General features: G+C 57.9%; 1 protein-coding gene across 5 annotated transcripts; it reads right to left on the reverse strand.

Moving 5' to 3' along the window:
• Positions 1–23,641: 23,641 nt before the first annotated feature.
• On the reverse strand, positions 23,642–49,433 carry LOC106004326. 5 transcript variants are annotated; one of them, XR_006607573.1, is made up of 5 exons: positions 49,146–49,433; positions 48,446–48,625; positions 47,990–48,076; positions 35,961–36,132; positions 33,480–35,847 (listed from the first exon to the last, which is right to left on the reverse strand). XR_006607573.1 is itself a non-coding variant. In XM_045083016.1 (4 exons), the coding sequence occupies exon 1, from the start codon at positions 41,169–41,171 to the stop codon at positions 40,125–40,127; it is 1,047 nt and encodes a 348-aa protein (XP_044938951.1). In that variant the 5' UTR covers positions 41,172–42,242; the 3' UTR covers positions 23,642–26,868; positions 33,993–35,847; positions 35,961–36,132; positions 37,766–40,124. The 5 variants fall into 5 exon arrangements, 2 of the variants coding, with proteins under 2 accessions (XP_044938951.1, XP_044938950.1); XR_006607571.1 differs by having other exon boundaries at positions 47,990–48,188; XR_006607572.1 differs by having other exon boundaries at positions 47,990–48,188; positions 49,113–49,433.
• Positions 49,434–70,080: the final 20,647 nt, after the last annotated feature.

Here is a 70,080-nt window from a genome sequence, read left to right on the forward strand (position 1 = left end):
AAGAAAGAAAGAAAGGAAGAAAGGAAGAAAGGAAGAAAGGAAATGCCTTAGCGCGACGGTGATATTTCTGTAGACATTGGTGGTTCTGTTCATGCCAAATCTCAAGTATTTAACTCTGAGCGTTGGTGGTGGTGTTTTGAAAAACTGATGTTATCTTGTTATCCCCAACAATAGATAGTCACTCTAAGGAGACATAAATTGGTTGGGCTGAAAGGAATACTTGGAAACTTTAGTAAAAACTTTTTTCAAGATAAAGAACCATGGGCCCCAAAGAAAGGTAAGTGTAGTAAGACGAGGCTGTTTCATTTCTCTAGGCTTCACTTTGTGTCTCCCTTTTCTTATCTTACGAAGTAAAAGTTTTTAAAAACGTGGTTCATGGGGAAGGTCATTCTGATGGATGAATTTCACGATGTGTCTTAGCAAACGGGGAGGGGACACCAGAAACAATGTCCCCACATCCTGCGGCTGCTCTGCAAACAGCTTCCTGCTGGGGCAGTGTCACTGCCAAGGCCACCAGCCTGGGAACAGCTGCCTGCACAAGAGAGTGGCTTAGGGGATCAGAGGAGCTGAGATGGGCTTGCATTCTGCAGTGATGGGGAAGGAGCAAGAGGAGGGCTCTGTCTGCGCAAACACGCCACCAGGGACATGGACAAAGCATTCAGGATCCAAAGACACAGGAAAGACAAGGCATCCTGCCTTCCTTTCTTCTCTCTCTCTCTCCCTCTCTCTCTCCCTCTCTCTCTCACCTAAGCCACCGGCAAGCCCCACTGGTTTAGCCCCAAAGAATATCTCAAATTCATCTGCTTTTCCCCATTTCTGCTGCTGCTTCCCCACCTCTTGCCCCCTTCAGCTCATGCCTGGACTAGTGCAGTAGCCACCTAAAAGTCCTGCATCCCTTCCTGTTCCCCTCCCAGCGACTCTGCTCTCAGTGACCGTGTCAGTTTTTAACCCAGGTGCGGCCACGGTCACCGGGCTCGTCTGTCCCTCCCCATTCTCTCCTCGTGCTACTGTCCCTCCGGTGCCGCATCCCTGCCCCGCCAGGCTCCTTCCTGCACCACCAAGCTCTTGCCACTCCCGGGGACGATCTCTAGAGGGAAGCCCCCTTTTGCCCCAACACACTATCTGTCTGTCTGGCTCCAGATCCCAGAAGTCTCAGCTTAACTGTCTGCCCGAGTCGTTCAACCACAGGCTCCATGTGAGCAGACTCATGTCCGCTTCACCTTCTGTGTAACACGTCACCGCTGGGTTGCCTGGCAAACACTTGGCACTCGATAAAGGGCTTTGCAGATAGAAGAAAGAAATGCATGAATGCATACATGTTTTCCATTTCCAGTGCTGAGTGAATGGAACCCAGAGGGTAGAATTTCTTCCAGAAACTCCGTTTAAAAATCCTCAAAAAAGAGGCAAAAGGTAGAAGCCACCCACATGTCCATCATTGGCTAAGCCAGAAAACAGACTGTGGCATGTGCCCACGATGGAATATGATTCAGCCTTGAAAAGGAAGGGGATGCTACCAGACACATGGACCTTGAAGAAATTACACTAAACGAAACAAGCCAGTTGAAAGAAAGACAAATACTAGAGATTCCATTTCTGGGAGGTGCTGAGTGCAAACTCAGACACAGAAAGTAGAAAGAGAGGTGCCCCGGGCTGGGGGAGGAATGAATGGGGTACTAGGGCTATCAGGTACGTATTTTCAATTTTTCAAGATTAAAGAGTTCTGGAGAAGGATGGCGTGCGACACTGGGAATGTACTTACTACCGGCTCTATGCTTAAAATGGTTGAGGTGGTGCTTTTCAGGTTATATGTATTTTGCCAAAATTATAAATTAAAAAATCGGGCACCTGGGTGGCTCAGTTGGTTAAGCAACTGCCTTCAGCTCAGGTCATGATCCCGGAGTCCCGGGATCGAGTCCCACATCGGGCTCTCTGCTCAGCAGGGAGGCTGCTTCTCCCTCTGCCTCTCTTATGTTCTCTCTCTCTTATTCTCTCTCTCTCTCTCAAATAAAAAAAAATTTTAAATTAAAAGATGGTTATGTACTGAGTGACATACAATGATACATCTTATATATGATGTATTTATGCAGACAAACTCTCGTTTCCTGAAGGAATTAGGATTGCAGAATGGGGGGGCCACCATCTCTTCACCACCCTCAATATTGTTGGAAGGATTAAGTTGTTTACGTAACTTTTGCAATATGGGAAATTGTCAGAGTTTTAAAGGGACGCAGCAGGTTGACATGAATCCTACGTGAAGCCTTCTGTGCATGACTAGAGCAGACAAATCTCCAGGGAAATCTGGACAGGGCTCACGTACTTCTCTTACTGGCAGCTTTATAGATCAGACAGGTGGGGTTTGTTTTGTAAGATTAAGAGTCACTTATGGTTTGTCTCCCTCCCAATCCCATCTTGTTTCATTGATTCTTCTCCTACCCACTTAACCCCCCACGTAGCCTCTCCACTTCCTCATATCAGGGAGATCATATGATAGTTGTCTTTCTCCGATTGACTTATTTCGCTAAGCATGATACGCTCTAGTTCCATCCACATTGTCGCAAATGGCAAGAGTTCATTTCTTTTGATGGCTGCATAGTATTCCATTGTGTATATATACCACCTCTTCTTGATCCATTCATCTGTGGACGGACATCTAGGTTCTTTCCAGAGTTTGGCTATTGTGGCCATTGCTGCTATAAACATTCGGGTGCATGTACCCTTTTGGATCACGACGTTTGTATCTTTAGGATAAATACCCAGTAGTGCAATTGCTGGGTCATAGGGCAGTTCTATTTTCAACATTTTGAGGAACCTCCATGCTGTTTTCCAGAGTGGCTGCACCAGCTTGCATTCCCACCAACAGTGTAGGAGGGTTCCCCTTTCTCCGCATCCTCGCCAGCATCTGTGTTCCCACCAACAGGGCACAGGGCTAATTTCTCACATCCTCGCCAACACTGGTCATCTTCAATCTTCTTAAATTTATTGAGACGTGTTTGTTTGCCTAAGTGTGGTCTCCCCTGGAGAATGTCATCGTGCACTTGAGAAGAAAGCATGTTCTGCCGCTGTCGGGTGGGACATTCTGTATGGCCCTATTAAGTCCATCTGGTCTACTGGATAACTTCAGTCCACTGGTCCTTGCTGATTTTCTGTCCAGACAATTTATCTGGTCACGAACATGGATACTGAAGTCCCCTCGTGTCATCATGTGTCTATTTCTCTCTTTAGGTCTGTTAATATTTGCTTTAAACATTTAGATGCTTCTATGTTGGCTACATTGATATCTATTGGTATTATACCCTCATTGGTTGAAAGTCTATTTTGTTTGATAAGTACAGCTACCCATGCTTCTTTTGGTTTCCAGACACATGGACTATCTTTTCCCACACCTTCCCTTTCAGTCCGCTTGTGTCCTTAAAACTGAAGTGAGTCTCTTCTTGTGGAGTCTTGTGTTTTTACCCTTTCGGCCACTTTAGGTGTTTGGATGATAAACTTCAGCTCTTTATGTTTAAAGGAGTTCTAAGTAGGGAATCGCTATTACCAACATGCTGATTGTTTTCTGACTACTTGGTAATTGCCTTTTTCCTTTCTTCTTTTTGTCTCCTCCTTTGTGATTTGATGATTTTCTGCAGCACAAGGCGTAGACTCCTCCTCTCTATCTTTCGTGCATCTATTAAAGGGTTTTGTGCTGTGGTTACCACGAATCATCTATAAAACATCTTATAACATTTATTTTAAACTGACGACAACTTACGTTGAGAGTTACTAAAGCTCTATATTTTGACTCTTCCCTCCCATGTTTTATGTTCTTGAAGTTGCAATTTAAATCTTTTTACCTTGTGTAGCCATTAACTAATTTTTTTGCAGATACAGATATAGATGGTTTCCACTGCCGTCTAATAACCGTCACACTACAAGTGACTGACCCACCGTCATAACAACATTGAAGTATTGTGATTTTATATAATTACCTTTGCCAGCACTGTCCTGTTTCATGTACTGGTTAGCATCCTTTCATTGGAGCTTGAAGAAGTCCCTTTAACATTTCTTGTAAGGCTGGTCTAGAGGGCAGGTCAAGTCCTCCATCTTTTGCTAACCTGGGAAACGCTTTCTCTCCCCTTCAATTCTGAAGGGTAACTTTGCCAGGTAGAGTATTCTCAGTTGGCAGGGTTTTTTTTCTTTCAGCGTTTTGAATATATCACACCGCTCCCCTTTTTTGCAAAAAAAAAATCTGCCGTAAATCTTATGGGGTTCCTGTACATACCAGGTTGTTTTCTCATGCTGCTTTTAAAACTCTATCCTTGTCTGTAACTTTCAATAATTTAATTGCATGTCTCAGTCTAGGTCTCTTTGGAATCTTGTTTGGAACTCCCCAGGCTTCCTGGATCTGGATATCTGGTGTTTCCTCCAGGTCTGGGCAGTTTTCTGCCATCATTTCTTTGAATAAGCTTTGTGACTTTCGCTCACTCCCCTCCTTTTGGGACCCCTAGAATGTATAAATTGGCGTGCTTTGTTGCTGTCTTACAACTCCCTTAAGTAACCATCACTCTTTTTCTTTTCTTTTTTCTCTTGGCTCCTCTGATCGGATAAATCCTGTTGCCCTCTGCTTTAGATTTTTTTTTTCTGTTTATATATCGTATCCTTCAGCTCTGTGATTTGTCTGGTTCTTTCCTACATGTTTTATCTTCCCTGAAATTCTCACTCTGTTCATGCATTTTGTCACTTATCTTTGTTTCATGAAGGTCTGTCTCTGAAGCTTTATCTTGTTCTGTTATTCAAAATGCACTGTCCCGTTTCTTCACTGCCTGTGTCTGTCTGTGCTGATTTCTGGGCATGAGCTTACAAGAGCCACCTCTCACGGTCTTGACAGAGGGCCCTTGTGTAGAAGATCAACCGTATCATTTGGCCTGACCTTGCTCTGTGTTGTCTCTCAAGCCTTTGTGATTTTTCAAGCCGCTTCTTTTCTCACAGTAGTTTCTAATTGTTGAGTGGGCCAAAATCTGTTCCAGCTGTTAGGGTTTTTTTTTCTCTTTCACCGAATATGTAGGAGTTGCTCAATAAGTTTCTGGGTTTCTTTTAGAGTGAATTACTCCATGTGTGGCTGTAGATTTTGAGTGTCTGTGGGAGGAGGTGAGGTTCAGAGTGTCCTACATCATCATCTTGGATCAGAAACCTTGACATATTTTATAGACCTCCATCTGCAGTTGTCTTTGTGTTTTGTTTCTGCTATCATTTATTCATGGCTCTCCCCTTTTCAGACTTCAGCTTGCAAGGGTTTGGTCCACTGACACTTTCAGCTAAAATCCTCAATATTTTCTTGCTTCTACACATCCTAGGTTTGCTCCATTGTTTATTTTCTGACTTTCTGAGTTGAATCTGTGCCTGTTAATTTTCCACCTTCTTTTTTTTTTCCTTCCTATACATTTCCTGCAAATACAACTTTACCTGCGCTCTGTATGCTCTGATATGGTAGTGTTTTCAGTGTCCTTCAGTTTTACATACACTGCTCTCTTCAGCTATTCCATTTTTAGTTTTATCACAATATGATACATATTGGAGAGTGTGGACTGTATAATGTCACATCTTGATATCTGTGGAGACTTTCACATGTGTGCTTCTTCCCTGTGTGCTTAAAGGAAAACATATTCTCTGAGAGTTCAGACTGTCAGGCTCACCCATCCCCAGCCCTCTCCTTGGGCATCACAATGTTCAGATAGACCCAAGTCTTGTGGTGGTATCCCTGTCCCAGTGGGTTTTCAGTTCCATCTCTGAGATGACCACCATCCACAGCCCCCTGTTTGGGGATGCTTCTCCCCTTCCTGGACAAGGTGACCCTGCCTGGACCTATGCCCAGCTCTGGGCCCTGGACTTCATGGCACCAGCTGCAGATTTCTCTGTGGCACTCAGTTCCCTCTGTACTCTTGGCACAAGAATCTCAAACGCATGTTCTAGTGCATTGCATCTCGTCCATATCTTGATGAGTTTATAATGGGAGGAAGGAGTCCCATGTAATCTCCACATGCCCTATAGTCCTGCAAACCAAAGCCAGAAGAGGCCACTGCCTTTCTCTGTCCACTTGGGATTTCAGCAAGACCAGCACTGTGTCCCCGCCCTGAGGGCAGGACTTTCAGCTGACACATAATCTTGAAAGATGGAGAGAAAAGAAAAGATCATAATGGGTGTGAGAGAGAGAGATAAACACATGGACAGGCAGACAGATTAAACCCCAATATGTATCTACGGATAAGATCAAGGCTGGGAACGCAGAGTAATGAGGCTTAATTCAGTCTCTGTCTCTCTCTGTTTCTAGAATGATTTTATTGATGTAGAATTGACATGTCATAAAGGCCACCCATTTAAAGTATGCAGTTCAATGGGTCTTTAGTATATTTACAAATCTGTACAAAACCATCACCACAATCTAATTTTAGAACATTTTCAGTATTCCAAAAAGAAACTTTGCACCCATTACAACCCCTCCCTCAAATGTCCCACCTGCACCCCATTCCGGCCCTGGCAACCACCGATCTGCTTTGTGTCTCTGTGTGTGCACCCGTTCTGGGTATTCGTGTAAATGGAATCATACACTACGTGGCCTTGGGGACTGGCTTTTTCACTTAAGAGAAATTGAAGTTTATGCCCACACAAAGTCTGTGAATAAACACAAAAACTGGAGTATGGATATTAACAAAAGCATTATAATATACATAATAACGGTTTTATTAATACTATAATTGGTAGTAAATAATAATAAAATTAATAATATAATAGATTATAATTAATAATATAATATATAATGCTTTTATCAAACACTTGTACACAAATGTTCCTCATAACAACCCATAAGCAGAAACAACTCCACAGCTGGTTAAGGGATAAATACGGTGTCATACATGCACACCATCACTTAGCAGAAAGGCAATGTGGCACTGAGACCACAGAGATGACCTTGGAGACGGTCTGCTGTGTAGAAGTCAGATGACAGAGGACCACATGCCTTGCGATTGTCCTCATATGAAGTCTAGAGACAGAAAGCAGATCAGTGATTGCCCAGGATGCGGGGGGCTGTCACTGACAGACGAGGGCAAAGGCGCACAGAGCCCCCTGTTGAGGTCACACAAATGTCCTACAGCTAATTGCAGTGATGGACATGCAGCTCCAAATATGCCAGAAACCACTGGATTCCCCACTGTAAGTGGATGGATTGTACTATACATGAATAATAGCTCATCAAAGGAATTAAAAGGTCGCTGGTCACCCTCGGCTCTGAGCGCTGTTACCCCGGTGTGAGCACATGGGCCTGAGGGACAACCTTCTTTCTGCAAACAGGATTCTTCCTCTGTCCCCGGATTTTTGCCAGCATTTGCTTGCCTTGTCGGCCAACCCTAAGATAAATCCAATTTCTCCTGCGTGTAACAAAATTGATTCCAGCCAAGGCCAAGGAGAGAAAACAAAACTATTTGTGAGCAAACCGCCCTCAGCAGCCTGACCATCTCACTCCGTCGGGAGGCCTGCCTTCGGTGCCCTGCACACATGGCCTCTGCGGGTGCCTGCGGATCCTCGCAGCCCCTGAGGGAGCTGGTGTGAAGGGGTGCTCTGCAAGGGCCCAGTGCCTGTTGGAGGAGCCTCACGCTGCAGGGTCCCAAGGGTCACTCACTGCAGAACTCGCAGAAATCCGGGCTGGGAGTCGCACAGGGAGGAGCCGATGGCTGAGGTCTCCCCGGGTCCACTCATTCCTGCAGCACAGATCATGGGACCACAGACACCCTCACCCCCGCCACTCACTTTGCTGGTGAAGCCCCCGGGTCCAGAGACTTGACCCCATGCCCTGGACACAGTCCCCTCTTAGCTCTGTATCCCAAACAACTGGCGGCAGAGGTCGGCTCTGAAACGCCAACGCGGTCTCCAGGCCTCCCTTCCAGATGCCAAGCCCGGCTATGACGCGATGCCGTTTGCTGGGCATTGCCGTGGGATGATGGTGTGTGCTGCGTGTCTCTGCAAGACCCTGCCACACCGTGTTCCACGCAAGACTCGTGCACAGATGTTTGTAGCCATGGCCGGCAATGCACGTACAGTCCGTCCACCGTGGAACACGGTGCAGCAGGGTCTCGGGAAGAACGCGATGCAGCCATTCCGCTCCTCGACATTTACCCGACAGGACCGAGAGCTCGCAGCCACGCGAGGATTTGTGCACAAATGTTTACAGCAGTTTTGTTGGAAATAGCTAAAAGCTGGAAGCAACCCAGAAGCCCGGCCGCATGGGCACGGATAAGTGGAGACGGAATGCCGCTCGGCAGGCAGGAAAGGCCTGAGAAGGAATAAGCCACTGACACAAAGAATAGAAGGGGACAGTCCTCACCCTTGGGCTCAGCACAGGAAGCCAGATGAGGGATGTGTACTGTGATCTCATGTACGCAGGAGTCTAGAACAGGTCGCCCGTCTACGACGACTGGAAGTAGACCAGCGACCGCCGGGGGTGGGGGGCAGCAGGATAAGTGAGCCCAGGAAAGCCCCGGGGTGATGGCTGTGTCCATTATCTTGAGCGTGGTAACGGTGTTGCAGACGCGTACACATATCTGTACGCTTTAAACGTGTGTGATTATTTGTCAGTCCGTTGTATGTCTGTAAAGCTGTAAAAACCAAAGGCCAGGAGGAGAAACGTGTGGGTGTCTGGAGGCAGGGGGAAGGGGCGTGCTGGTTCCACACAGCCCTGGTCCTCCATTCCAGCTGATGGCAGCCGTGTAAGCGGGCACGGCATTGCTCGAGCGTCCTAGTTTTGAAGAAAACCGGAAATAATATATATAATATATTAATATTATTCATTATTATCGTTAATTATTAATATAGTATACATTATGTAATTGTATATCAAACTATACATTAACATTATTGATTGTTATTAATATATCAATTTATATGTAATACATGCATTAATATGAGATCATATAATACATTGTGTGTTGGAGCGCCTGGATGGCTCAGTGGGTTAAGCCTCTGCCTTCAGTTCGGGTCATGATCTCAGGGTCCTGGGATCGAGTCCCGCATCGGGCGCTCTGCTCAGCAGGGAGCCTGCTTCCCCCTCTGCCTGCCTCTCTGCCTACTTGTGATCTCTCTCTCTCTCTCTCTGTCAAATAAATTTTAAAAAAACTACATTGTGTGTTAATATTAACCACTCTAAGTTGTATGAATATATCAATTAATATATATTAATACCTAATATATAAACATAAATATATAAATATATATGAAATATATCAGCATCTATCCATATTTTTTCCTCAAGGCACTTTACACAAAAAAAAAAAAAAAAAAAAAAAAAAAACCATGAAAAAGCAAGACAGGCAGCAGGGCCCCTGCCTGTGACTTCTGCTAGAAGCGGGCAAACATGTGACACGCCGACATCTGGCCACAGCTTACCGGCCAGAGAGGGACAGATATGCACCCGCGAACCTTGCAGAGACGTGACTGTGGATGGGGAGCCGGAGTGGCGGACACGCATGCCCGCCCGGGAGCCCGCAAATGCCTGGCTCCACACCCCGTTGTGCCTCTGCTCGGTTGCGTGTGACCTCGAGCAGGTGGCCTGCCCTGCCTGTGTCCGTGTCCTCATCTGCAAGATGGCGTCCCTCCTCCATGGGGTCACCGTCGGCTCCAAATGCATCGATCCACATCTGGTATTTGGAAATGTGCTTCGCGGCGGCTGCTGCGTCCCGGCGGTCGCTGTCGGGGGTCGTGTCCTTCCTGCCGCCTAGCTCCTCCACGTCTCTCGGGACTCGGGCCTGCTCCTCCAGGAGCATGTGGGGACCGCGCCTGCCGAAATCCGCTGACACGTAGGTAAAGGTGCCCTCCCTGCCGTCAGATGTCTGTCTCCGGCTTATCTGAGTTTGAGGACCCCCCAACCTGTGACATGTGATATGTGACAAGCCGTGATGTGATAGAGACGGCTGTGCGCACCGCTCTCCACCACGGCGCCTGAGGGTCCCGGCAACGCTCCCACCTGACTCGGGTCGGCAGCAGCGCCGGCTCGTCCGTCTGCGTCCGGCTGGCTCAGGGCACTCCCGCGGGGCTCTGTGTGGCTGGGAATGTTTGCACCGGTGACACCAGAGGCGTGGCCACTGGCTATACGGGACTGTTGAGCCTCGAGAAGGTGACCGTTCACTTCAGAGACTTTAAATGTCAATGACAGTCGCTGCATGTGGTCAGGACGGCCGTGCCGGCCGAGCAGGTGCGGGCGCTCAGGGGTCCGTGGCTCAGACAGCAGGAGCGTCAGGGCCTGTGGCTCGGGTCCTCACGGTCAGGCTTGCCTGGTAAGGGACAGCGGCCGACGGCAGGCAGTTTGCGTGACTCACTGAATCCTCCCAACGACACCCTGTGATATACTCCACACTGTGTCGCTGAGCCATCGAGACCCTCCCTCCAGCATCACGCGGCTCATCATCGTGGACCGGGAACTCCCGTCCAGGCAGACCAGCGCCCACACTGGGACCCCCGCTCACCACTGCTCGTTTGGAGCGAAGCCAGCGGCCTCATGTCCCCTTTCCCCGCCTTCTGCCCCGTCCACAAAGCCGCCGCTTGCCATGGGATGGCTTCCCAGGCTTATCTGGGCATCATCTGGACGCTTCTTCTGACAGCCACGTTGTCCCCTTGGAAACCATGGCTTCCGCCCAGGGATTCCCAACAGAACTTTGGGAGGACATGCATTTGGCCCCCAACTTGGCCTCATGGGGGGTCCAAGGCCCTCAGAGAGAAACAGGGGGAGGCTCTGGTGGCCAGAAGTGTCTGGAAGCATCTTTTCTTCTGTTGTTGAGGAAAACAGGAGGGGAGGCCTGCCTGGGCTGTGGGCCCAACCCAGAGGACTTCATGAGAGAACAGATGCCCGATCTGGGACTTCCCAATCAGCCGTCTTTGGCTTGGCACCTGTCCCCTACACCGGCGGCCCAAGGCTGTGGCCGCCCCCCCGAGCAGATGGAGCCGACTCAGGCCGGCAGGGACCGCGGTCTGTGACACAGCGGATGGCTGCGGCCCGCTCCCAAGGGCGATGGTGAGCAGCTGCGGGTCTAGAGCAGGGCCGACCGTCGGCTGGGGACTCTGCTGGGGACAGATCCTGCCCAGGAGAGAGGATCTGAGGAGGCTTTGCTTCCCCATCTATTTAGGGACACGTCTGAGCAGCGGGTTCTGGGTTGGGGAGACCAGGCTGGTGCGGCCGAAGCTGCTTCCTCTTACCAGTGTCTGCGCGCACCTCTCTTCTCAGGACATAGCTGTGCAGTGCGACCCCCATGCTTCCCTGGGGGTCACAGATGATGACGACTGAGCTCAGGACAGTGGTTTGCCCCACCTCTCCGCCTCCCAGACCTGGCCCAAAATCTCCAGGTGGTTCCTCTGCATGCGTCACTTCCAGGTCCAAAAGCAAGAGCAAGGCTGAGTCACACGTGGTAGGAGCCTGGGTCCTGGATGACCACATGGAGCGGAGGAGCCGTCCGATCCACACAGTGCTGGGCCGTGAGTGACCAGTATTGTGCTGCTCTGAGCCCTGTCGTGGGGGAGGTGGTCTGGCCCTGCAGCCAACCAGGCCACTTAGGACAGCCATCAGGGACACACAACATCCTCGGCAGACCCATGGCCCACGCACACACCCAAGTGGGCCGTTTCACTTCTCTGTCTCTCTTCTTTTTAGGATTTTTTAAATTTTTTTTTATTATTTGAGAGAGAGCACGCATGAGCAGGGGAGGGGGAGAGAGAGAGAAGCAGACTCTCCGCCAAGCAGGGAGTCTGATCCGGGACTGGATCCCAGGACCCTGGGATCATGACCTGAGCCGAAGACAGATGCTGAACCCACTGAACCACCCAGGTGCCCCACAATTTCACTTTCTTTAAAAGCAATCTTCATTTACACACGACCTTAGCAGTGACCAGAATGTTAAGAAAAATTAAGCCTCTTTGCTTTGAATGACAAGAAGGCTCATTTGGATCCCAAGGAGAAGGAAGGTGTGTGCTCCCCACTTAGCATCTGGCCAAAGACCAAAGCCATTTCTGCTGAGTGGTTTGGGACAAACAGTAGGGAAAGACGCCAGGCAGATGGCTCTGGGTGGCCTTCCCTCCACCAGATGTCACAGCTGGGAACAGCAGAGGAAGGACGCTTCTGCCATGCAAACACAGGCAGGCTTCCCGGGGCCGGGGCAGGTCTGGGGTCAGGCAGGCCTCCCAGGAGGTCAGGGCCGGCCCGGGGTATAAAGCGGGAAACCTTGCACGTGTAGCCGCAGGAAAACAGCACTTGGGCTCCGAGAGACTGATTTCCTGCAAATGCCTGGCTTCCCGGAGCCTCATGGAACTAACATGCTGGGGGTTTGGTGGGGCAGCCACGGACCAACCTTGGGAAGTTCTATCTACATTTCCAGAGGTGTGAGGGAGGAATGACCCGGGTCAGGTCTCACAAAATGAGCTGATTGACCTTTGTTGGTGGGACTGGACTGATTTTCTCCACTGGAGGAATTTCTGAAACTGGACTCTTTTTATTTTAACAAAGGGTAGCTGAGCTGCCCGCCCTTCACACCCCTGCCTGTCCACACAGCCCACCCCATAGCCCCACCCCCAGCTCCTGCCAGGGAAGCGCTCAGAACTGCACTTTTGGGGCGCCTGGGTGGCTCAGTGGGTTAAGCCTCTGCCTTCAGCTCAGGTCATGATCTCAGGGTCCTGGGATCGAGTCCTGCATCGGGCTCTCTGCTCAGCAGGGAGCCTGCTTCCTCCTCTCTCTCTGCCTGCCTCTCTGCCTACTTGTGATCTCTCTCTGTCAAATAAATAAATGAAATCTTGAAAGAAAAAAAAAGGAACTGCACTGGTGCTGCTCTTTCCAAGAGCATCTTTCTGACAATCTTGATCTTGCCTCAGTTTACCTTTTTATGTAGCCGTCACAAGTGGGATCTGGAGGAGACGGCCCCCGGAGGACGATGACCCCTGGACTTGAGCAGGGCGCCCCTACTCAGCCCCTTGTGCACGTTGACCTTGGACTGGGTGACACTCCTTGGGGATTCTGAGGTCCCTCCCTTCGGCGGATCTCTCTGATTCTATTTGGGATTTGTCGAAAGACTCCATCCTCTCTGACTCATTTGTGTGCAGAACGTTGGCATCGTTCCTTTGGGATTCTTGAGAGCAAAAACAAACAAGCAAGTACAAATAATATCAGCGGCGGTCACCACCCCGTCGGGGAGGGGTCAGGGCCTGGAGCAAGACTCCCACGGGAGGTGAACGAGCCAGGCACAGGCCCGACGGACATCCGCCCCTGGTACTGCAAGAGAGTTTCCACGTGGCGAGGGACCCCTGGTCACAGGCGGGCCAGCTGAGGCAGAGGCCGTCCGCCAGGACCGGAGCATTATCCCCTGAAAGACACACTTAAGCAAAACCCAGCTCCCACCCCGAAGGCACACCCTCTGAGCTGGCTTTCACCATTTCCCTTTCTTTTGCTCTCGGGAGACTTCTGAGATGTGGGACCCCCTCCCCTTAACACCTTACAGGAGGCCCCCTCCAGGACCTCCGGTCGGGTCCATGTTCGGAAGTGACAGTGTGTCCTCGTGTACGTGTTCGACGACGCGGACTCGCTTACTACGGAGCCGGAGAACCGCGTGGGCCGTTGTGCGAGCCCAGGCTCTGACCGGGCCTGCTTCCCCTCCGGACGGGACCGGCCACCGAACCAAACCACCCGGATGCGAGCGCTGTGTCGACAGGCGCCGTCCAGATGCACCCCGGCTTCCGCAGCGTCCTTCACAAAATGCTCCGAGTTAACCGCAGCGAGCGGACAGCCGGAGGGAGACAAAGCACTGAGGGTCCGCCTTGTCCCGTCGCCTCCAGCCACGGCGCGCCGTCTCCGTGATGCTCACCTTTGCCCTTGGAGGCCCCGCCCCTTTACCTGAGCTCTCCTTCTTCTCCGGTGCTGAACCCGAGTGAAACATCCCCTTCTAAAAGTCGGGACTCCTGAGGACGCTGGTCAACCGTGAAGGACTCGTGGACCAACGTTGGACGTGGAGCTGCCGCAGAAGGTCTCCTCAAGGTAAGGGAGGGTCCTCGGAGATTTGCCGAAGAATTCGGTATTCTAATTCAGGCTTACCGACCTGGCTTCTCTGACCGCTGTAGGTCCACATGCTTGCTGGGGGTCAAGCCCGGCCTGGAGGGAAGCCCCGAAGCATCTTCAGAATTCCACGAAAGTCAACAGCGGGGTTTCTCACAGGACGAGGCTTGTGCCGTACGCAAGGAAAAGGCTGCCCGCTGCCATCCCGAGGACTTTTCCTACACCAGTGGACTGGAACAAAATTCCTGTTTACCCCAGATGCCTGCCAAGCACGTTTGTGAACACTACGGAGGACAGCAAATGGTTTGTAAAGAAAATTCTGGACTCCTTGTAGATGCTGACCCCGCCTGGGTGACCTTTAACTCAATGTTTATAAACAGTTCAAACAGAGCTCTGCCTTTGTGAGCCCAGAAAACCTGCACAGATGGGAAACAAGTTTCGCCCAACCTTCTCCTTCTAGTTTAGCGGTTAGCGGCACCTGCCAGATGATTCTGAAAGAAAAACCCCTGAAATCTTTAATCTCCAGCTCCAGCCGACGGGGTCTCCCTTCTGGACTCGGTCATTGTTGCAAAAAGCCTGGCCAGTGGAAGAGGGGCTGTGACAGATTAGAAAGGTCTAGATGATGACAGCTTTCCAAGGACCAAGGGTCCGGTGGCCCCCGCAGCAGGGCTCCCAGGAAACACAGAGCCCAATCCCTATTCCACCATTTAAGAGTCTGGGGGAGCTGCTGTCCAGATCGGGGACGGATGCCATTTGACCCTCACAGGTGCACAGGTGGAGAACGTGCTGTGAGAGCCTAAGAAAGTGTCCCTGGGGAGAGGCGCTGGGAGCCCACCGGTCGGGGAACACTGTTATTTGTAGGACTGGGAAATAATTGTAGCGGGTTAGATATGATCTCATGGAGACGAAAAATCTGAACTGATTGAGAAAGTAAGAGGAGCCAGAACCAGGACGCACACTGAGCAACCCTGCCCTCGTCAGAGAAGGAAAGGCAGTCGCCCCAGGAACGGAGAAAGAGGTATGTGGGGGAGAATCAGCCCTGGGGATGCTGGGAGGGGAAGATGGGGAGAGAGAAACTCACCCTCCCCGGCGGCGAGCACAGGGCAGCTGAGGACGGAGAAGGGACCGAGGGGAAGAAAGGTACAAGGTAATCCAATCCAGGCCCAGGCACACGGTCCCGGTCAGATAACCACAAGGCAGGGCTGAAATAGATGCCCCCCCCCAGCCCACCCCCCCTTGGCATGCCCAGCCTCTGCCGACCCCCGCGCCCCCGTGCCCCCCGCCCAGGGTGGGACCGACACTGACGTGTGTCCGCAGAGCTCTCCGCGGGACGCGCTGGGGTCCTCACCCACCTTCCAGGTCCGCTGCCTCCCTTTCCTCACCGATGACGTGGGAAGTTCCACGATCGGGGGGAAGGAGCGTGTGGCCCTCATACAGGGGTAGCACAGCACCGCCGCCTCGGCTTCCCCCGGTGCTACCGTTATCAGAACGGATGTACGCGTGGCCAGCAGGTGCACAAGAAAGTGCTCAAGGGTGGAAATGGTTTGCACGGTGCGTGAAACTGAGTCTCTCAAGGCGTTATTCCAGAGTCCTTGTAGGAAAAAGACACTCACTGTCAGTGGGTGATTTCACAAAACCCCTAAACACGGTGCTGGAGTCGGTGCCTTTGGGGGTTTGGGCGGGTTTTTGTGTGTTTGTGTGTGTGCGTCTGTGACTGTAATACAGTTCTGTGATTTTCAGGATTCATTATTATATTCTGTATTTCTTGGCAGACCCACTTTTCGACTTGCTTCGAGAGCGTTTCTGGTTGCTGGCTGCTCGAACGTCCTCGTCAGATGATTCCAGCACCGCGTCATCCTGGTGCGGGGCCGCCGGCTGTCGCTTCACATACAGGTTGTGGCGCCCCTTGTTCTGGGGGCAATGAGTGATTTTCCACTGTATCCCGGATACTGGGGGTCTTAAGAGACGCTGGATCTTCTCTAGTCTTCTCCCTTTAGAAGGCAGACCCTGTAGGAGGGCGGTGTTCGTGGCAGCCCCCTTGACCTCCGAGCACGCCGCTGTGGAAGGATTTGGCCCCCTCCCTTCCCCGCTGACACCCTTCCTGGGAAAGCAGGGAGTAAATCGGGTGCACAGGAGGGAACAAGATGCCGCCCAGACCCACCTCCCCCCCGCTGGTCCTGGCTCATCCGGGTGGGCAAAGTGGGTCACCCCTGCTGGGAGACCCCCTGCTTTGGAAGTCAGCCTGTGAGCTACACCAGTAAAGGGGGTGATCGTATCTAATCCCCAGTTCTGTTATGAGGACCCCGTGGGCTAGGTGTGGTCTACGGACACCGGGAGCTTGTTGGAGATGCAGGCCTTCAGGCCGGACCCCAGACCTGCACTTCGACAGGATATGCAGAGGTTTCCGGTGCGTATCACATTAGAACGCCCTGATCCGGACGACCGACAAGCACAGGCAGCAACGTAGGTTACGCACTCACGCTGCTGCTCCTCTTCTGCCGACGGCCCGGACCGGGAGGCGTCTGCGTTCAGCTGGCCCGCGCAGTGCAGGGGGCAGGCTGGCACCTGCCGCAGACATGGTCACGGTACTGCAAAGGCCAGTGGGTCTCTGCCCCTCGCACGTTATTCCAAACGACGACAGCTTTATTCACTGCGAAATTCCAGCAACAACTTCCCTTTGAGAACGAATTTCTAATTTTCTCTCACATCCAAGAACGAATGGAAAAGTCCTTGCACAAAGTGGGTCAGAGAGTGAGTGTCAGACCCTGGAACACGGAGGAGCAGAGGCACCGCCACGAGGTGCCCCGCAGCGGCCCGAGACGCACCGCGAGCTCGGGGCCCCGCCTGCCCCACCCGGACCGCGCCGTCATCCTCGGAGTCAAGGACTCGGTCAGGCACCGTCCTTCCCGTCTGTGACACGAAGAAATCTGCTTCGCATTAAACTCATTCTGCAAAGTGTTTTGAATTATCTTTAAAAACAGCCTTGTACGTGTGCAGAGATCTCAGCAGCTCTGCCCTCATGTATCCAGTGCCCGTCTGCCCTCCAGCCTGCGGACGCGACGCAGGTCTGGGGACAGGATGGGGGCGCAGGCCGGGGAGCTCACGCTCGGTTTCCCTGCAGAGCCGGGATCTTCCCCTGCTCTTGACTGTCCGGATGTTTGAAGCGGTGTCAGACACAATTCAGAGTTCAGGGAGCAGGAGAGAGAAGCCGTGCCTTGGTCTCCGAGCGGCGGAGCTTTTGAACCCGGCAGCGGGTCTGTTCTCACCCCTCGGTGACCCCCGCCCTGGGCCGCGGCAGGGGAGGGTCTGGAAAGAAACCCGGGACAGCAGAGCCCACGAGGAAGGTCAGGCCGCGTCTCAGCCAGGTTGCGGTGAGCGGGGCGTGGGTCCAGCTTTCGCCTGGAAGGAACGGGGAAGCCGCTCTGGGGAGCGACAGGAGGCCAGATGCCGTGGGTCCTGTCCAGTCCGTGTCGCCCGGCAGCCCCCGCCCTGCCCATCCGCAGCCTCTGCGAGCTCTGGAAAGAGCGTCCCGGAGTCCTCCCCAAGCACGCCGTCGCCAGGCTCGCGGACGCTCTTGAACGCGTCCAGGCAGGGCTTGTCCTGTTCTCCGCCTACCAAACCCTCACCGTCACACGCAGCTGCGGAGAATAATATCCTGTCACCCCGTCCTTGGCGGCCTCTCCCCCGAGACCGCCCTCCGTGCAGTCCACGTCCCGCGGACCAGCAGGCGCAGAGCGCGGTTTCCCTCGGCCTCAGTTTGTCTCACAAGGAACGGGGACAGGTTTGCTCTCGGGCACGTGGCCTGGCACCTGTGCTGCCAACCTGCTAGCTCTCTCGGGACACAAAGCGTCTGCTCGGCGTCTTGGGCTCAGCTCTCCACGTGGGCAGCGTCACGCACGGCTCGGCGTGCCCCCTAGGGCCGAGGGGCCTTTTCAGAACCAGTAGAAATAGGCGCCGAGACTAGGTTGGCGCGTCCAAGCGGAGAGACAAGGGTGGGAAACCCCTCGCGGAGGCGGCGGGGCCCTTTCTGTTCAGAAGAGGAAGCAGGAGACTGGCTCACAGCGGGCTGGATCTGGCTTCCCGCGACCCCGCCTCTGTGCCAGCGAAGGTTTTCCACTGAGCGCCCGTGAGCACAGGGAAGGCACGTGCGGCGTGACCCCCAGGGACCCCTCTAGATGAAGGCCTACTGTGCGCAGCGCATGGCGATGGACGCCCCGCACATCACTCTGTTCCCACGGGACTGTCACCGGACAGGTACCGCCAGCGGCCAGCAAAGGAGGGGGCGGCGGGAGCCGGCCGCAGGCAGCGGAGCGAGGCGGGGCTGGGGGCAGGGCCTCCGCTGAGGCTGTCCAGCCCAGCATTGGGTACCGACTTTCTCGTCTCTGCCGCCGGTCCGTCCAGCGAGCCCCCTCCGCTGCCCACCGCGAGTGCCCTCTGCCTGCCCGCTCTGGGATGGAAGCTGCAGAGCTCGGAGGTGGCAGAGGGGCTTCGGTGGAGGGCGTGGGCTTCTCTCCAGGAGACAGGAGAACCGACCAAATCCTGGCCGCTCCTGACCAGGGTCTGGAAAGCAGGGGCTCATGCCCTCCGTGGGCTCTGACTTGCTGGGTGATCTTACCCACGTTTCATGTCATTACTGAACGGACATGGTTCCTCAGGAAGGAAGGACTGAAATCAGAGGGAGAATCGTTTTGTTCAATATTGCTTTCGCAACATTTCTCTCTTTTGTTAGAAGAAAAGGTATTCCAAATAAAATACATGCCGGACGCCACCGGGTGGCCCAGTCGGTGAAGCGTCTGCCTTCGGCTCAGGTCATGGTCTCAGGGTCCGGGGATGGAGCCCCACATCAGGCTCCCTGCTCCGCGGAGAGTCTGCTTCCCCCTCTGCCCCTCACCCCTGCTTTTGCGCCCTCTCTCTCTAGCTCTCTCTTAAATAAATAAATAAAATCGTAGAACAATATGTAGTTTTTTTCTTAAAAAAAAAAAAAAAGAATATCAATTGGTGTGAGAAGCCAAATATTAAATACAGGTTAGGAGTTAAAAATCACACTTTCAAAAACCCTTTACTGAGCCTGCAAATGTCACATTCCCAAAGGGTCACAGGGAACACTCTGGAATCTTCTGTTCCTCCAAGTGGAAGCGGTGGGTCCAGAAGACACGGGGCGACCCGCCGCCCAGTGGGTGTGACGGGGTGGACTGACGGCGGGGGTGGCTGGTGTGCGGCCCCGAGGAGACCCCGCGAGGACGCCCGTCGGTGTCAGGCCCATATCCCCAGTGCACAGGGAAGGAAGGGAGCCCAAGTGCCTGGTCTCCACCAGCTAGGAGCCCAGTCTCGGGCACCAGACAAAGGAAACTGAGTCACCTCGGACAGTGAGGGGTGGGGGGGAGAAGCCCTGACCTCACGGCCTCCCCTGCAAACTGGTTGAGAAGGAAAGACAGATTTTGCTTCTTGGGAAGGAATGGCAGCCGCCGTGCTGGGCAGGCATGACTGCAGGAAGAGAAGTTACCCAGACGGGGGGACCCTTCATTCTCCCGCTTACACACCCCGTATCCGTGGGCCGCCAACCATGCGACAGGCCCCGAGGCCACCCTACAGATCAAAACCCGCCGGGTTCCTGCGCTCCCAGAGCTTAGGGTCCAACAGGGAAAACATCAAGTCAAGTCATTTATGCAAACAAATATCAAGTTACCAAAAGGACGGGGCCGGGAGCAGGAGGAAGTTTCTTCCCTGACAGCCTGCGGTGGGGACAGCACAGGGGGACGCCGGGTGGGGTGGGGGACGCATGCCAGCGGGCCCTCCTGCCGCCCACACAGCTCCCGCCAAGTTGCAGGCCGGGGCAGGCCGGGCGGTCGGAGCAGATCTGGGGACCGTGTGTGTGGCGCGGCCTGACCCAGCTGGTGGGGGTGAAGCATGGGCCCCCCGACGACTTCAGCCGGAGGCCAAGTCATCCAGGGAGAGAGCCCGCTGGCTGGAGGAAGGGCGTCAGCCCTGCTGGGGACTGAGAGGGGGTGCAGAGCCTCAGGACTAGGACAGAAGGTCCCCCTCGGGGCAGGGAGAGAAGCCGCGATCAGGGGCACATTTTGCAAAGACCACAAGAGTCTTCCAGAGTCCAGACTGCGAGGGTCCGTAGGAGCGTGCCATTCTCAGACTCAGATGCGTTTCTGGAAGACGCTGTCTCGCTGGTCCCCCCGGCCTCCGGTTGCTGCTCCTGACCTGTCCCCGGGGCCCCTACGTGCACTAGTGTCCCCCGCAGTCGCACCAGGGGCTCCTCCCGGAAGATCCGTCCCGTTCGCTCCGGTGCTTGGGAACGTCTGCTGCGTCCACCTTGTCCTGATCTGCGGGACGTCCGGCAAAATCCTTGCGCTGCCCAGCCCGGTGGCCACCGGCCGCCCCCAGCCAGGCGCATCCTCGTCGTCTTCTGCCTCTTCCGCGCCCGCGGGCGGCCCAGCGACTCCGCTCTGTCCTGGGCCCCGTGCGCTCTGCAGCTCCGCCCCGCCCCCGCCCCCAGCCGCCCGCTCTTCCGGGGGTCCGGGCCCCGCGGCCGCCGCCGCTGTCCTTCCCGCCCAGGAGCACGACGTTTCCTCCTCAGCCGGGCGCATCCTGCTTCGCGCTATCTCGGACCTCGCAGCCAGCCGCGTCCCAATCTGCTTCCTGCCCTCGCCAGAGCCAAACACCTTTCCCGAGTGTTCCTTATTGTGAAGCGTCTTTCCTCTGACCCCTGGGGCTGGCTCGAAGGCGGACGCGCAGACGGCCGGGTGGCGATGGCCGTATCTGGAGCGTCTCTGGTTCCTTTCTCCGGGGAGCTCCCCGCATTCCACGTGAGTGAGCTCACCCGGCCCTGCGGTGCTGCACAACAGGGAAGTGACAAGTGTTTACAGGAGGGCACCGGCCTTCGTCATCTCGGCACCATTACAGGGTGACTCACAGGACTTAAATAGAAGCTGCTGGGGTTGCAACTTACTTCTGTTTCCACTGAGTTGATTGGCAAGGGGTTAATTGCTTTTTTTTCCCACCAACGAATGGATGTTTACACCACCCAGATAAGCACGTTCCCAAGTCCCCGGTGGCTCACCCACGGGCCCCAGGGTAAAAGCAGCATTCTTTTCTCTGGTATAATAGGTCCCCATGCGGCTTCCCCTTCATCCTTGACCGACCACCTGACGAGGCCCTCACCCTTGCCTTGGACTCTGACGTCCTGCCAAGGGCATGTGGCCATGCCAGTGACCGGGGAGCTCAGTGCCAAGGGTGGCCTTTCCCTGCAGACGCTTTCTCCTTTACTCCCGAGATCTTGGCATGTGATTTCCAGAAAGCGATGGCTCCTTCCACCCATGGTTTTGGCCCTTAAGCGGAGAACGTGCTCTTTCCCCTGCACCTCGGCTCGAGTCGCGCTCAGCTACAGCTCTGGAACAAAGTACCCAGGCTCGGTTGCAGAAAGCTACCCTTTGATTTTGCTCATGACTGGGGAGTCCGAGATTTGGGCAGAGAGATCTTCTGACGGGGTCCGAGTCCGATGTGGACCTGGCCGCCCCGACGGCCCACCCACACGCCGGCAGGAGACACCGCCTGTCGGCTCGGTGGATGTGTGTGCTCACAACCTCTCTGGCCAGGTGGCCTGGGGGTGACCGGACTCCCCCGCAGAGGCCAGCTTCCTGCCGATCCAGGGTCCTGACGCACCAGGCACAGCCCGGCCAGCCTCACGGGCGAGTCGCACAGCCTCACTTGCAAACATCCGCGCAGTCACAAGGGAGCCGTGAGCAGCCTGGGGTCCTGGGTGGGGACACACTCTACCTCTGGATGGGCATGTGTCAAGTTCATCTCTCACCAAAAAGCACACTGGGACATGGGCTCGGGCTGCAGCCTTCTTGGGAAAACACGACTTTCCAGTGGTGTGCACGTGTGCTTGGGGATTCTGCGTAGACGGTGTTGAGTGACCCTAAGTGAGGACATTAGGTCTCTACCTCGGCACTGTGGGACGATGACTTAGAACTGTGCTTACAACCGTCCTGGAAGGCTCTAGAACCCAGAGGCCCAGGGTACCGATCGAGGGCCCCATTGGAGACCCAGCGGCCAGAGTCTCTGAGAGCCGCATGGAGTGCGTCTGTCTTGAACGCCCCTCACCCCAGGGTCATTCTAATGAGCCCCACAGCACAGTCAGACAAAACTCTCCAGAAAGGGTCGTATTACTCACCTTTTGTCACGGAAAACATTTCTTCAGGATGTGCGGACTCAGAGGCCCGACCGTTGGCTACCTGCGGACATCTGTGGGTCAGGAGTCTGGGTGCAGCTCGGCAGGGCGTCTCCAAGTCTGGGACGCTCACGGGCTGCGGTCAAGCCGTCAGCCAAGGACGCTCGCCCCCAGCCCTGCCGTGTAGAGGGCAGCTCCCGAGGTCACTCACACGCTGCTGGCAGGTCCAGGATCCTCGGGCCACAGACACGGGGCACGTGCTCCAGCCACGGGGTGCTCCATGGGGCCACACACGACATGGCCATTCGCTTCTGCGTGGCAAGTAAGTGTGAGGGTCAGAGAGGGCACAGCAGAGGCCACGGTCTGTCTGTAACCTATGGGAAGGGACATCCGTCTCGTTGGCCGCCGGCCGTAGCCGTGTGTTAGAGACGAGCCTCAGTTCCCGTCCACACACAGGGGAGGGACCGTCAGGGGCCTGAGCGCCAGGAGCAGAGGGGTCCCAGGGCATCCTGGGGGCTGCCCATGCAGGGACCGGGTGCAGACCATGGAGCTGTCACCAAGAGCGCCTAGAGGGTGACTGGGGCAGAGCCCACCACAAACCAGTTCCAACCATGGAGGGCGGCAGGTTCCGAATGCGAGGACGGTCCCGGGCCCTGCTGCGTTCTGGCACATCCCCAAAGCCGCGACGGGCAGGGACGTCTTGACATCTCTGTCCCAGGCACGGGCCCCTTTGCCCTCCAGCCTCCGCCCTTTGAGTTCAGACAGAACAGCGGAGGGGGGACAGGACAGTGACCTCCCGGACCTTCCTAAACTCGGCAGCCCTAGGCCGGGCCGACGAGCATCAGGAGCAGAGCAGGTCTCTCCCCTCCGTCTGGAGCGCCGGCCCCGGGGGTGGCCGTGAGGGAAATGACACTCGACCTGCCAGGACCCCGGGGCCCGAGGCCCCCCTTGGAACCTCAGCTGCTCCAAAGACGAGGAAAAGTGAGGCCCGGGTGCCGGCCATGCCGGACGACGTCAGGGCAGCACAGCTCGCACGCCTCCCTGGTCGTCGTGACTTTGAGGCCCAGCGAGGTGACAGGCGGAGGCGCCAGGTTCCGGTAAAGCATGGCTCAAACCACGGCCGTGTGGAAACTCCGCTCCCCGGGGCTCCCGCAGAGCTGGGTCCTACCGGTGCGGTCGTCAGATCTCGGGCCAGCAGGTCCGGCCTCCGGGGCTCCGGCCCAGTCCCTGCCCCGTCCTCCGGGCCGCACCCTGGTCCAGCAGTGGGCACGCCGCTCCTCCCGGCTCTGCTCCGGGGCTCTGACCCGCTCCTTGTTTCCCAGGGCAGAGTGCGCACGAGCCCTCAGGGAGCCCCTCGAGGGCCGGCCCTGACGAGGTGAAGCCCAGCCGAGGGGCGGCCGCTCCCGGCTCCAGCGTCCCCGACCGTCTTCACAAAGGACAGGAGGGACGCGGCAGCCACGAGAGCGTCGACTTCAAGAGTTGTTCCCGCAGATCATAATGGGTCGTTTGCGGGGGAACAGTCTTGGGAATCGGGTCACTGTCTGGCCACGCTCCTTCGTGGACGCACGGTTCCCTCGAACCTGACAGGTCTCCTGCCCTCTGCGGCTCTTCGTCTCCCGCTCGGGGGGGCCGCCGCGGGTCGGAGCACACAGCCCCCCGCCCGGTGGGGTCCCGTACGGTCCGCACGTGTGTCAGTGCGGGATGGGGAAGGCGAAAGACCACCTCCGAACCAGATTCCAGCCTGTGCGGCCAGCACCGACAGGGTGAAGGCCATGCTGCGTCGTGGGGTCCGCCCACGGGGGTCCAGTGTGGCATGGCGGCCAAGAGGGCAGTGGGGCCCAGGCGGGGCTGTGGGCCTGGCTGTGCCAGGTAGAGAGCAGCTCCAGGAAATGCAGGGGCGTGAGGTCCGAGTTCGGGTCCGTGGGACCTAGACCCGACTAAGGATGACTTGGTGACATGGCCTTGAATCCAGGATTTGGAAGGTGACTCCTCCTGGAAATGTGCCTCGGCGGCCAGCTTGGGGTTCGCCTGACTCTCCCTCACGCTCTGCCTCCCCTTTGCTCCCTTCAAATGCTGCCCATTTCTTGCATGTTCAGGGTATTAGGGCTCCCCTCAAAGTGGACAGTCACTATAGCGAAAGACCCAAATGTGTGAGTTTAGAGTGAAAACAGCCCAGAGCCGGGGCATGTGGGGTGATAAGGTTCGGCCACAAATGCAGAGCAAGCAGGAGACGAGCCCTCCTGGAGGGTGTGGGGCTGCGGTGGGCATGTCACCCAGGGCTTCTCCTCCGACCGGACGCTGTTCCTGGAAACGGATAGCATTCTCCCGAATTTCTCAGGGTTCCCACCCATCCGTCTCCCTGGGATGAAACATTCTGCCTCTGTGTGTGCAAGGTGGAGTTCTGAGATTAGAAGCACCATCAGAAGCATCGCCACCCCGGCGTGTCTGGGAGCAGGTCCCCGCCCACGGGAGGAGCCCGCCTGGGGCCAGTCGGGCAAGAATGTGACATTCAGGACAGGCTTTACAGGGAAAGGACCCGTCACTTCTCCCTCAAATGACACCCCTTTTAGAAACGGTTCTCCGTGCTCGGACACCCATCGGCCATCAGGAAATGAGCTTCGATCTCAGAAAAAAGATTCTGTGAATACCAAAGTGTTTTTACTACGGTGGGGCACATCGCCTCTCAGACAGCTCGTGCCCGAGCGCTTGTCAACAACGCACGACGTGAGTGAGACAGAAACAGTTTGTCCCAGCATGTGGGGGAAGTCAGCTCAGTCCACTCACCTGTTCTGAGGACATTTTGGTCAGAGAGCAAAGCCCTGCCGCTTCCCTAGACATGTGCCATGGCCTGAAACCAAGAATGTTGTAGCTCAGCAAAGTACAGAGGCAAAAAATGCCTTGGCTTGGACCCAAGCCCCTTCCAGATGCGCCTGTCCCGATCTCTGGCAAATGACCCCCAGTCCCAGACGCTTCTCCCTCGTGAACTTTCTGCCCTCCGTTTCCCGACTGCGCTGTTCCCTGAGGACCACCTCCCCTAGCCCTCCTCCAGCAGCGGCTGTGAATGTCTCCCTCCTGCCCCTACCTTAGGCCGAGGGGCTGGCATTCTTCCGGCGGGCGCTGTGCTGCTGGGCACACAGAACCCGTCTTCGGCCCCTGGGCAAGCCTGGGATTCGCACCCCCCCCCCGCACCCCGCCCACTAAGGCCAGGCTCACAGCACATGTGGACTCTGAAATGCACCTGCTGGTGGGGCCAGTCTGTGTGAGGCCTCACAACTTCACCTACAGTGCAGGTATAAATGCCCAAAACTTGAGACTGTGGGTTCATGGATTTTGACGGCTGTATGCACCCGAGGAAGCAGCACCGGGCTCAAGCGGCGGACCGCTGCCCTTCCCCCAGAGAGTTCCCCTACTCCTTCCTGGTCCACCTTCTCCCCCCCTTCCACTGGTGGCCATGATTCTGAGCCCTCTAGACATTGCTGAGTTTGCTGGGGGCGGGGGTCGTTTTGAGAGAGAGAGAGGTGGGCTGGGGGAGGGACAGAGGGAGAGGGAGAAAGAATCCTAAGCAGGCTCCACACTCGGCGTGGAGCTCAATGCCGGGTTTGATCTCATGGGCCTGAGATCACAAACCAAAACCAAGAGTCAGATGCTTAATGTACTGAGCCACCCAGGTGCCCGGTTTGCTGGTTCTTAACCCGCACATGCTGGAATCGTCACACAGTGTGCACGTTTTTATATTTGGACTCTTCTCGTAACGTCTGCTTCTGAGGAGCACCTGGGGGGCTCCGTGGGGGCAGTGTCTGCCTTCGGCTTGGGTCATGATCCCCAGGTCCTGGGATGGAGCCCCATGTTGGGCTCCCTGCTCTGCGGGGAGCTGCTTCTCCCTCGGCCCCTCCTGCGCCTGCTCGTGCCTTCCCTCTCTCTCTCTCTCTCTCTAGCAAATAAAGAAATCTTAGGAAAAAATCTGCCTCTGAGATTCACAATGCAGCTCTTGTGGGTTTTCAGTTGTTTTTTCTCTTCTCCCTTTTCTGTTGAGGTCCATTCAGTGAACTGGCTTATCCATTTTCCTGTTGACGGAGACATGAGCTGTTTTGAGTTTTCAGGAACGGTGAATACAGCTTCTGTGCATGTTGGTTTACAAGTTGTGGAAATACACCTTCTTTTCTCATCAATATGCACCTGGGAGTCAATTGTCTAATTTTCTTGGAAATTGCCAAAGAGCGTTCTAGAGTGAACCTCGTATTTCCACTGTTGTAGAATGGAGGGTCCAGTTCTTTGAGATCCCCCCAGGTTCTTGGGAAGGCTTTCCCACTTCATCCATACTGATGAGCGTGCTGTGGTGGCTGCTGCGTGTTCCTGTGCCTTTCCTTGGTGAAGAGTGACATTGAGCACCTGTCCATGTATTTATTATTCATTTGGGTATCTTCAAACACCCAAACTGAGTTTCAGTCTCTTCCATTTTAAAATTGGATTGTTGTCTTTCAATCATTGAAAAGTTGAAGTTCCTGGTGTGTCCTGGCTGTGATCCTTTGTCGCATGGCCGTACGATCAAGATGTTCTTTGGGGTTGTTGATCACCAGTCCATGTTGATATCAACCTAGTTTGTTGTTGGTTCTCGGCAGCTGTCTTCATTTCCTGGCTGCACAAACAAAGCAGGTCAATATTTGGATTCATCCAGGATTGAGGTGACCTGCGTCTCAGGTTTGATCAAGAGCAGGTCAAGGGAGCTCAGGGCATTAGCAAATGTGTCACTAAAAAGAAGACCCATGGACTCTAACCTGGATACAGAGGAAAGTGAAAACAGAGCTGGGGAAGGGTGACTATCAGTCCAAGATGGCCCCAGTGGGAAGAGTGGCACAGGCCAAGACATTAGGTTTGTTTCAGGACTTCCAAAGACAACCAGCTGCCCAGCGTTCATAAACACCCTTCATAGGCAACAGTGCCACAAACACAGGCAGAAAGGAGCTCTCACGGGTGACTGCAGGGGCGGGAAGTCGGTATCGAACCAGCTGTCATGGACCAATCACTCTGCACTGAGCAGGAAGTAGGGCATGACCCTTGAAAGGCGTTAGGGTCATTCTCTTTGTTCCAGGAACCAGGACTCAAAACCAGAGGTGGCATCCCCCAGACGCATGCTCCCACAAACTCTTTTCTCCCCAAGAATGACATAAAACCACACGTTACCTGGACAGATGAATTAATATCATCAGGAGTCGACTGAATGTTGCAAATCCATGACAGAATTCAGAGACGGCGTGTCTCAGAAGGAGCACCTCGGTGGTCAGAGACACGCACCAAGGAACCCAGGGAAAGCTGAGCCGGGATGTGGATACTAAGACAGCTCTCCTGCCCTCACCATCTCTGTGTGGGTTGACCCCTGTTCACATCTGAGACCTGGATGTGAACCAGGTCTGTGAGACCAATCACTTTTGTCAACAACAATCTTAGAGACTTTGCTGGTGATCAAAGTTCGCCTATTGACCTCGCCAGTGTAACGAATTACCCTAACCGTAAGGCTGGAGTGCACAGCGACCCTTGATCTTTTTCCCCAGACCATCTCCCCTAGCTAGCATGGACCCCAGCCCTGCCCCAGCCTTGCAGACTCACATTCTGCGGCTGTCCCTGGCTGGCTGGGACCCTCGCCCATGAGTGAGTAAGGTTGGCAAACATCTCCACGGGGCAGGACCTGGCACTGAGGGCCATTTTCTTTCTTGGTAGAATTTGCATCTGGAGGACATTTTTCAGAGACTTTAAGTCCTGCTCTGGTGACCCCAGAAGCACCTACACAGCCCAGACACTCTCCAGTGGAGGTCACCCAAGAAAGAAGAGCACCTGCCACCAAGGGGTGGCCCAAGTAGATCATCAGGAATACAGGCTCCATGACACAGGGATCAAGGGCAAGTGGTTGGAGGCTCTAATTCAGACTTAGTCCCTGTCCGTGGTGCAAATTGGAACCTCTCATGAATGACACCCCCATCCGCGATGGTAGGAGGACACAGAAGACCACATGCCTGTGAAGGAAGGTGGGTACAGCCCCAGCCCTCTTCACTGAGCTCCACGATGCTGCACCGCTCCAAGCCCAGCTTGATCAAGCTCAAGTCTGGCTCCCACACGCCCTTTGCCTAGATGGCTTGGGGATTGAGCTGGCCAGCAGCGGACCCTGTCCTGAGTCTGGGGAGCTGGAGGCAGCATGTGTCGCCTAAGGACAGGTGCAGAGGGACTTTGCCTTCTTTTGTTGTGCACCCAACAGTCATGGGCTTCTACAGTCCAACCATAGTGGCTGCACAGAGAAAGCCATAGCCTCCTGATGGCCCACCCTGCTCGAACATGTGCCCACCGTTCCTGTAAGCTCCGTCATAGCCACATAGGCAGTGTTGGAGAGGTCCTACTGGTGATCTCTTGACTCTCCATTTCCACGATCTTCCCCATGTGAGCTCCAGGTCCATGAGCACCCTTCTTGCATGGCTCCTTCTTCCTTACTGTGATTTCCAAGTCTATGAGCACCCTTTTATGGATGATACGCACGGGGCTTGGCTTTTTAGATCAGACCTTATTGCTGCAAATTCTCACCTGTCTTTGGAAGGAGCAACAGTGGACACTTGGGATCACTTGGATTATCTGGAAACCGCCCTCCATGGTGGACATACTCCACATTCTCCACGCTCCCTCTTCTATTGTCTCCCCAAACAAGCTTTCCAAAACCCAGGCTCTCTGCAGTGTTGCCCCCCCGACCTCTGGCTCCTCTCGATCTGATACTGGTGTGACTGGTGCTCCCATATCACCAGGCCTTTGCTCAAACACAGCTGACTAGACTTGGCCCAGTGTTGCCTTTGCCTCGCCCACGCCAAAGGTCCCGGGAGTGAGCATGGACCCAGAGCTACCCGCAGCCCCGTCCCCTGGAGGAGCTCTGGGGCTGTGTGTCTGGAGCCCTGCCCACGCATCGTGCCAGCGCCGGCCCCGGACATGCCGCCCCCGGGCACCTGGCCTCGCATGCTGGAGCCGCCAGCCTCCTTAGTCTTCTTTCAGAGGTGTTTTGCTGCATTAATACTTCGACACGGGCTTGGGTTTTAAAAAAAGTGTTGAGTGTTCCCATGGCCTGGGGTTTTACTTCATTTGATATGACGCGGCCTTTACACAAGAGCCTCAGTGTCCCTTCATTTAATGTCATTCTAAGGTCTTGCCACTTCCTCTGTCTCCCTGTCCCACGCTCTGGTACCCAGGTAAGAACAGTGGGTCCCTATTCATCATGTCTCAGAGCAAGGAGAAGTGGCCAGGGTCCAGAGCTCCCAAACCCCGAAGGAACCAGAACACAGAAATCTCATGAAATGCACTCGTGGCTGGTAGAAGGCGAGTCCAGATCCCCGGTCAGCCCCCGCCCCCCCGGCTCAGCCACAGCCCTGCCTGCGCCCAGCCTAGCCCCCGTCCTGGGCCTGCCTCTGCAGTCTAGACCCGCCGGTCACTCAGCACCAGCTTTCACGTTCCATTTGCTCTTTTGCCCCCCAGTGACTCCTCTGTGACCCACTGGTCACCCTACTTCCCACGGCAGGCTTGGGAGGGGGCAGTTGGTGAGCTGTGGTTCTGCTCTTGGACCCGCATGGTGTCTCCTCCGTGGGGAGAAGAGTCAGAGGATGTTCTGACTGAGGACACCGGGAGAGCACGTGAAGAGAGCCATCCCACAGGGAGGGGAGGGCAGGGGAGAGGGGACATGACGCTCTCAACAGGGTGTGAAGACAGCCCACAACGCATGCCTCTCCTGGGTGGGGAGAGGCGTCATCCGAACAACAGAGGACTGATGCTTCCTTCCCACCCCTGACAGGGCTTCCAGAGCCTTCCCCGCCCCCACGGAGAGCAGCGTACCTAGGCTCACCTCAAGTATGAGCAGCGCCAGGTGTTGGCCCTTTAAGCATCCAGTCACAGAAGCATTTCCCAGAGAGGGTGACTGTGGTGTGGCCCCAAGGACAAGAAAGGCTTCCTCCAGCTCCAACAGCATAAATGAAAGCCCCATTTGACTGGCTCTTTAGTAAAACGTCAACACAGAATCCTGCTGGCAAAGCTTGCACGTCGTTTAGGCCTCTGGGGGCTGCGTGTACACATTCTTCTACTGGCCCTTCTGCTCTGGAATTGTTCCTATTTTTAGGGGAGTGCGTCCACACAGTGAAATCAGAGAGTTCCAAGTAGCTTATATTTAAAAAGCCCTGGGCTCCATGCCCAAACCTTCCCTTCTTCTTCGAGGAACATATTTTCAATCTCTGTCAAGATCTTTAGCTTGACATTTATTTCAGTTTAATAAATGTTTAATCCTGCTGTTTCTTGATTAATCAAGACAGTAGAGTCTCCTGATTGCCTTTCTGCTGGAGACGGAGAGAGGTCAGTTCTCTTCCACACTCGGCTCACGGCCTCCCCGCCCTGCGGGCCGGAGCGGACACTGTCCCCCGGGGGCAGGTGCTGTTCTCCACTGCCTGGCCGTCAGCCTCCCTCCCCAAACAGCCTTCATGGGTTTCCCCGGAAGTTATTTTGCCTCGTGTTTTTACTTGCTCAGAGTTCCGTGTACCTCTTAGTAGCATTGCCAGAGGTTTCAACGCATCTGGTGAAAACCTCAGAACTTCTCTGAGCCTTGAGAAAGCTTCTTCCTTTCTCTTCCCCTCCTGTGTTGGGCCCTTTTCCCAGATTTCCATCTTACCTAGCTTTCCTCCTTGTTTTAGGGAAGCGCCTTATCCGGTGGTTGCAGAGAAAGAGTTCGGGGGAGACAGAAAAATCGATGATCAGTAACAGACGGGTAGAGAGAGGGGGATGGGTAGACGGGTAGGGGGATGGACTGATCGCTGGACGGACAGACGGATGATGGGTAGATACATACATAGATGATAGATTAATAGATACGGGTAGATAATGGACGAATGACCAGATTGTCAATCAAGTGATCAATAGATAATGGACGGGTGGCTGAACGGATGATCTTGCTTTCATGTCTGAATCCATCCGTATTCCTCCTTCCGTCCCGACCAAGATCAGTCATCTTCTGCCCGTGAAATCGTCATCTGTGTGTGCAGCGCTGTCTTGGATCTCTGAGTCAACTCCTGTTCTTCTGTTCCCTGGTTGTTGTTTCTTCTGCATACCTGCTTTCTGATGTGCCTCCTTTGAGTCTGTCTCTCGTGTACAGTCTCTCTCCAGCGTCTGTGACCCTGGCTGTCCGTTTGCATTTCTAAGTGAGGCATTCGGGGGCTGGCTGGAGTTTGGAGAGGACTTGCAGACTGAAGCAAGTTGCGAACGAACCAGGCTCAACCGAGAAAACTTCCAACGCCAACACCTGGTGATGCTGTCCCCGGAGATGGCTGACTTTCTCCCCGGGAAGGGTGGACGGGCCCGGCTGCTCTCCCCAGACAGTCAGAGTGGGGAGGAGCTGAGGGCCCAGTGTGGTTAATGTTCTCTTAATGTGAGTCAGTGTTATCTGGGGAGGATGGCCAGGTCCTTGCCTCGGGGGGCTTGCGGCGAGTCGTAGGACCAACAGAGGCTCTGAGAGTCTGTCAGGGAACCCCGGGCTCTGCAGGGCAGCGCCGGCTGGGGCTGGATGCACAGAGCATGCAGACTGGTGCGGGATTTTAAGAGAAGGATGTGCGTGAGCGGAGGTGAAGGGCACCTGACAGTCCACGGGGGTGGACATGAGCGTGGCCTGGGCTGGATTCCGGACTTAGCAGCCGACTCGGCAGGACCCAGGAGCGCCGTGATGGCACAGCGCAAACCCCACTCCGCACCCCGACTACAGTGTGGGGCAGGGGCTGGGCAGGCGGTGGGGGCGGGCAGTGAAGAAAGGCCTTCTCAGCAGCGGGAACCCTGACCTAATGCCCTCTGCCTCCCGCAGACTGAGCTCCTTCTGTGTGCCAGACGCACACTCTCCTCAGTGAGGTTTTGACCCTCCAAGAAGGGCTCCAGGTACAGAGCTCCTGTCCCCACCTCGAGGGGGAGGGTGGACCGGCTCCCGCACCCACACCTGTGTGCGCACCTGTGAGGGGTGTGAGGGGTGTGGGGGGGGGGCATCCAAGAGTGAGACGAGGGCTTGCAGCTGCACACGTATGTCTTACAGGGACTGAATCGAGTCGTGGAGGCCGGAGGAGAGTCTGGAGCTGAGATCCGCTCCGTTGCTCCTCCCACAACTGTCCACATCAGGCGGTGCGGTCTCTTCCCGGACGTCACCCGCGGAGCCCACAGTCCCGGGAGGCAGGCGTTGTCCACATTCTGTCACTCTGTGGGATGCGTGGACCTGGCGCCAGGATCAGGGCTCAGGGTGGTCCCCAAGTTGGTCTGGGCAGCACTCTGAGGTCATAGCTTTGAGGGGGGCCCAGGGCTCTCTGCAGAATTATCGGGGAAGGCCATGAGAAGCAGCACTGTAGGAGGACACGGAATGGGGAGAGAAACCCGCCGGGGTAGACAGGCGGGAAGGGCAGCCCCATGGGAGGACCCCACGGGCAGGGCAGCTCCTGTCCTGGAGAACCCAAGGAACAGGGAGACGCCAGTGCGCATGGGGGAGCCAGGCCAGCTGGGGACGGCAGCCCCGGGCTCACATTTCCCCTGGGGGTGGAGAGATGGGCAGGGAAGCTCCAGGCCCTCGGCTCCCTGCGTTAGACGCCCCACAGCCGACATGCAACACAATTTTGGTCTCACATGACATAATGATCGCTCAGCACAGCGGATCGCGCCCCGCGTAAGCGATACTGCCTCACGGTCTGTGGGAGCCACCGTGGGGGCCTGCCGGAGGAACACTGCCCCTGTCAGGTCACCTCAAGGACCAGGCTCTTTTAGTAATGCCACAGGATATTATCGCTTAAAAAATCTACAACATTGACCTTCACATTTTTTTCCAAACTGAAAACAGAGGAGCATAGTGAAGGTTTCCTACCTCTGTGCATTCTACCCTAAAAGGAAAACACTGATAAAGTCTGGCAAAATCACCTTTGTGGATGGGAGCGGAGCCACCGGCGGGGCGGCGGAGGGGGGGCGCCCCATGGGCGATTGCTCTGGGAAAGTCCCTGCAAAGCCCATACGGAGCCCCGCTGGCCACTTGTGGCTTGAGGTCACTCCCTCACCGGGTGCAAACTCCTTCAGGACAAAAGAGAAATTTGGAAGAATTAATTAGGGGAGGCCTCGCCTGGATTAATCATCCTGGCTTCTCTCCCCTTATTTAGAAAAAAAGCAGAACACTTTCCCAAAAACAGCCCATGAATTTTCCAAAAGGCCTTCGCGCAGGAACCTGGTCAGTGAATTCTTTTATTCCTGCAGAGCCTAGAAGGACCTAACAGAGGGAAGGAGCCGCCACGCCCAGGAACCGGGTCTGGTGGAAAGAAAACTCACAAGCAGCGAGGTCGTACGGTGACCGGGCTCCCGGGGGTGGGTCTGCAGGAGAGCAGCCCTGCCCGCGCTCGGTCCTTGATGTCACCGAGAATCAGGGCAGCGAGGCGGGCGGCCACCGGGAGCTACAAGCGACGCTCTAGAGATTAACAGGCAGAGTGCCTTCCTGGGCCGAGCGGGACACCAGGAGCCCCAGGAGACAAACTCACAGTCTTCCTAATGTAAACTTTTTACAAATTTAAATAGCTAACATAATCTAACATTTTAATAATTCTGACACAATCAACAAACTATTTTTTATAAAAGCTGGGCCGAAGTCTGTTCCTATGCATTGAATGGAGACAACATGGGCACCGTGATCCAGACACGCCTGCAAATTAATCAGAAAGACCCAGCACAGGGGAGAGGGTGCAAACTCACCAGGGACCCCTGCAACACTCATGGTCACGTGCCAGGACGGTCAGCCTTGCCGGTTCCACGGGCGCTCCTCTCTCATGAATGAGAGGTCATTTTTCCTTACGGGGATCCGCGAACCCTCTCAGGATTGTAACCAGCTCTACAGGTCAGAATGCAGGAAGACGGCCCGTCTCCGTGAGCAGGGAGACCGGCTCCTGCCACGTCCGGCGATGCGGCTAAGCTCCTCGGGCTCTCTAGAAGCCCCAGCAGGTGCGCACCAGACGTCAGGGAGAGCCGTCTCGGCTGGGACGCTGGCAGAGGACGCCCCGGAGCCCCACGTGCCCGCCAGTGGGGCCGGGGATGAGTGACCCATGGCCGTCCATGCTGTGACGGACGGTTGGGTCAGTAAAAAGAGAAAAGGAGGTTTTGAAAGGTGCAGTTTTAGTGGGGAAAAAAGCCTCAAGACAAGGTCTATCTTGTGCCTCTGTCACCATCAAACACACACGGATTGGCACGAGCACAAAAGATTGAGAAACCACCACAGGAAGGTGGCCCTGGGGTCCCCTCCGTGTGCACCAGTCCTTCGGGGACAGGGAGCGAGCTCAGGGCCCCGGGGTGGACCTGCCGCATCAGCGTGGGCAGGAAGGTTCCAGCAAGGACGCGGAGCCCTGCGGGGCAGCAAGTTCCCTCTTCTCTCCACGCACATGGAGGGCTGCGGGATGGAGGAATCCACGCCTCTCGGTCCCGGCCACGGGGTCCTCCTGACTCCCAGCAGGGACCGGTGCTCTTCCTGCCCAGCAGAACGTGAAGCCAGAGCCAGTGAGCGGAGAAAAGTCCTTATTTCCAGAACTGGATTCGGCCAAGATAAAGAATAAAAGCAGGAAACAGTAAGAGTGGCTGGGTGACCCCAGTAGGAAGTGTGACCTGCTGTGACCTGCTGAACTGTGACCGGACCCATGGCTGAGCCCCGGTCGCTGACGGGAGGCAAGGCCATGCTCGTGGGGAAGAGCTACGCTGTGGCCGGGACCCACAGGTGGGGAACCTCCTAACGTGGGGCAGGCTTGCTGGACGCCAGACCTGTAGGGCTCCCCTCAGATGCCCCGGCCCCGAGGTGGGGTCCATCCTCTGAGGGTCACAGGCTGGCAGGAGGAATGACCACGTGTTCTGTGCCGTGGGCTCCGCAGTCCGGTCCGTGACGGCAGACAGACCAGTTCCCATTTGTTTTCAAAGCAGTAATGTCGGTGGCATCAGAGTTGGTCTCCTGGCCGTCCGGTCACCCAGGGGCCGGCAGACTCGGAGAAAGGCGTTCTTACCACTGGGTTAGCGGTTTTTTCAAGCCCACGCACACAGACGATGCTCAGGGACACAGGGAAGAGAAACGCCAGGAGAAGAGCAGGGGGGGCTTTCTCTGGAGTCCACGGTGGGCAGTGGGAAACCACGGGCAGCAGGGTTTCAGCTCGGCTCAGGCCCCTCACGGGGACCCCACCAGGGCAGGACGCCAGCATCCAGCTCGTCTTTGCCGCAGGAAGCAATTCCCAAGTCACTGTTCGCCGGTCTTGCAGGAAGGTTTTCTGATTTTCCATGAACGTAACGTAACTTCTGACGACCGTATTGGAAATCCGGGGCACAAGTTGAAAAGGACGCACTTGGAAGGTATTCAAGGTGAATGTTCTTCGGCAAAAGAAGTTTTGTAGAACAGCATGGGCCGAATTTCCTTTTGAGACAGACGGAGGATAGAGAGATCGATGAAATACTTCGCAGCCACAAAAAAAGTGAATCTTGCCCTTTGCAATAACATGGAGAGTCCTAGAAGGTATGATGATCCGTGAGGTCAGACAGACAGAGACAAACACTATACGATTTCACTTGTATGTGCGATCTAAAAAACAAGACAAATGAATAAGCAAAGCAGAATCAGTCCTATAAATACAGAGAACACACTGAGGGTCGCCAGGAGGGGAGGGGGTCGGGGAAGCCCAGGCTTCCACTTACAGAATGAATGTGTCGCGGAATGAAAGGCACAGCCCAAGGAGCTGGTGGACGGTATCGCCGTGGGGTGTATGGGGACACTGAGGGGAGATCGCACGATGAACACGCGGATTTATCGATCACTGTGGTGTGCCCCGGACACCGATGGGACGTCACGTGTCAACCGTGCTTCAATCTAAAAAGGCCGGGGGAGATTAGATAAACACAAATCCAAAAACATAGGAAATACCAATTTTCAAAAAAATCGAAGGGCACAGAAGATTATAACGTGAGAGATAAAATTGTCCTGCCTCCAAAATAAGCACAGCACGAACATTTTCTTGTCTTCTTATAAAGTACGTGTTCATGCGAAATCTTGCGTATGCGCGTCCTTTGTACAACTTAATAATCGGGTGTGTGTGTCTATACACTCCGTTCTCTTCAACTTTCTATGATAACTAATCATATGTCCCCCATATCTGGACAAACAGACCTACACCTTTTTTTAAAGCGGCCTAAAATTCATCCCGTGGAGAGGACTGTTCGTTTAACCAATCCCACAGAGATGGCCGTGTTTACGGGTCCCAGGTTTTAAATTTTTCCAGCAGTTCTGGAGGGAACGTTGTCACACTCAATGTGATTTCGGGGGAGAAGAATCTGCACAAGTCAGGTGTGTCTCTGGTGTGTTTTAACTCCTGGAATCTGGGAATTTGGGGAGCAGCATTCTCGCATGCGACAGCCAAGAATGTCCCCAGTTGCGTCCCCCCCACGCTAGATCCTGTGTCTTTGGTGTCCAGCTGCTTGGCCACAAATGCAGGTCGGAGTCTCTCTAGACATTCAACGGCTACACGCCTTTCTTTTCCAACAAAATTGGGCACCCCGGAAGAAAATCCGGGTGAGACAGAATGCGACCTTGCCCAGGGTCTGTGTGCGCCTGTGTGTTTCCTCAAGGGCTGGCTTGCCTGGGGTCACATTCACAACTTTATATAGTCTACTGCAGACTTTATAAAATGTAGACAATATCCATTGTCTTTTCTCGGCCAGTGCTGAGCTCACCAGTTCCTGTCGGAGCTCACGCCCCTCCCCAGCATCCCGAACCTCCCATTCGGGCCAGCAGCAGGCTCCCCCACCTGCACAGCCTTGACGGCGGGGCAGGTAGGAGCCCCAACCCCGCAGTCAGATGCCCAAGCCAGCCCCCTGTGCAAATGACCGCCGTGACCTGATTACTCGGATAAGCTCCTGACTAGACAGAACGTCCTTTCAAGTACTGCTTTCTGAAAGGCCTCATGGACTCACTTCCCCCTGCCCTGGCTCGTTGGAAGACCCCACGACGCCCTCACCCGGATTCCTGCCTACAGGTTCTAGCTACGCTCCCTGCTCCCCACGTCCTGTCCAGAACGCTGGATCACTCAACTTTCTGCCTGCAGGTGCCGTTGTCTTTCTGCCTGGACGCCCAGGGATTCCTCCCCACCCTCATCCGTATTCTCCGTCACTCCAAGCAGTTCCGTTTCCCTGGTCAAACCGAGCTAATAAAACCATGTGTTACTACTCATAAAATGCATCCCATTAAGTCGCAAGCCTCTGCCTGTCTTCTCCTGTACGGGGCCGGCTCCCTTAGATTGTGTGCGGGGGACACACTCGTATTTACGACAACCATAGAAACGGCCATTTCCTTCGCCACTGTGCCGTGAAGCTGGCAGACGTCACACTTCACAGAGCCCACCTGATGTGTCCTGGGGCAAAGGCATCCGGGACTGGGAGGACCGAGCCCCCCCCACCCCGGCTCCCGCCACCCTTTCCGGACCACCTCTCAAGCCCCTCATCTTCACCTGGAAGCCGCCCAGAGCTCTCGGGCTGCAGGTGGGCAGGAGAACATAAAGCCAGCCTTGCTGTACCAAGGACTCCCACCTCCGGGGAAGGCTGCTAGACCAGCCGGATCCTCTCCGGGCCCCACTGGCTTTTACTCTTGGCTCAGTTTTCTTTCTCCCGCTCGTTTCTAAGGCTGCAGACATGCGTTGAGGAAGTAAGAGTGAGCAGGGAGACACGTCCCCACGGATCGTTAATGTGACTTTCTTCTTGTCGACCTCCAAGAAAATTTTCTTGGGCCGTCGGTCTCCTTGACTTACGACTCTGGCTACGTGACCGTGAAGCTTGCGCAAGACCGCATCCTTCTCGGGAGGGAAAGGTCGCCGCAGCTCACAAAACACGTACGAGAGCACCGGGAGCAGCAGGGCAGCCCCAGGAGCGGGAGCAACTCGAGTTTCCTCTTCTCAAAGTCTAAGAAAGGTGACGCCGCACTGACTCGCATTTCCCGGAGGGGCGCGTGATGCGTGGGAAAACGGACCCCATACACGGGGGTTAAAAGCCACGACAAAGCCTCATATAATAGAAATTATAAATACATTGCTCCACATACCCATGTTTTTAAGACATCCAGGAGCACTAATTATTGTTTCTGGGCAGTTCCACTGCCCGTTTTTCAAATGTTTTATAATAAATATGTGTTGCTTCTATAATTAAAGCAATAACAACTGCCAGTGTGTAAGATAGAGACATATTTAAGCTGGTAGGAAGGAAGACCTCAGCCTGAGCTGGGCTTAGACCCCCAGTCTACGGAGAAATCCCGAAAGTGCCAGAAGGCATACTTCTTACCTAGCTGGTCCCAGGTCAGACGCCCAGACTGGGGCTGACTTCCTCAGACGCGCGGAGCTGCCTTCCTCAGCTCTTCCCCTCCGGCGATCATCCCTCCAGCTCCCAATCCCTCCCGCCTCCCCTCCCACACGACACCGTCCGCAAGCTGACGTCCCTGGGACTGATGGCCGTTCCCCACTGAGCACCCTTCTCCCGCTCAGGCCTCGTAGACGTGCCAACTGGGCAGAATTAGCCTCCAGAGTTCCACCCACCGCATCTGTGACTTTGCCCTCTTTCAGCATCTCGGGAAACCGGAGCATCGTCGGATTAGCGCATCCCCGAGCCCTGGAGGCATGTGTTCTTTCGTGGGCGGAAAGTCTCATGAACCCCAGCTCCAGAAGAAGCCCCAGGCCCGTCCTTTCCTTCCACCGGAGTCCCGGCCCAGGTGGTCTCCTGCCTGCAGCACCCCAGCAGGCTCCAGCGGGTCTCCCCGATTCCCTGCTCCTCCCTGGGGTCCCTCCCTCACCGAACCCGAGAAACCGCCCAATCAGAGCAGCACAAGCACGTGGTCCAGCGCTCCCCGTGGATTTCCGTGGAGCAGCGGGAGACGGGGACTCTCTCCGACGCAGCCCTCGCTGCCCACTGCCTCGTGCCCCGCTGACTCCGCGTTTTGAATTTCCAGGGTGTGGTTCCGTATTCTAGCTGGGTGACAGTCCGGGCAATGGACGGCAGAGTCTGTGGGATCCGTTTCTCACAACGTCTCTCTACAACCATCTGAGAGTGAAATATTAAAGAAATGAGCATGGAGGCGTGCGACGACGTGGCTTGAAAATCCTGTGGCCTTAGAGGTGAATGAGTCTACGTCGTCACCGATCAGAGACATGGGAGCTGAGCTGCGGGTGTAGGTCTGCGTGCACCTCGGGCTGGCAGGAGCTGGCAAGCGACCAGACGACAGATCTGCGGCACAAGGACCGTCACACTCACGGGTGAGGCCCACACCTGCGTTTGCACAAGCACGCCCAAAGCAACCAGGCATGGCTTGGGAAAGTTGAGCGCGTTCCTGTCGGAGAGGCCAGAAACGCGACTTCTGGGGATCCGTGCGCATCCCTGGCCAGTCGGCACGGGGACGGACGTGCCAGAGGGCTTCTGTGCCAGCGCGGTCTGCAACCATTACTGACCCCCCCAGTTAGGAGCAGCACGGCCCGTGCACAGAGCATCGGGGCGGGGGGGGGGTGGAGGTGGGGGTGTGGGGGGACTCGCAAGGACCCTGGTCTCCTGCAGAGTAAGAGAACAGGGACCTGTGCCTGCGCTCCACACGGGCCACAGAGAGACAGAAAGACACGACACCAAACAAAGCCACGGACCTCACGCAAGCACGCGGCTTACAAGAGCCACACCTCCAGGAGTCGGGGTCAACACGGGAGTAAGGAGCTTAGGAATAAACAGGGTAAAAAATAAAAAATAACAATAAAATAAAATAATGAAAGATCTGCACGTTGCTGCACAGACAAGACAGAGCCTTGAACTTCGGGTAAAGGCGAAAGAGCACACGATGCTCTAGGGATGGGGTCGGGGCGGATGGGAGCAGACCCTTCCCAGAGGCTGCATGCAGGAGAGCCGAGGAAGGGTGGGCAGGAAGGCCTGGCAGCAGGGACCCCTGGGGTGACTGTAAAAACCAGACCCAGCGGGGACTCTGGGGAGAGCAAGCAGAGAGCTTGGAGGCCTGAGGGCAGGTGCCGGGAGCGCAGCACCCCACGCCACCCCGCCCCACCCTGCCCCACACCCGCTCCTTCCAGGACAGGCTTCGGGTTGGTCCTCGGGGTTGCTGCCCGGCAGAGAGGGGCCTGATTGTGGGTCCCAGCCCTGCCTCCTGCCCCCTCCTGCTCCTGCTGCTCCTGGCTCTGAGGTCACTCCCCCCGGGAAGAGAGCCGGGTGGCTGGGATCAGGGCTGGGGCTCAGGCACGCCGGACACCCGCCGGAGCGGCCGGCCCGCTTCCTGTTGTCGCCGGGGTTGCTCCCTTCCTGCCTGAGCGGCTGCTGGAGAGGCAGCCCCGCGCGGAGGCCGGCCACGGGAGGCCCTGCCAAGCAAAGCTGCCTGGTAACCCGGTGTTGTTTCCCAGGGAATAGGCAAGCATTGTTTGCACACAAAACACGCCTCTGTCCCCGGCCAGCCTGTCTGCAGAAAGTTATTTCTGCAGAAGCTTGAAGGAAAAGGCTGGGGAAAAAATGTGCTCTGGCTTCGGTTTCCCCATGCACACTTCTTAGCCAAGTACGTGAGACACAGATAGCATCACGGCCCAAGGGCCGCGGGGTGGGGGTGGGGGGCGCGTGCGCAGGCGTATCCTGGTCCTGCAGCCCCTGGTCCCCCTTTGCCACAGACCCAACCAGAGCCTCCACAGCCTGCTGACTCCTGAGTTGACTTTTCCCCAAAAGCCAGGCTGAGGTCAAAACGCTGGGCGAGCGGGTCCTGGGCAGGCCTCTGGCCAAGTTCCCCGTGACCCTCAAACCCCCACACTGCCCTTGTCCCCAGCCCTCGCTCCAACCGAAGGGACAGTGCCCGGCCTCCAGCAAGCCTCCCGCGGCCGTGCCAGCAGCCGCCCCCATCCCCCTGCCCTGCAGGCCCTCTGTCCTGCGGCGCTCTGCTCCGCGGACAACCTGGGCCGAGACCCTCTTGCCGTCCCGGCGAGCCAAACACACGAGGCTGGGACGCACTTCCACGGGTAGTTCTCGCTCGAAGTGGCTGTTTTCATCAGAGAAACTCACATTTCAGTCGGGGCTGGCATATTCTAGAGGGATTGAAAAGGGCCTGGGCCTCTGCTAGCCACCCCTTCCCCCCACCGCCAAGGCCGCCGCCCACCCGTCACGCGGGTCAAACCCGGGAGGGACATCGGGGGGTCGTGGACCGCACTCCCTAACACCCCCGTGCCCGCCGCGGGCCCCGCTCTGCCTGCCCCGGGGCCGCGCACCCACAGGGGCCGGACACCCCAGCAGAGGCGCGGGCCCTGAAGCCTCACAGCCTCGCGGCCCCGGAGACTCAGGCGTGTGACAGAGCCCGAGCGGAGCTGGTGTGGCCCTCAGGGACAGCCGTGCCGTCCGCCACGTCCCATGGCCATCCCTGCAGGGCCGTCCTGCCGAGACGAGGCAAGCGGCTCGGGCTGCGTCTGTGCAGGACCCCTCCTGGGGGTGGCGTGGGGGTTCCCAGGCCCCAGAGGCAGACACCCCGCAGGGGTTCCCAGGCATTGAGGCGGAGACTTTGGCGCTCTTGACTCTCAGCCTCTAAAACGACCTGTGTTTCAGGACGGACGGTAAGAGTCCTCTCCGGTCACACTTGCCCAGGCCCGAGCAGCGCTGCACCAGGAACGGGGCACCTGCTTCACGTAAAACGTTCCCCGCAGCACCGGCTCGGGTTTTGTTACTGCCGTCGTTGGAGGTGAAGTTTGCAAGTTACCAAAAGCAAACAAACAAAATAAACAAACGAAACAAGCCAGTTTGATTCTCCAGCCCCGTAACCGCCGGACGCCCCGATGGGCTTCTTCCTTCTTGGGCGTCCGCGCCGCGCTCGTAGACGCCGGGGCTGGGGCCGGCTCGGCACCAGGCTCCACCGCGGGCTGTTTGCTTTTCTAACGACTCCCGAGCTCCGGCGTTCAGATTCCGTGACGCCCGGCCCGGCTCAAGTGTTGCTGCCGCCGGCGTCTGCCGCCAGAGGCCTGGCCGTCCTGGAGACAGGCCCCACTGGGGGCACGTCGCGCCCCCCTCCCCAGCTGGTTTTGATGCGTATTTTCCACCTTGTGGAGGCCGGGAGGGGCTCTGAGCCGCAGCTCGGCGCGCTCTCTCCATCGAGACCGGTGCCCTCTCCAAAGGAGCCGGCGGCCACTGGGGCCGCTGCCCATCTGGGGCTGTTGCAGGACAAAGAAAGAAGGGGAGGGCGGGTGCCTTCCCAGCACCCCGGGGCCAGTGCGGGGAGGCCGCCCATCCCTCCCTCCGCTGGGACCCTCGGGAGCCTCCTACACTCGGGACATGGCAGGTCTACAAGCGGGCTTGGTGGCCATAACGGATGGTGTCCTGAAGCCCCTCTCCTGGGGTGTAGACCGTCCTCTCCGGGTCCTCACAGGGCCATCCCTCTATCCCGATCTCCTGTGCTTATAAGGACTCCAGTCCTGACGGATTAGAACCCACCCGCATGACCTCAGCTACCTACATCACTCCCTTAGGGGCTCCTGTCCCCAAACACAGTCTCACTTCAATGTCCAGGGGCTTTGGACCCCAGCGTGTGGCTTCGGGGCCATGACAACTCAGCCCCCCCCCAGCGGGTGTCTTCTGCTGTCCTGACAGCTCCTGCGAGGTGACAGGCGGTTGAGGGCTGGGGTGCGCTCTGAGATCAGTGGCAAGGACCGAGGTGTTCCACGGAAGTGTTAAAAACATAGACATAGTAGAGCTTTTCCGTCTTGTTGGCCAGAGCAGGACCCGAGAACGACAGCCTGAGCTCATCCAGCAGACAGGCTGGCTGCCTCCACGTCAGAGGAAGCCGTCAGAGGCCCGGCCACGTGTGGCCCACGTGTCGTGTCTGTGACTGCTCCAGAGGAGCGGAGCAGCAAGACCACAGGGACCCCAAAGCCTGAAAGGTCGTAGAAGACGTGCACCAGCCCTCTACTGAAGAGGCACCCCTGCGGCAAAGACACTTGCAGTCCGCTCCCAGCTCTGCGCTCAGCGCCTGCAAGTCCGCCCGGCGCAGAGTAGGGGCTCCTGCGGTAGCTGCACAGACGATCCCGTGGGTGGAGCTGAAGGTGTGGGGACTCAAGCCCAGGACACTCCCCGAGTGATCCGGTGGAAGTCTTGTGTCCTGGAGGTATTCCCCACGTGCGTCAGGCCATCGCCGTGTCCCAGCAAGACCTCAGCGAGCACGAGCTGCCGTGTCTGTCGGAGAGGCTGTCCCCAGCTACCCCTTGTGACTTTCAGGGGCCTCGTCCTACAGGATCTGTTGCTGGAACTTTCGGTCCCACTGAGGATGGAAGACCTGGTGCCCCGGGATCATGAACACACTGACACCCTTCCCCGACTCTGAAACACAGTCCTGAGGACCATAGTCAATGTGTTCGTAGACACTGTTTCAAGCCCAAAGCACTGTGTCAAAGGTGCTGGCCATGTCATGGGCCAGACCGAACGCTCCCCCCCATTCTCTCTAAAATCCCAATTCTCTGGGGGTGAACTAGTCTCCACCCCGCAAAGAAACCCAGGGTCGGGGCGACACAGAGCTTCTCTGTCCCGGAACCACAGCTGGGTTGGTCTGAGTGGTCTCCGCTGGGCTCCGAGTTCCCAGGGACGTCCCTTGATTTCTTGGAGCCTGGACAACCGCCAGCAGGACCCAAGTCCTCCCTTTGGGGCCATGCACTGGCACCCAAGTGCTAAAGGAAATCAATTTCCAGGAATAGCCTCCAGCATCCCACAGCTCCCCAAGGTGTAATTGCAAAATGACCCCCCCTCTGCTGTGGCTCCAGGAGCCTCTGGACAGGCTCTCAAACACGAGAGGCAAGAGGGGACGGGAGCAGCCGTGCCCCAGGGGGTGTCCGCATTCCGCTTCCTGGAAATGGGACGCAGAGTTGGCCCAGACGGGCTGTTCAGGTCCTCAAAGGAACTCCCACCTGCTTCCCTATAAGGTCCTGGAGAAGCCGGGCGGGGGGGTGCCTGCCAGAGCCACGGACATCATGCTTCCCGGCCCCGGAGGCGTGGGAGAGCCTCGCCGTCCATATCTGTGAAACACCAGCTCACAGAACGTCCGAAGGAATTAGCAGCCATGACCAAAGGAAAAACTTAGCCCAGGTCCCCGGCACGCGGGAGGAGGTCTACACCGAGCATACGTGGAGCTCGGAGAATAGGACCAGGAGGCAAACCACAGCCATAAAATAGTAAATAGTTACGGAAGGGGACTGTTTTTTTAAATGTCTAAGGTATTTCCCCCCCCACAGTTTCAGCAGAACAAAGTGGCAGCAAAAACTGCATTTTGTCCCCCAAACTAACACTTGCACACACTCACCCACACGTACAGAAATATATGCAGACCTGGGACAAGCCCTCGCTGGGACACATCCTACCCTTGTACTTGCCTGTGAGCAGCATCCGTCACACACACTTCAGAGGCCGGCCTGAGCTAGGTAAGCTGATCTCAAGACATGTTTAGGCCCGGGGGCGAGCGAGACCACCCGTTCCCACCAGGAGAGTGCGGGAACGCCTCCAGCGCGTTCTCCAGGCACCTTAGATTTTCCCAGGCTCCGTCCTAGGTAAAACGCCTCCTCCAAGACAAGGCCAGGACTGCAGACTCCGGTCTGGTGTGAACGCGTGTGTGTGCTTCTGGGATTATGCTGCCATGACAGACACGGGCATCTCCAGGGTGATGTGTAGCAGCTCCCGGCGTCCAGGACTCCTTCCCCCTAATCCCTTCCAAATAGGGAATGGGCGGCACTTTAAAAACGAGCCAAGGAGACCCTAAGGAATCTGTGGATTTGAGAACATTCAGCGCCTACTGGAAATACCTTTTGCTTTAGAAATACGGAGCTCTCCTGACCACAGAAAGTGCAGAAGCGGGACTGCGCGGACTTCCCGCCGGGCTTCCCGGGGTGGGAGTGTTGGAAACTGCGTCGGAGCCCCAAGTCCGTCTGAGTCTTCTCGGGATGCCGACATTTGCGGTTGCGGCTTTTAAAAGTACCAGGACTGCATCCCCGAAACTCCAGCTCACTGGGGAACACTGGACATATTCCTTTCCCAGGAAGACATATTTAAAATTCTTTAAAATAATGAATGCCCTGAAAATTCGGAGAAGTTAAAACATGTTGAACGCCCAGCACTTCCTGAGCACTGTGTCCTGGGCACTGGGCGTGGGTTACTTCATTGGCTCCCCCACAGCTCAGGGACATGAGTATGGCTCCCGCAGTCACCCTCCCGTAATAACAACTATTGCTGAGCATCTCCTCTGTGCCAAACACCCTTCTACTGCCGGCAGAGGCCAGAGGAGACGATGTCCCTTCTCAGGCAGAGCTGATAACCCAAGGACAGAGACAGACCACAGCAAAACTGCCAGCGCCGTAAGAGCGCCCCAGGCGGTGGAAGTGTCTCGTGGGTCCGGATGAAAGGAGCGGGGTCAGGAGTGACTTCTAGGAAGAGGTCACCTCTGGGGGTGCCTGGGGGCTCAGTCGGTAAAGTGTCTGCCTTCAGCTCAGAGTCCTGGGATCGAGTCCCGCATCAGGCTCCCTGCTCGGCGGGAAGCCTGCTTCTCCCTCCGCCTCTGCCTCTCCCCCTGCTCGTGCTCTCTCACACGCACGCTCTCTCAAATAAATAAATAAGTAAAATCTTAAAAAAAAAGAAGAGGTGACATCCGTCATCAACGTGAGGGAAGGAAGCGACCACTCGCCGTGTGGGGGAGCCGCCTGCCCAGCAGACAGCAGGGAAGGCCTGGGTAGGGCTGGGGACTGAGGGGCGGGGAGACCCCGTTCGTGTCCGAGCGGCAGGCAGGGCCTAGCATCCCAGTGTCTTGGGTTTTATGTTGGACCGTGGTGGGGGGGAGGCTTCAGGGCGATCTGGTGTTCTCTATTTCTTTTTACTTCACTCTTTTTCCTTTTATTTAAATTCAAGTTAGTTAACATACAGTGTACTTTTTTATTTTTTTTTTTTAAGATTTCATTTATTTGACAGAGAGAGAAATCACAAGCAGGCAGAGAGGCAGGCAGAGAGAGAGAGGAGGAAACTGGCGCCCTGTTGAGCAGAGAGCCCGATGTGGGGCTCGATCTGAGGACGCTGGGACCATGACCTGAGCCGAAGGCAGAGGCTTAACCCACTGAGCCACCCAGGTGCCCCTACAGTGTACTTTTAAAAGATTTTGGGTTTGTGTTTGAGAGAGAGCTTGCAAGCATGAGCAGGGCAGAGGGGAGAGGCAGAGGAAGAAAGAGAGGGGGGGGAAGCAGACTCCAGGCTGAGCAGGGAGCTCAACACGGGGCTCGATTCAGGGACTCCAAGATCGTGACCTGAGCTGAAGGCAGATGCTTAACCGACCTAGCCACCCAGGCGCCCCACCTAGTGTAGTGTTCACTCGGGGACAGAATCCGACGGGGTTTGCACGGCTCCCCGTATCTCCAGCTGGCATTCCCCCCACGCCATCTAATCGCCGGACGCCGGGATAGTCAAAGGTTGTGAGAAGTCCTGTCCCGGGTCCCCAGGCTGCCACGCAAGATCACGTCCAACCCTCCCCGGGGAGGCGCACACAGGCATCGGTCTCCGCACGGGATCGCACAGCCCCACTGAGACCCCATGTAATCCTGTCTACAGATAAAAGCTGGTTCTGCCGCTTCCTGCCGGATCCTTTCCCCTGTTTGAAAACCCGCCAGTCGTCAGCCAGCCCTCTCCCCCTTCCAGAAAACCAAGGCCCTTGAGCCCCCTCGTGAGCAACTTGGAGGGCTTCCGTGTCGGCCCCGAAGGCCCGCAGACGGCAGCCCAGAGGCTGCACGTTGACCCTCCCTGGAACTCGGGGCCTGGGGAGTCTGTTTCAAGCTGTCCACAGTCCTCACCCTGGGCTGCGGACAGCTGCCGGGGAGCTGTGGGGGGTCACGGGGTCCGGTCAGGGCTCCGGTTGCTTGGCCAGGGGTCAGGTGCTCCCAGAACCAGTGCCTTCCCAGGGCAGGCAGCACGGGCCTGCAGACCTCAGTGCGGGTGTCCAGGTGCCGCCCTCGGGAAGTTCTTTGACATTTGAGGACTCGGGGTTAAACTGAAGCAAACCAGTTTCCGCACGGCCCAGATCTCAGAAGGCCGACGTCTGATGCCCGGGCTGCGCACAGCCGTTCGCCCAGAGTGCTAGTGAGGTCAGCGTGCCCGGCGCCCCCAGCAAGCACCCAGCCGGTCTCGGGCTCCTCGCTTTCGCTCGACGCTCTGCTGAGATGTGACGCGTTCCCGCAGCTCACCTTTCTGAAGCGCACGGCTGGCTACGGCCATACCACCCTGAACGCGCCCGATCTCGTCTGAAGCACACGGCGTCTTCACAGGGAAGTGAGTCCGTCCGCACGATCGGGTTTTAGAACATTTTCTTCAACCCAAAGAGAAACCCCGTCCCCTCCGCCTGGAACGCCCCCACCCTCCCACCCCGGGCAGCCACCGCTCTGCCTCCTTTTCCCACGGATCAACCAGCTCCGGGCGCTCCTTGTTCACAGAATCCTATTGCGTCCGGCCTGGGGTTTTCACGATTCTTCCACGCTGTGGCGTCATTGCTGGACCTTCCCGCGTGTTCCTTGTAGGACCGCCCCGCACGTGCCGGCTCCTGTCCTCCATGGGGGTCCCCGGGAGTGGCTCCGCGGCGGCCGTGCCCTGCGAGGCTGCCCTGAGCGGCCGGACTCCCGCTCAGACGCCCCCGGACGGCTGCGAAGCCCCAGCTTGCTGCGTCTTACCTCTCCATCCTCCCCAGAGGCTCCCGGGCCGCTCTGCTCTCGCCGGACCTGACGTCTCACCGGGACTCCCGTTTCTGGCTCTGGGACCTGCTGGAGGCACGGGGGTCACTGCAAAGTCTGTGAGTGGGATGCTCTCCAGTTTCCTCCGAATTTCGACCGGCCTTACGTGTCCACGGGGAGCTTGTGACTCGGTTTTTACCTGGGGAAGAGACACACAGGGAGAGCAGTCCCACTTGGCGAACACAGGTGGGAGAAGGTGAGGGCAGACGGCCTGCGAGGCCCCGCTGGGAGTCGGGAGGGAGCGCCCCGGCCCTGGTGGTTGCTGCCGGGACGTTGGGCGAACCCCACCCGCTGTCCCAGGGAGCACAGAGCGTGAGCGTGGAAGGGCCTTGGCCTTCGTGCCCGGAGCGGGGCGGCTCTCACGTCAGGGCCGCAGCCCTGGATCTCCCAACCCACCGAGCATGTGGCCGCAGACGGGAAGTGCAGATGCCTGGGCTTCCTGGGCAGAAGCTCAGCGTCGCCGTGGGGAGGAGCGCTCCGCGGGCAGCGTGGCTGTCGGGGCTGCAGACGCGTCTTCGCAGAGAGAGAGGCGGAGAGGGCGGATCCGCTGCAGACGGCGCTGGGAGCGTCCTCTGTCTGCGGAACGGAAAGAGGAAAGAGCCTCTGTGAGGAACAGCATCTCGGGGCCCAGAGGAGGGCTTCTCGGCGGCCGCTGGGGCAGAGCTGGGCACATCCCTCCGGACACAGGCCCAGTCCTGAAATGCCTCAGAGTCCCACCCAGAGGAAACCCAAGCAAGCCCTCGGGTGGGGTGTCACCTCTAAGTCCTGATAGAGAATTGGCAGCCTGAGCCCTGGGCCCGACGGCAGCCCCACCAGCTGCTCCGGGAGGAGACACCTGGCTTCGCTTCCTCCATTTCACTTCCCCAGCCCCCATGCCGTGAGCCGCCGCCTCCTGCCCTCCGTCCTCTGGTCCTGTGCGGTCCGTCCCGGAGACCAGAGACAATGACTCAAGGGAGGCTTGCCCAGGTGGCCCCACGGCCCGACCCTCTGCCAGCGGCTCCCAGGGAGGGGAGGGCTCCGGGGAAGCCCACGGCAGGCGGGGCTGGTTCGCGCCGGACCCTACCCTGGGAGCGGCCGCTGTCTCTTCTGCACTAACCGAATTACAGCTGCTTTCAGTGTGGCCGGCGGGTGTCCAAGGCTGCCGGACGTGGTGGAGGAGGAGGAGCTCGGGCCAGCCAGCAATGCCTTGTTCCAGAGAAACGGGGTGTCAGCCGGCCACAGCGAGTCCAGGGCACAGGCAAAACAAATGCAGCCTGCCCCGTGTGCCAAAACAAACTCGAGCTCTTCTCCCAACCGAGCACCTCCTGGTCAGTGCTCCCAACAAGGACTTCTGTAGAATTCCCTCCCCGGGGTCTGGCAAGCTCTCAGGAAGGGCCGGGGTGCCCTGAGCTCACCCCCTGGGGCACTGGAAGGAGGCTTCAGACCTCGTGAGCCTTCCAGGGGAGGCGTCACGGGGTCCCAGAGAACAGCCCGCCCTGGCGAGCTCCCAATTTACCAGCTCAAGCGGCCCCCCAGCGGCAGGATCAGCACTGGAGGAGGGGTATGCTCCCCCTCCCAGGGAGCAGCCGAGGCTCAGGTCGTCCAGACAAGGCTGGGGGCACACGGCCAAAGTGCTCACACCGGCGTCCGGGATGGCTCTTCCCCGAGGAGCCACAGGGGTCAGGACCCAGTCCCGGAGAAGGCACGGGGAAGCCCCAGGACCCCTACGTGGTCACAACCCTTGAGATGGAAAAGTGAACGCATTTTGCAGACTGGAAGACTGAGGCCTGGTGGAAGGAAACACCCGCTGTCCTATCTCAGGAAAGGGTGGTGAGGAAGCTGGAGCCCAGGCATCTCTGGGCCTGTAGGCCACACTCTCGCAAGTGTCAGATACGGCCTGTGGGCGCCGGGAGACCTGGCATGTCCCCCCACAGATTCTGAGACCCTTTGGCACGAACCAGCAGTTCTCAGAGAGTAGGCTGTAAACCTGCAGCATCAGGAGAGAAGGCGACATCCCAGGCTCAGCCCCAAACTTACTGAGACCCGGGAGCAGGGCCCAGCTGTCCGAACGGTCCCAAGCCCTCCCACTGGGGACCAGAAGGGCGGGTTCCTGGAGGGAGAGTCAGCCTGTGGGCTGGGGCAGAGCACTCTTAAAACAGAAAGGTCACGGCCAGCGCAAGCCTGCAGACCCGGTCCTCAGCCGCGTGCGGGCTGCAGAGGAGACCCGGGGGGGCGGGTTCACCAAGGACACTGGCGGGCTTGCACACCTGGCAGGTGAAAGAGAACCCAGCCCTGACCCCCACGGGACCTGGCCTGGGAGCTGGGCTCCTTGGACACCTGCCAGGGCCTGGAAGGGGCCAAGGCCAGCCCGGGGCCCCAGCTGGGGCCACTGACTCTCCTCCGTTCCGGGTGGAGACTCCCCACAGGGTGAGGTAGCGCCCAGGCAGCCAGTCCCAGGGAGGTGCCCTTTGCAACTCGGCCGTTAGGTCAGTACGAGCTTCACAGGGGCCAAGACAGGGTTCTAAGAACAGCCCACCAGAAACTGTGGGGTGGTGCGGTGGGAACCTTCCCGGCCCTGCCGGGCTGGCTCCTTCCCATGCTGTCTCCAGCCGGGGGCACGAGGATGGGGCTACACGGACCCCCACACCCCCCAGGCCTGCAGACGCAGAGCGAGATGCAGAAGCTCTGGGTAGAGTGGGGGCCGGGGCTTTGATGGGAAGCGTGCTCAGAGCCTGGAGTGTGTGAGCCCACCCATGTGTGTGACCCGGAGCCCCTGTCCGCGGGCTTCTGGACCTGGGTTCCCGGGATGCTCCTCGGCGTCCGCGTAACCTGTGAGCTCCTCATTCCTTACCCAGATGTGTCACTTCCCGCCAGGCCTTCCAGACGCCCAAACTCAGAGTGTAAGAGCATCAACACAGACCGCCCCCCACCCCCGGCCCAGGCCCTGAGTCACAGCCTGCCTGTTCCCAGGGCCGGAGCACGGAAAGCCTGGGAAAGCCGTGTCTGAGCTTCCAGAGGACCCCACAGCCTGGGGCGGGGCCAAGGGTCCCTTGGGAGTCCTCCCGGGGCCAAGGTCTCAGCACTTGGGCTGCTGTAGGAGGGATGCGTCCTGCCAGCAGGAGGTGGTGGCCGTTGGCTAAGTGAGGCCAGGAAGCCGGTGCCCATGGACAAAGGACACTCAAGGTCAGGTCCAGACCCCTGTTCCGGGCTCCTGTGGGCATGTGGACGGATGCTGAGTGGTCTTTGTTTGCCGGTCTTTGTCCTCCGGCTAGGACACCTGAGGTCACTGTGAGCGTGGAGACCCCCACCCCACCCACGCCTACATTGCCAGGCCATGAATACGCCCACCCTGGGAGAGAGACCCCGTCCTGCCCCCGAGGGCTCTCAGCCCTGCTGGGAGTGTGGGAATGACAGAGCTGTGCGGAATCAGAGAAGGCTGAGGGACGCAGGTGGGGCTGCCCGTAGAGACGGCGCAGCCAGGGCGGCCGCCGTGAGAGCGTCTGGCCAGCCCATCGTGAGGGAGCCCGCCTTCAGTGGCCACTGCTCCCGTCTCTCAAGATCTATCTTCTCCGCTTTCTTCGGGGGGTGATCTTTATCAGGGTTGTACATACAGCACGGAGCTCTGACGACCGCATACAATCAGGTCACGGCCCCACGCCGACACAGGGAACACGTCCCCACTGCGACATTCCCCTCCACAGACCCCCACTATTCTGATTCCCACGATTCCGCCGTAGGTCGAGGCACAGACTCCCGCAGCGGACGCGCTCCACGCCGCGGCACAGGCTTACGAGTCCTCCCTGCCCGAGCACCCCGCGGCCGTCCTCGCTGGGGGGACGCCCGGCGTGGGATGAAGAGCGCTTCGTCCCGGGATGGGTGGGCCTCCGGGCCGTCCTGGTTTGGGACACAGCTGTGCGTAAAGCAGTCGTGTGCAAGCAATTTTTTTTTTTTTTTTTACAAATTTCATGTATGTGAAATTCATACAACATCAAACCAGTCATTTCAAAGTGAGGAGTTCTGTGGTCCAACCACCACCTCCGTGTGCATCCATCAACCAGAGCCCCACCCGACGCCTCCCCGATGACCACCAGTCTGTGTCCTGTCCCTGAAGTCACCTGCTCTGGGTCATGCACGTGAACACGGGCATAGATCACACAGCCCAGACTCTGGCTTCTTTCCCGACGCATGGCAGACGTGGTGAGGCTCCTGTCCACGCCGTCACAGGTGCCGATGTGCCCTCCGTCTGCATGGCTGCATCGACCACAGGGTGTTTGATCTGCGGGTCGTGTTGTTCATGGGTTTTGGTGGGTACGGGCACTGATTCCTCATGACCGTGTGTCGAGGAGCAGGAGGGCTGGGTCATGGGGTGTGCATAGCACGTGTGTGGTCAGACTTTCTGGACACAGCCTAACAGCTTTGCCCCAGGAAGTGCGCAGTCCCCAGAGTCTAGGCAATTGGGACCATTGGGGCAGATCTGATGATCATCGGTTGGCACCAGTGGTCACCATGGGCACCCCACTCCATTGCCCAAGCCCGTGTGGGGACAGCCACGGGCCCAGGCTGGGAGCCTGCCGTCCGAGCTCCTGATCCCCATGGAACTCTGCCCTTTCCAGTCCCCGCCCCGCCGTGGGCTCTCCCCTGACTCCGACTCCCCCAGTCTGTCCCCACGCAGAGGCTTTTACCCTGTGTTCCCCCCACTCCCTCGGGATGAATTAACAGAACCCCATAGGGAGCCCCAACTTTTCCAGATTAAACTCAGGGCAGGCTTGTTGTGGGGCTCAGAAATACGCCCTCCCAGAGACGAAGGAGCGCAAAGGCCTGTCCGTCTCTCCAGGTTCCCCGAACTGTGTTGCGCTTCATTGTATGTTCTCGTGGGGACAGACGTGAAGACAAAACCCAGATTCACACGCACCCAGACCACCGGGCACGCTGTCATCCTCAGGTGTCCTCATGGCCAGTCGGAACCGGGCTCGCCAACCCCCGAGGAGGCGTTTCTGTGGGGCTGCCTGAGGTCTCCCACGTGTCAGCCCCATGTGTCGGGGGTCAGCAGGTGCAGGCTCTCGAGCTAGAAGACACTTGGGGATTGCCCTGAAAATCTGAACAGAGTGGCGGCACCCAGGCTCCAGCCCGGAGGGTGGGTGTGAATTCAAGAGCGGTCAGGCCCCACTCAGGCCTGACTCTGGCTACCAGGGGATCCCGAGAGCTCCCCGTGTTAACCCCTTCAGCCCCAGCTGGCCTCTGCCCCCTAAGTATGGTGACAAAACAGCGGTGGCCAACTGCGTGACCACTGAAGACTTCGGCGGCCATGGCCCCCTTCAGCACACCCCCCTCCCCGAGCCACATGGGGACCCATCTCTGGCCTCCACCACAGCTACACCTCCAGGGTGCACACACGGGGCAGGCGCCGTATGCAGGGAAACAGAGATTCAGAGGTGCCCCTGCGATGGGACAGCGCCAACCGCCTCCCCTTTGCTTTGCTTGTTGCTCGTGGCTCTCTGGGGCGGCCCCCAGCGGGGGAGGCTGGGGCCCAGGGCGCCTGGAGCCTCGCTGAGCGGGTCCCGCAGAAGCCACCCCCACCCCCACCCCTCATTGTGCAAGTTCGGGAAGGCAGGCGCGGCTCCGCTTCCCCGTACCCCCCGAGGGCTCTGTTCTCGGATTTCCTCTTCGGTAGAACACCTATTCCACAGAAACAGTCAAACAAGTCCATAATTCCTTGGTCGCCCGAAAGTAAATAACTCGCTGTCTCTGCCGTACCTCCACGGAGGGAGCGGGACGGCTGAAGGAAACAGGGCACCTGCCCTGGGACTCAGCCCCAAGCTGAGCCCCAGCCGCGCCTCACGGACCCCCAAGGAAGAACGGAGAGGCTGTGGGCTGCGAGGAAACGCCACGGGACACAGCGGGGTTTTCAAGGCCGTGGCGAGCGGGGCCGGGTTCCCGCTGCTGTCCCGGCGCAGCCCAGCCTCTCCTGAGTGTGGGTAACTCGGGAAGCCTCAGCCGGCTCGGCCAGCGTCCTCGAGTGCCTGGGCCACTCTCTGCCTGGGACGTCCAGGCGCACGGGGACGTGCTGGCACAAGTGGTAGCGATTGAGATGACCAGGACGGGTCCACACCCAAGAGGGGTCCATAAGGAGCGCACTCGTGGACGGGGGGTCCCCAAGGCTGGCGCAAGGAGGCGGAGGGCAGGAGAGGAGCCCCAGAGCAGGGACGGGAGTCGCCGGGCCGCGTGAGGGAGCGCCCGAGGGCCACACGCTCCTCCTCGGAGGGGACCCAGGGTCAGCACTCTTCGAACTCTGCTGCCCACAGTCCTGGCGCTACTTCCCTCAGAACATGTCTGTCCCAGACGAGGGCAGGAGCTCCTGAGGCTCAGTCCCCATGTTTCCTCCCTCTGGCGTGCTCCTCACTGCCTGCGGGGTGAAGCTGGACTAGGAGGGGTTAAAGACACCTGACCCGCCTTTGACCGGTGCCCTGGAGAGGGCTGGGCCCTGCATTCCTCAACCCCAGATCACCGGGCTCTGGGTCTCCTTCAGCCCGTGCAGTGTGGCCAATGAGACAGACGTGATCGGCCTCCAGGCTCCAGCAACAGGCAGTGGCTGCGTTCTTGTCCCATCTCGGGGGACCATCCTGGGGAAGCTGAGGCCCGGAGGAGTGCGGGAGTCCTCTGAGCCAGACCGTAGCCCAGCTGAGCATGCAGCCTCCCCCATCAGCTTCCTGGAAGCCCCCCCCCTCCCGCCAAGCCCTGCCTGGGTCACTGACCTGCAGTAATCCCAAGAGCCAACACTGTCTGGTCACTGAGCACGGAGGTTCTGTCGTCCAGCAGATAAACAGCCTGAGCGGGAAACACCCGGGCATCTCCCTCCTGCCCGGCCGCCTTGTGCAGGTCCACATCCTAGTGTGCCTGGAGCTCTCACCTCTGGAGGTCTGGGGTCCTGTCTCCGAGGATGCTGGGAGCTGCCAGGGAGATAGTAGGCTGACCCTCGGACCCTTGGTACTGCACCTAGAGCTCTTGTTCTGTCCCCCAGGGACCTTGGGCTGGACGCCTGACCCCATGGAAAATCACCAGCCTCTGAGGAGAACCAGCCGTCCAGGCAGCTGCTCAGGGCAGAGTGTTTTAATCTCAGCACCGTGGACAGTTGAGGCCAAGTGATGCCGCAGGGGCCGCCCGTGCCCTGTAGGACACTTGGCCGTGTGTGGGGCCTCCTACCAGCTGTGATGACCTAACACATCTCCAGACCTTGCCAATGGTCTCCAGGGCACAAGGCTGCCCCTGGCTGAGAACCTCTGCCCTCAAACGTCCTGACTTTGCCAGAAAGAAGCCATCTCTGATGCCCCTAGAGCTTGAACACTTGCAGGCCGGAGGTCGCACGGTCTCGTCCTTCAGAGGCAGCACTGGGAGACGTCCGTCTCGTTCGCACCAGCAGACACGTGCCCACATTCCTTTTGTGTGTGGTCCTGGATGAGGGGGGCCATTCCCGGCGGCCCCAGCCCCTTCCCTTCTGCCTGCACCTGGAGCCCCGACGAGGTCCTTCCAGGAAGGACCTGGAAACAAGCGTCCCCACTCAGGTGTTGGCGTGACCAGGCCCCAGGCTCCTGCTCCGGTGTGTCTGCGCACTCTCTCCCGCGTGGATGAGCTGGGGTCAGAGGCACCCCTCTGGCAGGTGCCGACCTACCTCGGAGGGGGAGACTGAGGAAGAGGAGCACCCACGGGGCCCTGCCTATACGTTCAAATTTACAGCGGCTGCAGCCATCCCCGGACCCACGCGCAGGGCAGCACGCTGTCTGAGAAAAGCATCTTCCTGCCGCGCAAGACAAGACAGACGTGCTGGCTGCCGAGCTGTGAACTCTCAGCAAGTATTTAACCGCCATGTTCCCTGCCGGCTCCCAAGGCAAAGTGTGTTGTGGAGAAAAGGGTGGGGCAGCCCCGAGGCTCCAACCTGGATGCCAGGAGCCTGAGTAAGAGCCGAGCGGGTCCTCTCCTGGGGAGGGGGGCACAGGGAGCGCCGAGGGGGCCCGTTGTCTCCTGCACCCACCGAATGAGAGGAGACGGGGCGCTGCCGTGGGCAGGCCGGGCAGGCGTGTCTGGAAGGAGACGCTTGATCAGAGAGACCCCGCGGTGGGGAGGCGGCATATCCGGGTGACGGGGGACGACGGAGCACAGGCAGGTGGATGGAAGTCCAGGGGGACAGCAGCTCTGCAGGGCGCACCCGTCCCCCAGAACCAGCCTCGAGCCCGTTGGGTGGTTCCATTTCCTCCCATCGCACATGGGGGGCTGGAGCCCATGTCCCTGCCCCTGAGCACCTTACCTGCCTCAGGGCGGTGACATGAAAACCGAGGAGTGTCTCCATGTCCGGGATTTCTTCTCCATCCAAAGCTGCACGTGGAGCAGCCGCCGAGCCGGGCTGGAGGACAGAGGCTGCCCCTCCATGCCGGTGAGGTGCGCTGACCAGCCCAGCTCCCCTGGCTGGAGGACACGCTCAGGGCTTGTCCATGGTCCCCACCCAGCCCTGAGCCACATGCCTGAAGGACAACATGGTGGCCAGGCCGAGCCGAGCTCTGTCCACTCAAGCTTTGTCCTGGCCACGCATCCATGAAGAAAAGCCTCCTGAAACTCCATCAGACGTCTCCTACCCCGCCACCTGGGCCCATCACTGTCACAGCGCTCTGAATGGCCGGACCGGATTCCTCCCCTGGATCTCCGGTGGCCTTTCCTCCTGGTCCCCTGCACCTGGATGCCATTCGTGCACAGAACGGGATCCCGGTGTGGGGTGTGACGTAAGGCGGGATCTGTGACCGCTGTCACAGCACGACACAGCCAGCACTCTCCAAACAGCAGGCTCCAGACAGACGTGCACAAGCCTGAGACACGGTGCCCTGGCTTCCTTGCAAAGGCCCGTTTCTCTTCCCTTGGGAATACACACACCACCAGTTTCAAAATCCAAAATTTATTTGCAGGATGAGCCCCAAAGGATCCAACGTGACCGGTGACATTTCAAACTAAAAACAGTGCCTCCCTCAATCTCCTGCAGTCATCAAACGAATCTTCACGGCATTCTGTACGAACCTGGTCCCATGCCCCGGAAAGAAAGTGTCCTTCATGCATTCAGGATGAGGAGCTAGGTGTTCATTGAGAACACCGTCCCACACCGACTGCGGTATTCCAGGGTGCGTTGGAACACTATCCCCAGGGTCTCAGTTCTTTTGCATTTTATAAACACAAAACTGAGATCAAAACGTGCCCTTTTTACAACCCAGGGACACCGCTGGGTCGTGTCCACCCCAGCAGAAACCGAGGACAAAACTCGCCATGCTCCGTCCCCTGTAACCCCCTCACCGAGCACCTGACAAGGTGTCCCACAGGTCCCGCCCTCCGGCGCCTGCCTGCCGGGCCGGGACACCCTGTTGCCTCAGCCTCCCCAGGAACCCCTGCAGGGCCCCGCCCCCGTTCTTCCCCCATTGGAGAAGGCCCTGGTCTCAGCACCTCTGCCCAGGCGGGTCTGTCCTGGGCCGGGACCGATGTCAGCCACCCTGCACGGACACGGACTGCCACTCACCATCGTCCCAGTGTCCGAGGCCGTGCACTGCGCAGGCACCTCCTTTTCCACACGGAGGCTTGTATGTCTGGAGACAGGATCCGGAACTTGGGACCAGCATGTCCCGTGGCTTTGTCTTCCTTCTGCCTGTCCCCAGAAGCTGCGCATTTCCACAGGGAGACGACGGTGCAGGAGGATTGTAGTTTGAGATGCTGGATTCCATGCCAGGGTGGAAAGCCTGCGTGTTTCATACAGCAATGCCCACTTTCAGAGGCTGCAAGTTACTTGTTTCTTGCCAAGAACTATTAATACTATCTCCCTGCGGCCACCCAGGACTAGAAAAGCACCCCAGGAGCCAGAGCCACCGCCTCTCCTCCTGACCCCGAACTTTGTTCCCATAATCACCAGCAGGAACAGCATCCTCAGGTTCCCCCACACGGACCTCCCTGTGGGCCCAGGGGCATCCTGGAGTCCAGCAACTTGCTCAGAGGAGCGCAGGAAGCAGCAGCGGCCTCCCAGGCCTCGGGCGTGACAGCGATAACAGATGTGTCTTGAGTGCCGCTGTGCCAGGCCCTGGGCATCTTTCCTGGGATGATGCATCCCTCCTGGAGAGGAAATGCTATTCAGAGAAGAAGAGCCATGTGTCCAAGATGCTTCCCAGGGCTGGGTCGGCTCTGCATGAGGTCTGGCTGCTTGTGGGGCCGTGACTGTTCCTGACAAGGTGACCTAGTTCAGGGGAAGGTTTAACCGGCCCTCTGCGCCGTGCTGGGGCCCAGAGGGAGCCGCTACCCACACACCTCCAAGCCAGCAGTTGACAGATGTCCAGATCCAAGGTGGGCGGGGAGTGGGGGGGGCAGGCCCTAGAACCCCACCCCAGTGTCTCATCCACAGCGAGATCTCAGGGTGGAAGACCCCAGACCATGATGTGCCGACTCCTCCACAGCTGTGGAGGTTGTCAGGATCCCAGCATTTTTCCAGAATGGAAAGAAAGAAGCAGCCGCCTGCATGTCCCGGAAACCCTGCCAAGGGCCAGATGTCGTGGCGGACGCCGCAAGACAAAGTCAGCCCTCCCGGGGGTGCAAATCCTGGCTCCCAGCTTGGAGAATAATTAACTGTGTGTTTTTAAGAGCAGCCGTTTGCACTCAGCCTTCAAAAAGCATCAAAGCCCAGAGCCCACAGTCTGCAGACTGGGCTGGGCCCGGGTCACGTGATGGACAAGAATGCAATCCACGGGGTCAGAACCCACATCACCGGGCCCATAAAAGTGGGTCATAAAGTCCAAGGAAGGCTTTCTCCTGGAGGCAGGCGTCCTCGGTTTTGCTGAACCCGGTGCACGCGGGGAGGGGATATCCAGGAAACGGACCGCTGCGGGTTGTTTATGCCACAGGGCTGCTCTGGTCCGCGGAGAGCGAATCCAGCTCAGGGGGCTTCTGGTAAACCTTGCGTCGCGAGTGTAAACAGGCTGGACCAGGTGTCCAGACTCTGGCGGTGAACAGGGACATCACCCTGCCGGCCCCTGGCCGGCTGGTTGGCTGCCATGTTGCTTCCAGCACCTCCCGGGGAACCCCCTCCCTCCCCGCCCCCACACTGAGAGCTGCCTCCTTCCCAGCCCCCTGCCCGCTTACCCACCCCGGTGCCCAACCACACCTGCTCAGGGTCTTACGGCTCTGAGAGCTGGTCTGGCCACATGGATGTAAGTCAGGGTTCCACACCCGCAGCAAGATGCATTAGGACAAGGTGCTTTCAACCAAACGAGGCCCGGCTCCCCGAGGGAGGCATTGGAGGCTGGTTTCCTGTTCACACGACAGCTGCGATGTTTCTTGTCTGGGGGCCGTGGCTCCGCCAAGCAGGAGCGGCCAGGTCCCACCCCACACCCGGAGCCCCTCACCCCTCCCTCCCAGCCTGCCCCAGATCTCCCGAATGACGGCTCTTCCTCCTCCAAAGCTCTGCGCAGACGCCCCTTCTTCCAGACACGGCCGTGTGGCCCTGCCATTAGCGTAGAGTCGCGGCAACAGGAGCCTGCTGGCTGTCGTGTGAGGAGCAGGATGCACACCCCTTCGCGATGCCTCCATCCCGTGGAGCCCCAGGAGATACGGCTTCTTTCCCTCTGCTCCACAGGGACCACGCTGCCCCTTAATGACCCTGACCCTGGGCGATCAGCGTCCCATGCTGGCCACCCTCCCCTAGGATGCATGGCCTTCAAAGCCAAGGACGCTGCCTCCTCTCGGTCCTTCTGGAGCCCGTTGCAGTGCTGTTTGCACAGTAGGTGCTGAACAATCACACAACAAGGCTTAAATGCGGATAATAGAATGGCAACAATGGACCAAATTCTAGGTCAGCGGTTCTCAAACTAGCGGGCCTCAGATGCCCTGGAGAGCTTGGTAGAAGGCAGATTCATGACTCAGTAGGTCCAACGGGGCCACGGGCTGCTGCAGCCGCCCCTCCACCTCACCTTGACAAGCCTGGGCTGACGATGCTCTGTCCCCAGCCACCCGCGTGACAGACACGGGCGTAGAAGTGTGACATGGTCAGAAAGCTTCCTAACATCCGAACCACCGCCCTCCCTTTTCAGGCACGGGGCTCCGGTCAGCTCCAGAAAGCTCGGCCACCCCGTGCGGGACAAGGACTCCGCACGGCTTCAGCTTCCCGACGGCCTCCAGCGGTGGCCCGCTCTCATCACCGTCCGCCGGGAGGACCCGCCGCCGTCCGCACTCACTGCTCTCACCTGGAGGAAGGGAGGCAGACGCAGAGGCTCCGGGCGCAGGACGGACCCCAGGGTGTGTGAGTCATAGACATGCGCTGGGCACCAGTGTTTACAGGCACTGGACCAGACGTGAGTCCAGAGCGGAGCGTGACGCTCTGTAAGGAGGGACAGGTAAGAAACGTGCTCGGGGAGCACGAGCAGCTCCTGGGAAGGGAACAGCACGACGCAAGAAGGAACTTCACATTCGACGCCACGGAGGGGTGAAGCACAGGGTGTTTGGACAGCCCGGCTGCCCGCGCCGTCGGGACTGGAGGTACGGGGCACTCCCCGACACCCCCCGCAGATGCCTAACACTGTGGATAGTGCCGAACCCCTGTATGCTAGGTTTAACTCCTAAGTTTATAAATGAATAAGTTAGGTAGAGTGAGACATTAGTAACAACTATAACAACAACTAGAGCATGGAAGCAGGATCCTCCAGCAGAAGCTGCCGACTGCGCTCTCTTTTCGAAATACCTCATCGCGCTCCCCTCGTCTCCTTGTGATGACGGGACGGGGTAAAGCGCCCGGGGAGACCAGGGGAAGGAGGTGGGCGGCGTGGACACAGCCACCTGCGCGGAGGTCCCTGCTCACCTCTGGGCCATATGTCAGGAGGGGGGTCATCTAGGTGCTTCCGGACCACAGCTGACGCCAGGTGCCCGAAACGACGGAAAACAGAACGGGGGTGAGGGGACCCACCAAATAGACCCGCGAGGGTGACCCTGACGTCCATCCATCGCCTGGACGGGCGCCGTGACGACCAGATCTGGTTTGCGCGCTGGCCGAGGCGCGCTCCCGCTGAGTGAAGGCCAGGAGGCCGGGGGACGGCTGGTGGCTCCTCACGGTGCGCACGCCGCGTGGGCCGCGTCGGGGACCTGCTGCCCCTGGGGTCTGCACCATGTCTGTTCCCCCTCCCAGGCGCGTAGTGAAGGCGGAGAACCCGTAAGATGGGAGGGGCCGGGTCCCTGAAAGTCACGCCTGCGGAGGGTCCGCTGCCTGCCCGTCAGAACATTCCTGTTTGATTCGACATGAGTGCAAGGTCGACTTTACTTACAGCTGGTCAAGCCATGAGATTTGGGCGGTCGATCTGCTCCTGCTGTCAGGGAAGGACTGACCTGCTGGGGTGAACCTGGCAACCAGTGTGTTCAAAGCTCACACACTCACGGTCACACACACTCTCACCTGCCCTAATGCACACAGGCTCACACTCACACTCATCCTGAGTCTCTGGGCCAAGACGGCAGCCGTGCAGGGGGAGCAGGTCTGGGGGCTGGACACGTCTGCAGCGGAGCTGACTGCTGCCTAGAGCGGAGCACACGCCCAGCGCAACCGAGTAGCCGCTGGAAGCCCAGGCTGCCCGGCACGCGCGTGCAGTGTCTCGGAGACTTGCCCCTGCTCCATCGGTCCGTTGCTGCCCCAGCGCGCCGGCCAGTCTGCCTCATGATGCCAGGACGTCTGACCTTCTCGAAGCCTCTGGCATTCGCCGCCCCTCCCACCCGGACCTCCCCCGTGCGTGGCCAGCGCCCGTCAAGCCAAGTCTGCCGTCTGCTGTCACACCTGCTGCTCCCTTTCCGCTCCAGCCAGAGCGATCTTTCCCCTTGCAGACGCCGCACCCCTAATCCTAGACTCTGACCGCAGTAGGTGCTGCTGGTGCCCCCCGGAGCCCCCCACCGCCCAGCTGCTAGGGACCCGCATCCGCAGCCCTCCCCGAGGAAGTGTCCTCTGGCCAAAGGCACCACCGGACGCAGCGGACACGCCCACCTCAGAGGCTCTCCGTCACAGCGAGGGACCAAGGGCGGCCAGAGGGCTCACCTTCCGCACTCAACCTGGGCTCCCCTGGTGCCCTTCACACAGCCGGCTGCCGGGGGACCCCGTCCCTCAGGGACGCCCTTCCCTGGCATCCCCGAGGCAGGCTCTGATCGTGGGCCTCTTGCCTAACCCTGCCCTGGCCTCACGGGTGGATCAGAGACACCTGTCCCAGCTGAGCCCACACCCTGGCCTGTGTGCCGGGCTTGCCCCCGGGGTCTCCCCACGTGCTTCCCTCTGCCCCCCCGCCTCCCATCCGAGCTCCCCCCACCTCTGCAGCGAAGCTCTGAGCCCCAGGCAGCCTTGCTCCTCACTCCCTGCCGCCGCAGCCGCCCGCGTGAGACCGAAGCCCCCGGGATCAGGGCCACGACGATGCTCCCTCTCCGCGCTCCAGGGTCCCAACGCTGTAACTGACAAGGGCTGGCCCTCCGTAAAGAGACACAGAGGGAATCAGTGAACTTTGTGTCATGTCATCCAGTCTGTGGACAGAAGCAATAAAAGCCACCCACGTCTAGTCAATGCCTGTGACCGACGAATTGATTTGCTGACCCAGCATTGTGATAAAACCCGTCAGCAGTCTGCTCCCCGTGTCCGTGGCCTGCTGGGGGCTGTCCCCGGGGCCACCTGTCCCACACTCTGGTCACCAGCACGCTGGGAGCGTAGAGCGCTCTATGAGCTGATCGGCTCATCGGATAATCACGTTATTGGTTACCGTCCAGACGTCAGGACCAGCGTATAGCTACCTGGGCGACAAGATGCTGATTTCACACCCATCCCACACAACAGAAATCAGCCGAGCTCATCTCGTCCTGCTGGGGGAATGGACAATACGTAATCCTTGATGAAGAATGGAAGTCGGCGGAGAAGAAGCAAGGAGAGAGATTCGGGGCGGCGTAGAGCAGAATGTCCCGCGAGACACGGAGTCCAGAGCAGCCAGGTCACGGCAGCCCCTGCGGGCTGGTGCCCGACCTCCTCTGCCCGCTGGAGCACATTGCCACACACTTGGTGTCATCAGATGACATGGACGCGTTGTCTCCGATTCGGGAGACCAGAAGTCTGTGTCACTGAGCAATAGTCCGAGTGCCCTCGGGCCCACCGTCCTCGCCTCCTGATGCCTCGTCCATCCCCAGGGCACAGGCTCCGGGTCTGTGCCCCCCTCGGCTAATGACCCTGGTGGCTGGGGCGCACCCAGTAATCCCGAATGGTCTGTCCTTCTCAAGATCCCTACACGGATGCCCTCTCCAAAGGAAATCTCGCTGACTGATGGGACGTGTCCAGAGGCTCCAAGCGTTAGGATACGTTTGTCCTCGGCATCCGCACAGCGCTCGCCCTCGGACCAGCGGCTGGCGGGCCCCAGGGCGACTTCCTCTGCAGCAGCTCCAGAGGATATTTCCAGAAAATAAAATGGCCAAAAAGAAAAGGGGGGGTTATGTATTAATACTTTATGATGACGACCCTAGGACAGGAATCCCTGTGTGTATCCTCACAGAGCCACAGAGCAGGACCAGAAGGATGACGTCAACACTGAGGTCCCATCTTGTCCTTTCATTTGACCTGCCCACCCCTCGCCACTAGCCCCATCCCAGGGCTCGCAAGAATGGCCACCCAGAATTAAATGTGTAGTGTTCTGACGCCGTATCAGCAAAGCCGGCCAACTCCACCTCCAAACCGCATCTCAAACCGGCTCCCTACTCGCCGCTGCCATTACCGAGCTGTGGGACCCCGGCTGGCTTCCCGCCTTGGCTGGCTCTCTCCCCACCAGCCTGTCCGGGGTAACCCAGCCTCCCCGCCTCTTCTGGCCCTTCCTTACCCCCGTTATCTAGGCTACAATCGCAGCCCCAGGACCCTTGTGCATGCTGAGCCCTTCTCCCTGGCCGCCGGCAATGACAGCTCCCAGCGTGCCAGCCTTAGTGTCTCCTCCACCACGTGAGTGAGCTAGGAGGGCTTCACAGCAGGGTCCACCCCGTCCACAGAGGGCCTGCCATCTGCCCGTGCCCCTTCCAGAGTGTTCAGGACTCTCACGCACAGAGAGGCCTCACCACGAGGTGGGCGAGTCCTTCTCCTGAGTGTGCAGACCAGCAGCCTTTGCCCAGACGCTGCTTGGTGTGTCACTTACCACGCTCCTAGCCGGACGGTCGCACTTCTGATCCTTTTGTCTTATTTTTCAAGGACGTGAGAATTCGATCCCATGAGATGTTTTTCATTTCCCACTCGCCGTGCCAAGCACACAGCCGGCCACGAGCTCTCTGAAAGCAGGCCCTGGCTCCTGGGTCAACCAATATGGCGGCGTGGAAGAAAGACACCTGGGGTGGGCGTGGAATCGTGACCCAGCGGGATGGCAGGGAAGGAGCAGAAATGCTCCGCGTAGAAGAGAGCCTCGAATCCAGGAGGCCATGAAGGCCGAGAACGCAGAGGCCGCGGGGAATGAATGAATTTGGGGGCCGCACTGGGTCCATATAGCACGGCACGGGACACGCTCACTACCATCCCTTAGCTAGTCCAGCGACGGGCGGCCGGGGGCAGCTCCATTTCACCGCCGGGCGCTCTACCAAAGGACTCGTGTCCTCTGCATGGAAACCACTTGAGTGTGTGCTCTGGAGATGACATTTCAGAGGATGTCCGATTGTGCTGTATTTCTCCTCGAGACCCACTTGAGCTTGAACTGGAAAATGGCCCATCTGCTCCTTCCTTCGTTTCTCTGCTCTGATTTCACCACGAGGCTCCCGGGAGCCTCCACAGAGGACGCGCAGATGATGATCTGTCCTTGAAGACCACATCCTCAAAGAAAAATCCAATTTGAAATGGAGAGCCACAAAGAGCGCAGCCTCGGGAATTGGATCCTTCTCAAATTACTCTTTCCTCGGAGACCTTGGGTGCTGCCCCGTCCTCCCACAGGACCTGGGTGCAGCTATGCGTGGCTGTCCCCAAAGCCGGCCGGTGTGGTCCCAGAGCCAGGGGGTCGCACAGAGGGTCCGGGTCTCGGGTCTGGGATCAGCCTGCTGTGCGCATGCTCATGGGCTACGTTGCGACCCCAGTGGGCTTCCCACAAGCTTGCCACGGGTATATGCTAAGCTCCAAAAACCGATTTTCTTAAGTAAACCCATTTCAGGAAGTCAGAGGAGAAAAAAACATTTCAGCAGAACAGCTCCACCTGCGCGGACCAGGAACTAGCAGATCCTGGACGCTCTCAGAAGAAGAAAACATGCATTTAAGTCTCTAAACTCTGTTTAAATATTTGAGGATAGGAAATAACACTGTGTGACTTTTGAGACTCTTACAAAGAGGTGAGACTTTTTCCTCCGTCTTTACCCAAGGTCTTCTGTGGAGGTTTGCATAACAAACCTGTTCCGAATGCTGCTGAGTGCTTTTCTCTCCAGAGAATGCTTTTCTCTCCAGACACAGCGCTGTCAGCCTCCCGCGGGCAGGGGAAGGAGGAGAGAAGCCAGCATTGGTGAATAAGCACTTCTGGGCCTTGGGGGAGGGGGGCGGGGTACGTGTCACTCGTGCTCTTGGTTCACAGACCACGGTAAGTCAAGGGGCCCAGAGACCCTTCTCTGAGGCAGGCACTAGCGAACGGAGCTCTGGAAAGCGCCCCCAGCAGCGCCCAGGCAGGTAGAAAAACCCAGGAAAGGCCCTGAGAACCCAGGAGGGGCCGGGGAGGTGGGCCGAGGGGCGGACAGGACATCCCGAAAGCCTTGAAGGACGTTTGTTGCAAGGGGAGGGGGGGACTGGCTCTGCGGTGGAACCTTGCCACGCCCTCGCCGGGGCAGAGTTCATGGCTCACCCGCACCCCCTGGAACGGGGACGGGCCCTCTGACTGCTCAGGCCAGAGTGCGAGGAGCCCGCATCCACCGGGGCAGAGCCTGCAAGCTGCCCGGCAGCTTCTCCGGCTTGTCTCCCGAACGCTCACCTTTGAGACAGTCTCGTGAAGCCCCGCCCCACAGGATGAGAAGCCCGAGCCACGGGACAGGACACGTGTCAGCGGTCCACCGGCCACCGGGCCCCGCAGGCCGCAGGCCGCACTGGCTGGCCATGGGGCGCGAGTGCGCCATCTTGGATGTGCGTCTTCAGACGACTGCGGCCGCGGGAAAGGCCCGTCCAAAGCCACCCCGGTCAACCAGCGAATGTCACCCGGGTGTTTACGTGTGGCGGGCATTGCCGTGCAGCTGGAGGTAACTGGGGCTGGGACTGAGGACTGACCGCTGGCTTTAGCTCTGTCAAAGTCAATGGTGACCATGGAGGGGACGAAGGAATGACTGTCGGGCACCCAAGGGCGGATGCGAGGAGGCGCTAACGCGTCCCGCATTTAGGGCGTTTTTCTATAAACGGGGCAGAGAAGGGCGGCGGCCACTGAAGGTCTTCCTTTAAGACTGACCCCTGCGTGGTTCTCTGGTGACGGCAGTGACTCAGGAGATGGGAAACTTGACGGCGCAAGAGGCAGGGAAATTGCTCCAGTAAACCTAAGAGCCATGAGAATGAGACGTGCCCCTCAGACCCCCCAGATGTGCGGACGGCTCGCCCAGGAGAGGGGACGAGGCTGAGACGCGTTCTCACCTGGAGGCTGGTACCTCCTCTGTGGAAGACGCAAGTCGTGTCTTCCGTGGAGGGGGAGGGGGCGGAAGGGGGGAGGGTGTGGGGAGAGAGAAGGGGTGCATCAGAAACGGTGTGCAGGGCAGGGGCGTGGAGGGGGCGGCTGGCAACTGGCGGGTGCGCGGACTGTATCCCATGCCTCCAGATCTGACCAGCCAAAGGTTTGAGACAAGCTGCTGGCAGACCCACTGCGCCCTTCGCTCCCCCAGATGTCATGTCCCGTGGCAAAGGGAATCCCCATGACCAAGGAACCTGCCGTGTTTCCCCGAGACGCTGTGGGTACCTCGGGAAGGCACTGGGTTTGTCCTGTCCACCCGCCCAGAGTCCCCTCCCTCGCTCCTGCTGCTCTGGGACGCCATTTCTCAATAAAGCTTCCTCTCTGTTTGGGGATGGGGCACTGGGCTAAGCTGGGGCTCCCCTAGAGCCCACAGGAGGCTCCAGGCTCCCTCTCCTGGAGGGGGTCATTGGGAAACACAGCCTTTTGGGGACTTGCTGTAATGAGTCCAGATAGAACTTGGGCCCCGATCCCGAAGAGGGGAGGACGGGTGTTGGCCTGGTCACCAGCGAGCTTGGCCTTAGGTGCCTACAGCACAGGGTTGACTGAGTGGAAGTGCCCCCCCCCCCGGAATGTCAGGAATGACAAGGAGTCTAGGACACGTGCCAGTGTTCGACCATGAACTCGCCGCCGTAGGCTGGGAACCGGGCCTCGCATCCACACCGCCCCAGCCGGCAGCGCGGGACAGCCTGTCTGCTGGATGCCCCCGTGGCCCTGGAGATTTCTGAGGAACCAGAGAAGGGAGGGAGCTATAAACACACCAAGCAGCTCTGTGCCCTTATCAGGAATGACACATTTCCAAGGAAGGCAGGAGAGCGTGAGGCACAATTCCTCGTCCCGGCAGGACGTTAAGCCCTGATGTCAACGTGCCCTGTAGGAAAAGCACTCGGGCCCGGGTAAGTGTGTGGGGCTCTCCACACCATGCCGTGCCCGGCGCTGCACAGGAGCCCGGAGCCAGCCCGCGCTCCAGGCACAGGAAGGTTCCCTGTAAAAGCCCATGCACATGCGTTTAGAAGAGAATCAAGCAACTAACTTGGCATTTTCATTGCTTCTCTGTGGAGGTGATCACACACCATTTACATCCAAACTCTGAGGCCTGTGACACTGGACCTCCCAGGGACAAATGACAGCCATTGCATTTGTTGACCTCGCTGCTTCGGGATTTTCTTGGCAGTGTCCCCTCGAGGTCCTCGATTTGGGAATTCGGAGCTGTCTACTCAAATCTAACCCGGTACGATGTCTCCACTAATGTAAAACTCGGAGCCAATGAAATGGGGACCAAGTAACGTTGACTTGTAGTCAGAGGGACCAAAACTGCGGAGGACGATATCTCAGGGGGCTGAAACTTTCAGTTCCACAGGAAATGGCACTCAGGAAAGCCGCACAGCCAGAGGGAAGCAACCGAGCCGAGTGTCCACCCCAGTGAGCAGAGGGGAGGGCAGGAGGGACAGACAGTGCTCGCCACCTGCCGTCATCCGAGTGAGCCCTCGCAAGGACACAGTCCCGCTCCCGACGTACAAGTGAGAAAACTGGGGCTCAGAAAACCCTAAGGGCTTGCCTGGGCTTGCACACAGTTCGTCGGACCTGGCCACGGGGTCACCCAACACCCTCTCCTCCCTGATCTAAAAGCCAGCTCGCCACAAGATATATGCGTTTGTGTCTGTCCTTTTCCAAAGGGGACAGCTGGCCCACACTCCTGCAGGACCCCCGGGCTGCTCTCGGGGAGCCCAAGCTGCAGCCCGGGAGAGCTGGGACCACCACTCCAATTCCTGCACCTGGGAAAGCGTCCAGCAAGAGTGAGCGGTCAACATAGGGTGCCCCCTGCCACCAGACTTGAGTGTGGGAACAGGAACCAGATGCCCTTGGCCCCTGCGGAGGTATCGGTCTATGCTGAATGAAAGGCACAGGTGGAGACTCTGGCGGCCATCAAGAGAAGGTTCTAACCACAGCGACGTTTGCTCTGCTCGCCTCCGTGGACGTGGGCCTCCAGCCTTAATGCAGCGTGTTCTCATGTTCAGCAGAAAGGGGCCGCGTCGGCCGGCCACGACGTTTCATTTGCTTCCGACCCTCAGCTTGCCCACGAACTGGCTTTTCTCGAGACGGCAGCAGGCGCTGCTCAGGATGCTGGGCGCTGGGCAAACGGCGTGAGCCCGAACGAGTCTGTCGGTACAGGGCACGGAGGGGCGGGGAGCCGGAGGACCATGCTGCCCGGGGGCACGGGACGTGTCTTCTCCACGGCCGTCCTGGGGGAGCCATGGCTGTCACGCTCGCCGAGGACCTCCAGTGCCGTCTGCTGAATGCAAACACATCCTGTTTCTGGATGGGGCAGTGTCCTCTGGCCCTCGGCACGTTCCCCTGAGGCGGACAACCCTGCCCCCTTGAAGTGGCCTGCTGAGGGGACGAGGTTCTGGGAAATGAACACGAATTTCCCAAGGTTGGGCCCGAATCATGGGATCGGGACTCCCACCCGCGTCTTTGGAATCTGGGTCTACTGCATGTTTCTTTTCACTGCCGCCTCCTCCGGAATCGTAGGTTTCGAGAACAGTCTCTAAGCAACCGTTACTAGGTCGTAACATTGCTCACTTTTTTTCTGGCAAATGCACCATTTACACAAAGCTGTGAGGCCCCTTTCGCCAGCTGGCTCCTTAGAAACCGCTTTCGGCGAGAGGCCGCAGGAAACATCGGCAGCCTCCGCAGGTGATGCACCTGGCCTGGCCACTCCGTACCTGCCCGGGAGCAACCCTTTGCCATATTCAGATGAGAGGGACTCGTGTCGACCAAGTCCCTCTCGAGCAGGCTTTGCTCCGGAGAGGAAGCGTGGATCTGGGCCCAGGACTTGGGGTTCACCCTCCACGGGCTCTCTGCTTTTTGAGGTTGAGGGGAGGCAAAATAGAGAAGTGAGACATTTGCATAATGCCTAATTCCTAACTCTGAATTAAGAACAAAGGGCTCATCAGTGTTCAGTCGGTCATAAAGCACCTCAGAAGAAACAACACGTACCGGGAGGAAAAGAATATCAGCCTTTGTGTTCCTGTCTTGGGAAGTGTCCCAGAGCGTATCATTGCTTCATCCAGTGAGCTCCCTAGTGGGTCAAGTGTGAGCTCAGATGCCCCCAGGCACCACTGGGCCCTGATATCTCTGAAGACCGTGTCTACGGAAGAGAGCCGGCTGGCGAGGAAGTGTGAGTCATTAGCAGCCATGTTCCTAAAAATGTCTTTTTTTGAAAGAGTGACCTGGAAATAAATACATACCTGTGGCCTGGTAGGGAAGGGGAAGAGAGCGGAGAAGGTGTGGCCACAACACCCGGCAAGTTCCCCGGGCCAGAACGCAGCC

Source organism: Mustela putorius, unplaced genomic scaffold (genome assembly GCF_011764305.1).
Source record: "Mustela putorius furo isolate JIRA1106 unplaced genomic scaffold, ASM1176430v1.1 tig00000680_pilon_pilon_pilon, whole genome shotgun sequence".
Classification (NCBI taxonomy): domain Eukaryota; kingdom Metazoa; phylum Chordata; class Mammalia; order Carnivora; family Mustelidae; genus Mustela; species Mustela putorius.

What these genes read in the sequence shown, in the direction of transcription:
- LOC106004326 (XM_045083016.1), bottom strand. Translation starts at nt 41,171, where the DNA reads ATGGGGGCGGCTGCTGGCACGGCCGCGGGAGGCTTGCTGGAGGCCGGG.